Source organism: Oxyura jamaicensis, chromosome 6, assembly GCF_011077185.1.
Source record: "Oxyura jamaicensis isolate SHBP4307 breed ruddy duck chromosome 6, BPBGC_Ojam_1.0, whole genome shotgun sequence".
Classification (NCBI taxonomy): domain Eukaryota; kingdom Metazoa; phylum Chordata; class Aves; order Anseriformes; family Anatidae; genus Oxyura; species Oxyura jamaicensis.
In genome coordinates this window covers 5,027,352-5,099,440 of record NC_048898.1, presented here as the reverse complement: position 1 = coordinate 5,099,440, position 72,089 = coordinate 5,027,352, and positions in this window count along the sequence as shown.

Here is a 72,089-nt window from a genome sequence, read left to right as displayed (position 1 = left end):
TTTGCCCCCACCTTGGGCACTGAATGCAGTAACACCTTGCTGTGAAGGCCTGTGCTAATCCTGCTGTGGTTTTTCATTTTTTTTCTGACAAGTGGCCAGTTTTTGTGATGTAGCAAGCTCAAGATTAATTTCTTTACTAGCAGAGGTCCCAGTAGTCCACAGTGCTGTGCCACAGTCCCTGCAAACACAGACGCCAATGTCATATCAGAAAAAAAAATAAAAATCCTATTGTATTTCATAAGAAATTGACTTTGACTGACCTTTTGAAGAAGGTCTCATTAGTGTAATTAGGAATAGCACTCAGGCCTTCTACCATTGCTTTATGAAGGTTGCTCAGAATTTTTTTTTGTGCAGTTTAAATCTTTCTGTTTTCTCTAGTCAGAAAACTTGAGATGCAGCAAAAAGACAGAACCAATTATATATCAAGCACTTGCATAATCCTAAAACATACCTCTCAGTAAGTATATAATGACAGTGTGCACTTTTAAATCAATTCTTCCAGCAGTAACAAAGCTGGGGATTTGATAAGTCTCACAGGCCAATTTCAAGTGAGTAGAAAGAGACAATTTGTCACAGTCAAGTGATCTTAGGACCTGCTGTCTTTATTTTTTTTTTAATATGAAGTATAAAATTTTAATGCTGTAATTTTATGGAGATGTTCCTAACTCAATTCATAGGGATTTAAATACAATAAAGTAGCAGGCTGTAATCTTTTTTGTGACAAAGTTTTTGAAGTCAACCCACCTATACTGAAATAACTGCTAGTCCTCAGAACTTAGGGGAAACTGTTCAGATAAGGGCAGATTATTATTATTTATATATATACATATACACATACATATGTATATCTTTTACTTATTCCATACTTCTGAGGTCAAAATTCCTGATGCCCCCCAGGAAGATGGACTCTGGGTTGCAGCTGGTTTACTGTCCCTGAAAACACAAGAGGTCGGACTGCAAAGGGTGGTTTTATCTCATTACTGGTCCTTCTTTGCTTAATTTCCAGTCTCCCCAGCCTTGTTTGTATGCTTTGTGCAGGGGCACCAAGCATAAGTCTGAGTAAGATTTTTGACAGAATTAGTGAACGTGATTAAACTGCTCTTTATGCCTGTTCCACAATGGAAATGTTCTGCAAGTGCTAAGCCAGTATAAATAACGCTAAGTGGTACATAAATAGAAAATGCAGTTTTTTAGAGTAAATACTGTAGTATTAATTGCCTTTTATGTTTGCTCATAGAGTGAACATGAGCAAATCACATTTGAAGCAAACCTGCGCTTCGCCTCAGGTCCCTGACCCTCCCTTCCCATGGCTGTGCTGTGGGGGGCCCCTGCCCCACTCACTGCTGGCATCCTGCAGAAATCCCTTGGCTCTACAACCTCAGAAAGCTTTTGTGTTGGTCATGTATCTCTGTAGCTCTTCAGAGTGGCCCAAAAACAACTTATAGGTTGTAAAACCCAAGTGGTGATGGGTGAGAAGGTTGTGTGCAGGGAGCCCACTATGTCTGTGGCCAGTTTCATGGATAAAGGGATACAGTAAATGCATTCTCTAGAAGTGGTTTGGCCTGAGTTGGAAAACACCAAATTTCTACTCAGATGTGGTTTGTTGAAGTACTCAAACTACTACTTTGTCCTAAACTTCAATTTGTAGTAAGAAAAGTGTCTTCTCATGTTCTGTAGTTATTCAAGTCCATCTTAATTGCTGGCAACTGAGCCATGACACCCATATCTCATAATCGATTAGATTTCCGATTTCCTTTTCCAGTGTAGCTTTTCTAGTAAGCATCCTCTACAAGGACTTGGGTGATCGTCATGTGATGTAGTGCTTTATGTTTTCTGTTTCTAAGCATATATTCAAATTCATATACTTGTTGTCTTAAAAAGTGATTGCTTAATTGTAGTAGTTGGCATGGAAAACAGTACTAGGACCTACGGGTATTGCTTTGCCTGTTGCTTGTTACCACCTGATGACCTTAGCAGGAGTCTGTACAGCAGTGAACATAGGTGAGAGCTTTTTGGTTTTTATAATGGCTTAGCAGTGCCCTATAATACTGCACAATATCTTCCATCCTCTTTGAGTAAGCAAACAATAGCTGGAGTGAAGCTTCTAGAGTTAATGTGGTAGAAAAACTTAAACACTTACAGTGCAACGTGGCCAGATGTCATTTGTTTGACATACTGGTGTTGAACTGATGGCTCACTTATTACCTGCAGCTACTTGCATCTGAAGGAGAAAGGACTCCTCCTTTCTTTTCCTTAGATAATGACAGAAAAGGTGCGTCTCTGGTCAGGCTGTTAACTTTCATCAAAGAAATTAGGAGTACAGAAATCCTGCAGAAACTCATCAAGAAGAAAATAGTTGGGGGGAATTAATCTGTTACCTGACTTCAAGTTGGGTAAAACTGACAAAGGTAGTCTGCAGAGTTATTTATATTTTCATTAAGAAAACAAACAAAAACAAACAAAACAAAACAAAAAACCTCCAATCAGTAAGGCAGCACAGCAGTAATGTTGCAATGAGTAGTCTGTGTGCTATTTATGGCTCTTTTGGTTGGTAAATGATATGCCCCTTCTACTGCTTATATGTAGGCTCTGCTATTGTAATTTATGAGGAAAAGGAATTACCATGGAAATTGAAAAGGGGTAATTAGTATCAACAACTGAAAGCAATTATACTTGCAAAAGTAAGCTATTTGAAGAAGGTGTTTTTTTTTTTTTTTTTTTTTTTTTTTTTTTTTTTTTTTTCCTAAGTGATGGAATAATTTCAACCAGAAGAGGGCTACAAAACGTGGATGTCTCATGTTAGTTATCCTTTTCCCTACGTCCCAGAGCAATTGAGCCTAGCTGCAAAATTTAGATACAGACTTTTAATTCATGCCAAGCTGAGCCAGGTCTGCATCTGAAAATTAAATCACGCTTCATTTCTATGGTAAAATACCAACTAAACATGGAAAAAAAAATCATGAGTTAATCTATGGAAAACCTCTGGTTTAATTATTCTTTTCTGTTTTTTAATGTCTTTATTTTTGGAAACTTTTATTTTATTTTATTTTTACCCTTTATTGCTGTTGTTTGTTAGGTAAAGAAGTATTTCTGCTCATATACTGGACTTCTAAGGGGAAATGGGAAAATGAGTGGCAAGCAAGGAAAACAATCAAGAGCATACGTACATGAAACCTGAAACACTGAATAAAAAAGCCTGTGTAGGTGTTTTGTTTTATTTCAGGTTTGCCCTCACTTTCTGTTTGGGATTGGAAATAGGCTGAAATATAAAATAATAAAAAAAAAATAATAAAAAAATAATAAAAAAAGAAGTCTTAATGCAGCCGCACCAGGAAGTATGCAGTCTTATGCCTATATTGATGTTTTGCCCAGCAGTAGTTCCAGCGAGGGAGAATATTATGTTGATTCTTTGCCCATGTCACAACATTATTTTTACATTTTCTGTGCATTACAGAGTCCAAGTAATTTAATTTAAAATGGAGATGTAATGTTTTATTTATTTATTTTACTTTGCTTTGGGTATTATCTTTTGAAGTTTATACAACCAAGTGTAAGTGTTTTTCTTTCAGTAACTGAGGAAATGTTCCACTGAGAGGCCTTTTTGTGGAAAGCACAATTACGTGACCTATGGGCAGTCCCTCAGCATCGCTCCTGACCTCACCTTTTGTAAAACGGATAGTTGTGTCATATGATAGTCAGAGGCCATGCCATTTGTATTTTCCTTTTTATTGCTAGTGTGCTGCTTAAGTGTAGCTCATGGAGAGGTAGGTCGTGTAATTTGTCTTGGTGTATGGACGAGCAGCTTGTCAACAGATAGGTAGTGGTGGATTTGGCAGGGATTGCTTTAGTCCCTAATGCAGGTTTTCTTGGTTATGTGTATATTGAAACTCCAGTAAGTCTGTGTGGGTCCGAGCTGCCCCCAGCTCTGTCTCGGTTCTTTTTTTTTTTTTTTTTTTTTTTTTTTGTCTATCAGGTACCTGCAACTCCTTCTTCTGTGATGCTTTCCACTCAATGCCTGTATTTGAATTAATGCTGTTGTGCGTGTCTCTAATGGGAATGTGAAATAGAATTGGATGTTTGAACCCGCTCTCACTGAACACTTGCAGAGGCTCCAGTTGGTTGTGCAGCTGCGTTCTCGCAATGAAATTGAAAACATCCAAACATCCCTTTGTTGTTGGAGAACACAGTGTCAGTTTAGCATCCAGGAGCAGGGTGGGTCCCTCTGACTAGATACCACCAAACTGGGAGCTCATCCCAGGACAGAAATGAAATGGATCTGATGTTCTGTGGCTGCTCATTTGTAATCACCTTAAAGTGGTGTGCAAGTACCTTGAACTTCTTAGTTTAATACTTGGAAATACTCTGGAATAAAGGTAAGCTAACAACTCTCAAATTTTTGAAAGCTGCCTTCCAATCTTCTCTGTCACAGGTACTTTAACTTACTTGTTTTAGGATGGGAGAGTTAGGGGGTTAAAGGTGCAGGGAAATTTTCATGTAATGTTTTCTGTGATCTCTGGTGGCTTTGATCACAACCATGAGGTGACCTGGATACAACTGGCTTACCTAAATATTCTTCTTTTGGTTCTTCCTGTGCAGATGAGTAAAGGAAAATAACTAGGGCATGTCTGTCCATGGCTGAGCATCTTCATCCCTGCTCCAGCATAGCACTTAGAATGTCCCCAAATTGTTCAACACTGAAGTTAGAGGAGGCTGAATGTGATTGCAGTTCTTGTGCACAGCTGCCTGAAGTCTGGGATCATGGAGGGTGTTAAGCAAAATCTTTGCTTTAATTATTGTACAGGCAACTGTGCCCTAAGGGTGAATCATTCTTTTGAGAGGCCAGGCAATGTTTATTCTCTGATTTACTCAGGAGTTACCTCCGAGTATCCCTTTAATTTAGATCAGTGGCTTCAGAGGAGCCTTGTCATTAGATGATGCCTGGGAATGTGCTTTGCAGGCTGAAATGGGTGTTGCTACTTGGGAAAGCTGCCAGAATCTTTTAAATATTTAAAGTAGGGACAATAAGACTCATTGGAAGATCTCATGTGTTCTAAACACCATGAAATATTATGAGGTGCCAACTGAAAGAGGAGAAAGAGAGAGATTTTACCTTCAGCTGGGTTATTTGCTGAAAACATCAGGAAGTTGAAGATGAAAAGTCCCGTATGAAGAGATCACTCAGCCTAGGTAAAAGCCTGTTGCTTAGCAACTGTGTAAGGAAAATTTAACTTTCAACTACATTTTCCAGATCCCATTAGATGCAACAAATAAAATTAATTTTATCTTCAAAATGGAAAACAAAACCTTGCAGTGTAACCTCACAGTCATGTTATATATTTACACTTACGTCTAGGGAGCAAGGGGCATAGCAGAAATTAATTTATAATCTTTCTATCAACTGTTAGGGAAAATTTCAGTTCACTTTAAGTACTAGCTAAATATGTTTTCTAAGCTCACATCTTAGTGGAAAAAGAGGGCACTTACTTCTTAACTGTCGATCATAACAAAGATGATTTGAAGAGCACTCCTTTGATGGGTGCTGGACCAGATCCTTCCAGGAGATGAGGAGCCGCCTGCTGCTCTTAAAGGTTTGAGCACAAAAATAGCTTAGAGAAATATGGGTGTCTTGCGCTTGTATGATTTTGAAGTCCTCTTGTTATAGCTTTAGCAGTTCTAACTTACCTTTCAATGTCTGTAAGCTTCAAGGCCTTTGAATATGACTGTTTTGCCAGCTGGTGGAAGTCCATTGTGTGGTTCTGAAATATTAGAGATAGTTTAACTGTTGATCAACTGATGGTTTCTTTTTTCCCTTCTGAATTAATAGGTACTGTTTAGCAGGGCTGAAGATGGAACTTGCTGAAAGGGAACGCCTCAAATTTCCCTTTGCTTTACCTCCCTCTTTTTTTTTAATCTTTAAAAAAAAATTGTACTTGAACGTGTTCTCAAAGAGATGTTGCAATAAATACTCTCTGAGTCACCATTAAATGGGGTAACGGTAATGCAGATGTCCCAGTGAGGGATGTCATTCTTCTGAGCATCACTGCTGGATGAGGACTGCATTTCTACAGCTCTGTTAGTTTACATCCATGCTGGACCAACGCTGGGACATTTGGTATCTGAGTGGTACAAGAAGTGCGTTTTTTAGAGACAACTTTCCTTCTTCTGTCCAGAGATTTGTCTTCAGATCACAAACTGATGTCTTTACTGTAGATGAATTAATGCCTGAAACTGCATTTAAAAAGAAAGGTGGAGGGGAGGGACATGAGAATCTTGCTGTGGAGATGGGACTTCATCACAGAAAGCTGCTGTGAAACAAAAGATGAATTTAAACCTCACTTCACTCTAGGTGTCATTTTCAGCCATCTTTGAGCAAGACAAATGCTGCTGCATAAAAATGTGAAAACTAAGAAATAGCTCAATATTCTTAGTGTATATGCCAGTGTGAGCGTAATGCGCTCTTCTTGGAGGCTGGTCACTAGTGGCATCCCCCAGGGCTCAGTACTGGGGCCAGTTCTCTTTAATATCTTTATTGATGATCTGGACGAGGGGATCATGTGCACCCTCAGTAAGTTTGCAGGCGACACCAAGTTAGGTGTGTGTGTTGATCTGCTCGAGGGTAGGAAGGCTCTGCAGGAGGATCTGGATAGGCTGGGTTGATGGGCCGAGGCCAGCGGTATGAAGTTCAACAAGGCCAAGTGCCGGGTCCTGCACCTGGGGCACAACAACCCCAAACAGCGCTACAGGCTGGGAGATGAGGGGTGAGAAAGCTGCCTGGCAGAGAAGGACCTGGGAGTTTTGGTCAATACTTGGGTGAATATGAGCCAGCAGTGTGCTCAGGTGGCCAAGAAGGCCAGCAGCATCCTGGCTTGCATAAGAAGCAGTGTGGCCAGCAGGTCCAGGGAAGTGATTGTCCCCCTGTACTCGGCTCTGGTGAGGCCACACCTCGAGTACTGCATTCAGTTTTGGGCCCCTCGCTACAAGAAGGACATGCAGGTGCTCGAGCGAGTCCAGAGAAGGGCAACCAAGCTGGTGAAGGGTCTGGAGAACAAGTCTTAGGAGGAGCGGCTGAGGGAGCTGGGCTTGTTCAGCCTGGAGAAGAGGAGGCTCAGGGGTGACCTTATCGCATTCTACAGGTACCTGAAAGGAGGCTGTAGCGAGGTGGGGGTTGGTCTGTTCTCCCACGTGCCTGGTGACAGGACGAGGGGGAATGGGCTCAAGTTGCACCAGGGGAGGTTTAGGCTGGATATTAGGAAGAACTTTACTGAACAGGTTGTTAGTCACTGGAATGGGCTGCCCAGGGAAGTGGTGGAGTCACCATCCCTGGAGGTCTTTAAAAGATGTTCAGATGTAGAGCTTAGGGATATGGTTTAGTGGAGGACTTGTTAGCGTTAGGTCAGAGGTTGGACTTGGTGATCATGGAGGTCTCTTCCAACCTAGATGATTCTGTGATTCTGTAATTCATTACAGTATGGTGCAATTAGATGGTAGGGTTCAGTCAGCAGGCCATGCATATGAATTTAAGACAGTATTGCATTATCCCTTCAAATGAATTAAATGACAAACATCTCTCGGAAAAGTTAGTCTTAAATACCTCTGAAACAAACCTTGGGTTCTTGTTGTATGAAGTCACACTTGCAGTATATGTAGTTTTTCATCATGTTTTGCTCAGTTTCAAGAGCTGCTGGAGAACACTTAACAGCTGAGCAACAGAGATTTTTCTAGCTGGTGATATGAATGCTACATAGTCGTAAATCAGATTTTCAAAACCTACATTTATACAGTGAAGGTTGAAGTACAACCTAAAGATTTTTCCTGCACTCCTAGGACAAGTGTTTGAATGCTCTAGAAATGTCTTTTCTGTACAGGAACATAATGAAATAAGTGTTCATAAAGTATCTAAAAGATATATGAAAATGGTTAATGTTCTACTTTGAAAGTTTTTGTAGCATTGTTAAAAAGCAAAATATCATGCACTGCTCCCACAGTAATTTTTCCCAGCACAGATAGGACTTTGCTCACAGATGGTGAGAGCGAGCCTGAGATTTAGAGTTACAATTTCAATATGGAAAGTGAAAAATACAATCTGTGTGTGATGAGTGATTGCTTGAATGGGCCACTTGTATCCTACAGAAAGTGTGTTGCACAGCTGGCTTGATAATTAGGCATCTAATCTGAAGCTGGTTACAGAATTCCTATGAGGTGTCAAATCCTTCTGAAAGTTCCCGAGATCAAGATAGATGGCATCCGGAAACTAAGTATTCTGAATCCTGATGTGTTTCAGCGGTTACCACTGATTAAAAATACATATACACACACACACAAATTAAGAACTGAAAGCCAGATTGTGTCCCCAAGATCAGGTCAGTCAAACAAGGGACACAACTTTTCTACTTTTCCAGTGAGTTTCCAGTGTAGCACTTAACTCTTGGGCACATTACCACCCCTGAGCCCTGCTTGCTGCAGGGTGGAAATACTTTTATTACAGCATTTGGAAGTGGTCCTGCTGCTTCCCTTGATAGAAGCTGGTGACAAGGGCCAGAACCACACTCTTTCTCTGTTCTCTGGCTAAAGAAAGGATGAGTTGCAATTGGAACACCCCTGATGGGCTTGTTCTGTGAGTCAGAGGACTGGAGATCTGTAGAGTGAGGAGAGGGCTAGCAGGATAAAAAGGAAAAAAGGTAAGGACACCCTTAGTCCCAGAGCAGGGCTACCAGGCACGTTATCCTTGCTGGATAAGTTACTGGATAAGTAATACTTTATTAAAAAAGTGTTGGTATCAGTCTTGGATTGCTTTAATCATTGTTTTTAATTCCCTATGATTGGCTATAAAGATTTCCTTTTTCTTAGAGTACCAGAAATTCATTTATTTGTATGCTTGTTTTCTGAATTGTGCCCTTGTCATTGACACTAGATAGTTCAGTCCATTAGTTGAAAAAAACTTTGGTTATTTTTGCTGCCTTAACATCAAGACTGGCAGGTTTTGGTAATTTTATCTGGCCACTCAGTCTCTCACATTGGTGAAAGTACAACTGCTGCTCGCTTAATTCAGTGGTCAGTTACATGTTAATAAACACACGGTCATACAAGTACGTGTGCATGCATATAGTAAAAAAGAGACATTGAATGGGAACTCTCAGCTTTAAACGGTTGGTTGCAGCCTCAACTGGCAGTGCAGCTGGCATTGATGTGTGTTGAAGAGTACAGTCCGTGACACCAAGGCTGAGAAGCGTGTTCCTGTCCAATAGAAAAAACCTGCCTGCCAAGCACAATGTAAGCCCTGATGCACTGTAAGAGGCCATGTCCTAAATCCAAACTGACTTAATACATTGACACTTCTGGTTCAGTTAAGGTTAGTATATCGTGTTTCTATAGAGACAACTATTAAATCGGTCTGCTATAACTGGTCAGTCTTAATCTGGTTCAATTAACAGTTGTATCAGGGATAAATACAGTTCAGTGTGTAGAGCATAGTTTGTAAAATCAGAGGTTGTTTCAGAGCAAAAATCCATTATTATTTAACATGTACAACTGAAGAGATTTAGCATGCATTTTAATCTGTACCAGAGAGAGGCTGGTGAACTTGAGAGGTCCTTAGTGGTAACTTTGATGATTTTTTTCCTCTCAGAAGGGCTATTCCCATTCTCTTCTTCAGGAAGGTAGAGTCGCTGTGGCTGTTTGTGTCTCTCTTCCATGGTGAAGATGCTGTGGAGCTTCAACCCTTAAGCAAAATTTACAGCTCCAGCATTTCACTCTGCAGTGACTTGAATTTAATCTTAAAATTTAGCAACTCTTCAGGGAACAATTAAAATTTTCATAATACTCATTCGCTAAAACTTTTATCAACATTTGCACAGGGTACTGTTTAAGAACAGTTCCTTCAGGAAATGTTTTTAGGCTGCCTATTTTTGAAGTCATTTTCAAGTTGTGCACTTAAAGGAAATTATTTTTGTTATCGCCTAGCTGAATGCAGCAACACAAAGGAAAGCAGCTTGAATTGCTTGGACTTCGCAGCTACCTAGCCTCAGTCAGACTGCACTACCTCACTGGCTTTCTTTACGTTCTCTTTTAGATTTGTTGTTACCATTATCCCAGGCATACGCTGTCCTGGTGTGATTGGGAGTGGCTGCTGAGTCTCTCTATTGCATAATGTGATGGGGCAGCATGCTGCTCCTGATGGGATAGAGGACAGTTCCTTACCTGTATGTAAGGAATTTATCTAAGCCATATCAGAAACTCCGTGTGTATTTGATTATGTGCACAGAGAAACGTGTGTTCTCTGTGCATCTGTCCTCTGGGGTGTGAGAGACTGAGATGTCAGCGATGGGGCTGATGAACAAGAGCTCTGGGTGATGGGGTCTGCTGCTACCCGCTGCCAGCTAGGTAGTTCCTTGATGTAGTGGTTGATGATTTAGTCTTGATCAACTGCGGTTTGAGCTATTTTGTAACTATGCTCTGTCATTTTTAAGTGGATGTGTTTAATGAGGTTTAAGTGAATCTGGCTGCAGTGTGTGGTGGAAAGCCAGTACTCTTCCCCATGCTCAAAGCTAGTTGTGTACACAGGAAAGGTGCCATTTTGTTTACATGGGGTGTCTTCATAGCTATTACTTGTCTGGTTATTCACATCTCTGTGCAATCAGTATAGGAAAATAACAGGTGCTTCTCAGTGAGGGAGACCTGATGGGGTGCATCCTACAGAGACTTGGTCTTTTGAGTGTGGCGTAGTGGGAAAAATCAAGGGAGTCCAAATAATTGCCCCTTAGTAACAGCTCTGACTTTGGAACTGAGTCCTGAAAAGATCATCCCTGATTTGCAGTTTCTGCATCTTCCTCTTGTTAGCGATCAAATCAGACTATCAATATTTAGTGCTTTCAAGTTTCTACGGATAATTATGTTTTACAGCTTTTATTTATGTAAGTCTCAAGAAGAGCTTCATTGTATTTGAGTAAGTTTTTCTCTTATTTGTCTGAGACCAATCAGGAAGACAGAACTGTGCTTTCATTCTTTTCCTTCCTAATTTATCATCTCTATTTTTATCTTTTCCACCAGTTTCCATTAATTACTTTCTTGGCTATAGAGAACTGTGATGAGCTTTTAGTGAAAAATCTGAAACTGGGGACAGCATTTAATCAAAACATTTGTATATTGAACCTAATTTCCTTGATTTTACTTATTCATTTAGATGCTTAATATAGGAGTTTAAGTGATAAGCGTTAATAGTAAAAGCAAATGCTCACAGGGAGCGTTCTGCTGGGTCCCACAGTTCTTGTCTTGGGTTAATAATATTTCATTAATTTTATTTGAGATCCTATGTGACAGCATAATTATGATATAATAAGACTTAGCTAGGTGGCATAAAATTATTGCCAGTAAAGCCTCAAAGACAAGGTCACTTAGAGTACAAGTAGTCTTCAAAATGATGTTTCTAGAACCAAGTGTTCCATCCATGGGAAAAATAAAACAAGTAACATTTTAATTTTTGACACTACTTCTAGCAGCAGTAAAGCAGTTCACCAAAATCTCTCTAAAGCACTTTAAAAAGCCATTGGTGTTAATTTAGAATTCATTTTTGTTTATGCAGGGCTATGTTAAAAATCAATTTCGTGGATACAAAGCTGGGAATTAAAAAAGCAATAACAGTTCTTCAATCATCTATTGCATTTGATAGGGCAGCTTTAAATTTGCTTCCCCGAAAAACAAAGCTGAATGCTCTGATCCTTTTTATGGGATCTAGATACAGAGTTGCTTAGCACAGGTGCCTTTAGATAATAGTGTACGTTATGTAGTCTTTGCTATTTCTAGATTGTTGCCCAAAATATTTTCTTAACTAGTTTATTTCTATTTTACAAACCACTCTTAAAAGCTTGTGTGGGGCCTCCCATCAATCCCTGTGTAAAGAGAACTCCTAAAATAAAGACGAGGTTTTACTCATCCCCATTATGCAAAAAAGAAAAAGGTCCCTCTAGGGACTTCTTGACCATCAAATGCATTTGGCAAGACAGCCAGTAAAACCATTAGGATATTTGACGTGTGTTTCATTTATATTCTGGAAGGAGCAGCAAGATGGGTCCTGTGACTAAAGCAGATCTGGGAGGCAGATGTATGTAACCTTGAAGAGGTCACTTAAACACCATCCTGCCTTGTGAACACATGGGCACTGTTCCTGATGCCACTGGGCTCCACAAAGGTCCTGAGCAGTTGCTGGTGATGATGCGAGTCGCTGGAGTTAATGACATACGAAGTCATAGAATCATAGAATCATAGAATATCCTGAGTTGGAAGGGACCCTTAAGGATCATCAAGTCCAACTCTTGACACCGCACAGGTCTACCCAAAAGTTCAGACCATGTGACTAAGTCATAGAATCATAGAATATCCCGAGTTGGAAGGGACCCATAAGGATCATCAAGTCCAACTTCTGGCACTGCACAGGTCTACCCAAAAGTTTAGACCATGTGACTAAGTGCACAGTCCAATCTCTTCTTGAATTCAGACAGGCTGGGTGCAGTGACTACTTCCCTGGGGGGCCTGTTCCAGTGTGCAACCACCCTCTCGGTGAAGAACCTCCTCCTGACGTCGAGCCTAAACTTCCCCTGCCTCAGCTTAACCCTGTTCCCGCAGGTCCTATCACTGGTGTTTATGGGTGGTCACCTGCCTCTCCACTCCCCCTCGTGAGGAAATTGTAGACCGCGATGAGGTCCCCCCTCAGCCTCCTCTTCTCCAGGCAGAACAGGCCCAGTGACCTCAGGCGCTCCTCATAAGTCTTCCCCTCCAGGCCCTTCACCATCTTCGTCGCCCTCCTCTGGACACTCTCCAACAGTTTCATGTCCTTTTTATACTGTGGTGCCCAGAACTGCACACAGTACTCGAGGTGAGGCCGCACCAGCGCAGAGTAGAGTGGGACGACCACTTCCCTCAACCGACTAGCAATGCCGTGCTTGATGCATCCCAGGATACAGTTGGCACTCCTGGCTGCCAGGGCACGCTGCTGGCTCGTATTCAGCTTGCTGTCAACCACAACCCCCAGATCCCTTTCTGTGGGGCTGTTCTCCAGCGTCTCGTCGTCCAGTCTGTACATATAGCCAGGGTTACCCCATCCTGGGTGCAGGACCCGGCACTTGCTCTTGTTCAGTTTCATGTGGTTAGTGATCTCCCAGCTCTCCAACCTGTCCAGATCTCTCTGCAAGGCCTTTCCACTCTCATCTGAGTCCACAACTCCTCCAAGTTTGGTGTTGTCGGCAATTTTGCTCAAAACACCTTCTAGTCCTATGTCCAAATCATTTATAAAGACATTGAAGAGGACTGGCCCTAAAATGGAGCCTTGAGGGACCCACTGGTGACCATCTGCCAGCCAGATGTGGCCCCGTTTACCACAACTCTTTGAGCCCTGCCTGTCAGCCAATTGCTCACCGATCGGATGATGTTTTTGTTTAGTTGTATGCTGGACATTTTGTCCAGTAGGATCCTATGGGAAACTGTCAAAAGCCTTGCTGAAGTCCAAAAAGATCACTTCAGCTGGTTTCCCTTGGTCAACTAGCCGGGTGATCTTAGTATAAAAGGAAATCAAATTTGTTAGGCAGGACCTACCCTTCATGAACCCATGTTGGCTGGGACCAATGACTGCATTGTCCCCCAGGTGCGCTTCAGTAGCCTCAAGGATCATCTTCTCCATAATTTTACCAGGCACTGACGTGAGACTGACAGGCCTGTAATTGCTTGGGTCTTCTTTCTGACCCTTCTTGAAAATTGGCACAACATTTGCCAGCTTCCAGTCTACCGGGACCTCTCCAGATGCCCAAGATCGCTGAAAAATAATTGAGAGAGGTCCCGCGATGATGTCAGCCAGCTCTTTAAGCATCCTGGGATGAATCCCATCTGAACCCATGGACTTGTGGGACAGGTGTGCACACGTTTAGGGGCGGTTGGGAGTTTGTCATTCCCAACCAGTTTGTCATCATGGTCCTCCAGCTCAGGGCACCCTGGGTCCCAAAGCCCATCATCAGCGTTGAAGACAGAGGCGAAGAAGGCATTAAACGTCTCTGCTTTGCCTGCATCATCTGTGAAGAGACCTTCCCCATCAAGCAGCGGACCTATGTTTTCTTTGGTTCTCCTTTTTCTGTTCACATATCTAAAAAAAACTTTTTTATTGTCTCCCACAGACATGGCCAGCTTCAACTCTAGTTGGGCTTTGGCCACACAGATTTTCTCCCTACAAACACGAACAGCATCCCTGTATTCCTTCCTCATTGCCTGACCCTCCTTCCAGCAGCCATACACTTTCTTTTTTTGCCTAAGCTCCAGTAGAAGATCCCTGGTCAGCCATGCCAGCCTCCTGCCCAGCCTGCCTGACTTCTGATATTTTGGAATTGCCCGATCTCGTGCTTTTAGGAGGCAGTGCTTAAAGATTGACCAGCACTGATGGATGCCAATGTCTTCAAAAGCAGTTTCCCAGGGCACCTTGCTGACTAGTTCCCCTAGCCCTTTAGGTAGTCAACCGCAAGTCTGGCCTGTGCCTTTCTCCATATCAGCTTCTTCACCTATTGAAAGAAAGCCTGCTTTGCTGCCTGCATCAAGGGAGTTTAATCAACGGCTTGTTTCTGTGCAGTGCCTGGAGACCCCAGGATGTACTCTACAGCATTGCCAGAGATTTGCCCTTGATGCTTCTAGAAAATAAAATAAATTTGAAAGATTTTTTTTTTAATTGCAATTTGATTTTTGTAATGTCCTTCAAACAAAAAAGGGATATTTATGCCCATTTTCTGACACTCAGATGTGTTTCAGTAGACCTCCTGTCTTCTTGCATGACAGCACTATTGTCTTTGGTCAAGAGCAATTCTGATAAGATCTTTGTAAACTGCCTCGTATATATTTGTTTGTATATCTCTCTGTATAGATATGTTTATTTTATGGTTTATCAACTGAGCTGTCTCTGGAGCTAGGTAATAGCTAGATTTTTGTTTGTTTTGTTTCTTACTGCTTTAAAAACAATGCTAGTCATGGTTGTACAGCAGTAGTGTATTCCACTTCACTGTTTTTTGCCTATTCTTTAAAATTCTAACTGGTTTAAGTTCTATATAACTCTCTCCCCTTCTAGTTGCAATATTTTGTTTAATCTTTGCATGTGACACTTCACACATGAAACTACCTTATTAGAAATGAAAAGTAGAGAAAGGTAACTGAGGTAACTCACGTGTGACATGGCCATTCTGTTCGCTTTGTCTGATCTGTTTTGATGTGATTATGTCCGTAGCCTGGGAGAAAACCATCCAGGCCACAAGTGGAATGTGGATCTTTACTAACAAGGAGGTAATCATTTATCTTTTTGAGCTTGTTGACTTTTTAAATTATTTTTTTGTTGTTGTTCTTGAGCTTGATTGTACACTTCACCTAGAAATTTTTGAAGTATAATTGTGTGATTCATTAATATTTGATGACTTTAAAAAATATCTTTGAAAAAGAGAAGGCCTATATTCTTGTAAACAGTGAAGAATTCAAGGCAAGCAGGCAACATCTTTCCTATTCCACACCAGACAATGAATTACCCTTGTAATTTTCCTTTCCTGATCCTGAACTGACAGTAATTCTGTGCAGGGATAGAAAATGTTAAGTGGTGGGGATCATTCAGTGCAACCACAGTTATTAGTGCCCTGAAAGAGGCCAAAAGTTGCCAAAACATGAGACCTGGTTTACTTTGACTCTTACTGTGGCTTAGTTTTGATTCTTACTGTGGTTGATGTGGCCTTAATTCTTACCCTGGCGTACTGTCAGGTCTGTACAGTCATTTAAACAATTTTTAACTATTCCTGATTTCCTACTGTTGACATGCAAAAGTGAAAACACTTTATTGCAAACCCTTCCCCTCAACCCTAAGAAAGAAAAACAACCAAGCTACAAAACAGCTTTGCAGGCAGTGTAAGACCTAATCTCTTGGAAGGAAGCAGGAACCGTATTTGCCATTATCACCATAGAAAGAGCCAGCTGATTTCTTTACCTTTAGGTTTGTTTCTACCCTTTGTGGCCAAGTCCATGTTCAACTGTTATTTGCTTTAATTTTTATTAATGAGGACTTCCTAAATAACTAGAAAAAGGTGGTAATGTAGGGAATGAGCTTATTTGTGTTCATGATCTTTGCAATTTAATTGGAATTATGATAACCATCCTAACTCTAATTATGAATACTGGTTTAAGGTTCCTTTTGCTTTTACTTATTTGCATACAAATTGCATTCTAACAAGGTTTTATCACTCTGCATTTTTAAATGAAATTTTATTTTAAAAGTTTAATGCCTATGCACTTCTTTTTCAACAAGATTTCGATCAATATACTGAGGTTATAGGATCTGCTCTCTAATGGACTCCAAAATGTTTCAACGGGTCTTCTTTCAAAGGGAAAAAGCACAAAATAAACTTGGAGCTTCATTTATGTGTAAATGTCAAGGCTGTGTTATTTTATGCCTTTGCAGGCTGGACTTAGAGCAGCATTAAGGCCAGTGCTGCAGAGATGAGTAGCTGTTGTTTCAGTCCCACACTGACCGTGAGAGAGCACAGCACTGGGAGCCCAGTAGCAAGTACCACTGAAGGAAGCTCTGGATAGTCCACTGTGCTTTCTGGGTTTGACTTGTGTGTCTCACTGCCAGCTCAGCTCTTTTAATTCCAAAGGACAAGTTTGTCCCTAAAGGGGTCAAAATAAGCTCTGTTGTGCTCACTATCCCATCTGCATGCAACAGTGGCCATAAGTAGATATGCAAGAACAAGTGAAAACATGTTAAGTACATATTTCCACCCTTCAGCTTCTTGAATCTCTGGGGACGTCCTGAGCTTGATATGGTTTTGCTCTATTTACCAGCCCTCATTGGGTGCATTTTCTGTAACCTTGAACCTTTGCAAGCTTTTGGCAACTACCAATTATTTTCTTACGGAGTTCTACACCTTTTTATATTCACTGTGTGCAGTGACATTCCTTCTTGCTTGTTTTGCACCTACCATTCAGATTAATGAAGGCAGGCTATATTGAGTTGTTTGTTCACTTTTTTCACGTGCCTGTTGACCACCCAGCAGAGCTTAGTTTTATGGAGCTGAGCTTTCCATTTCAAACACCGTGGTAAAAACTTGGGTTGTGGTCGTGTTTATTTGGGTGTCCGCTAGCTATAACCTGTATCACAGTTGCTACAGTTTTCTTGGTACAGAATAGCTTTGTGATTTCTTTGATTCTAAACTGGTCTCTATTTTATATTTGTTAGAGAACTGACACCTTCTGGTATGTAGCAAGGTGATTTAAGCAAGTGGGCTACTGACTTAGCAAATCAGCTTTTGTAGGTTTGGCTTCATCTGAATACTGAGGTGAGTGAATACCTCTTAGTGCTAGTGGTTTTGTGGTTCGTTTTGTCCACTTAACTCTACATCTTATCCTGTAGTCACTTCAGTTCCAGACAGATCTCTCCAGTTCCTTCCAGGATGAACACTAATAACAAAAATATTTGGTCAGCCTTTCCTGTGGCACCCCCTGTTCCTTGAGTGCTCTTTTGTGTCCAGGTCAATTTTTAGTCTTAATATGAGACCTTGGATGCTTCTGATGGAAAAGGATTTAGTAATAGTGTTTATTTTTTGCTTAGCCACTTCGTGGAGTTTCTGTCTTACTGTGTTTTCACATTTAGTGTACCAGAGATTAGAATCCTTTGTATTTTCTTGATTTGGACAGTTTTTTTAAGCCTGTCATCTTGCTTCTAATAATCCCTTACTGTGCTGTTCAGTTACTTGGGCTTCCCTCTACCTGTTCCCAGCATCTCTCAGGCCATGGCCTGGTGACTCCAGCATGCTGCCCTTCAGCAGTCATTGCCACTCCCTCCCAGCTTTCAAATCTCTTAAATGTTGTTTCCAACGGCTTTTTAATACGTGTCTTCATTTTTGTGTAATCTGCTTTCTGGAAATTGTGCATCATTTGTGTGTGTTTGTTTGTTTTAATATGTTTATTTCATTTTCGTTACTCCTGCAGGGGACTGCCTTTAACCATGTTGTGGTCACTTCTGCAGTGATGCTTTCTATTTGTACCATTCTGATCAGCCTCGACCTACCTAGAACTGAGGAGGGACTTAGGTCTTGCACGGTTATTGGCAGCACCAAGTGTCTTCTCTGCTACCTGTCATAGTGTGATGTTGGCCTAGTTTCTGACAGTGGCTGAGCCCCCACCCCTGGCCCCTTGATAATTTGTTTCCTGCCCTTTCTGATCTCTCCTGGCATATTGCAGTTGGTGTAGCTGCCCTGTTCAGCTGAAAAGTAAAACAGATCCAATGCTGTATTGCTCTTCTTTTGGCAAGACATTCATTTTAAGGCATGGGGATTAAATGTAACTTGCTGCGATGATTAATGTGTAATTTGATTTGTCTCTGACCTCTCCTGAGCACATACTATGCCACAGGTAGCTGAGTTTGCTATCTTCTTGTTTTGTTTGTTTGTAGCACTTGAAGTTTTCAGAATATTGTATGTGATTGCAGCTGATCTTCGCAAGTTTAAAACCACGGACCAGACACAAGCCATTTCAAGCTTGGCTCTGAAATGCACAGGCATGTTGAAAATACTGGCAGTTACCAGCTCTCAGCAGTCAGTGTGCTATTTCTGGAAGGAAAGGCAAGACAAATATGAATGCAGCTGCTCTGTGTAAAGTTGCTTCCCTCTCACCCTGCCATCTTTTCCTCAAGAGGTATGTTTGTCTGTTGTCAAAAGGTGCAAGGAAGTAGATTAATGGTGGTGGTAATTTAGCAAAACCTCAAATAAACGCTTCCATATATCACATCTGCTACCCTTTAGCACTAGGATAGGATATGTATGGACCAACCCTCTTAGGCTAATCTAGTTGCAACAGTGCTTCATATCTTCATACAAATATATTTTAAATTACAAAATACAATGGTGCTTGGCATAAATGAATTTCCGAAGACTAAATATGTAGGCACCACCAGTTGTGTGCGGAAGGGTTTTTCAAGCTGATTCCTTTTAGTATTATCCGTGCTACTATTGTAATGGGTTATCTTCCAAATATATTCCCATTTTAAAGCTTAACTGTTGTCTTTCAGTTCTTTATAACTGAATGTGAAGTCATTTTGTATCAAGAGATTTAGGTTATGGGCTGTAGTAATGGAACTGTCTTTTTTTCAATTTAGCAAAATACCATTAAGAATTAATTTATGGCCAGGCTACATTACTGAATCATAGAGGTATGGAGGAATGTTACACTCTGGGTATTCTTTCCAACAAAGTTCTAAAGATAATTTTTAAAGTACAGACGCTTTCTTCCTTCATTGCGCTGTGACTCGTATATATAAATATGATTTAGGGAGCATGTTTTTACTGGAGATGCTGAGGTAGCAAAATGTACAATTACAGATAACACTCAACGATGTGAAGCTGTGTGTGTAGTGGATGCAATTTTGCATTGCATAAGCAGCAAATGGAACAAAGGGTGATTATTTTAAAATGAAATAAATAAAATCCTACCATCCTTTAGTACAAATGTCAGTTCACGGGAGGTAATTCTGCCTGACTGAAGGTAAAAGGTTTAAAAAATAAACACTGAAAGGGAGGGGATGGGGGCAAACAAGTGCATAAGGTACCTACCCTAGACTGAAATGAAAATGTTGTGTAGTAAAAAGTTTTGTTTAGTAGTAAAGGTGTGTTATGTAAGTTCCTGATGTTTTTAATAGCTTGTCAACAGATACCTTTCATTCATGGGTTTCTCACACGTTTCATACATAAAAAACCCTCTCAGCACGGAGGGAATAAAGAATACCTTAAAATCTAAGCATTGATGCAATACAGTGACCTAACTCCAGTAGCACTAAATGATAGCATGGTTGGCTGAGAATGGGGAAGACTCTGTCTCCTTCCACCATTTGGAAAAAAGGATTTCAATCAGGTTATTCATATATTAGCTGATACTATGTTGTAGATATTTTTATGTAGAACTTTAGCCAAGGGACTTGATCATGGTAAGAGAAACTAGGTTGGTATACATTAGGACCAATTGAACTCAGGTTCAGTTACACTTTCTGATTAGATAATAGTTCTTTTGTGATTTTGAAAAACATTTGAGAGATAAATACTTGCACAGAGTAGGACTTTACTTTGGAAAGGTCCCGTTCAAAACATGATAGAGAGATGCCTAAATGGAAAAGGGATAGAATAATAAAGCTACAAACATTGGAAAGGGTCTGAAAATGAAAGAATGCAAAAATAGATATTATAAATAGGGAAATGTGTGCTCTTATTACCCTTTAGTGCAAACTGACTTGTTGGAGGTAAAGAAGAAGGAAATTACTGTAGAGCTTCTGAGAGTTCAGCTCCTTCCATTTATTCATTCATGATACAAACTTGAAATGGGAACTTCTTCAAGAGTTCCAGCAGCCACCCCTGAAGCCAAGGCAGCAGTGAGGCAGAGGCAGCGCCTCCCTCCTCTGCACTGTGCTGCTGTGCTGCTTCTGCAGAGAGGAGGACTTGGAGCCCTTCTGTCTGCGTTCACTGCTATGTGCAAAACTGCCCTGCTCTTCTGCCAGGGATTAAAAATATTCCCTGGAGTGCTTTGTTCATTTTAAAAGATAAATCCATAATCTGTAAGTCTTTGTTCTTTCTTCAAATGCCCTGTGACTTTTGTAACTTCATGCATGTGAGGTACCTGTAAAATGCTGGGTAATGGAAATCCTGGTTTACCTAAACACGTAAACAGTGCTTTGGGTGCTGGGTAATGGCGTACACTATTTTCAGCTCAAGTCATTTACTAATGGCAAGGTTTCTGCCTAGCACATATTGGCTCCTGAAGCCCAAGAAACTAGGCTGATTTATGTTCAGTACCTGGCCCCTTGCTGCTGTTTCAAATCCTTTTTGCTGTGGATTGTGATCTGGATGTTAATTTATCAAACTTGGGATTTGCGGGGTCACAGTGTTACAGCCAAGCTAAAAGAGTCTCGTAAAGAAGGGTACATTCATCTTGTGGCTGCATGTAAATATTCTGAGTTGCTGTAGCTTTAGCTAAATGACTCTATTATTTCATTAATCATTTTGTGAGGATTTCTCTGCTGGTGTTGTCTCTTCTCGAGGACAGACAAACATTCACTACTTCTGTGATCAATAAACGAGTTATTGGAAAGTATAGCACTTCTAAACGAAAGTAGTAACATTTCTGTCTGCTGCTTTTCTTGGCTGCCTTCTGTGAGATAGTGTCTGCAGGTGAAAAGAAAAGGCCAGGGTAAAAGAGCTGCCCAAAATACAGACTTGTGGGATTTGAGAAATCTATTTTAAAAAATACATTGAGCTTGGGCCTAACGTCTTACAAGCTGTAAGCTGTGATTTTCTCTTGTTTCTTTAAGCTCTCAGGGTAGTGATTCTTTGCAGCATAGTTAACACAGGCTGTCCAGGGGCATCCAGCTTCTCCAGCTGCAAAGAGCTGCCCCACAGCCCTCAGGGCTGTGCAAGGACAAGGCTGTTGGTGGGGAAGGGCAAGTGCCTGGTGTGACACCTTCCTCGTGATTCTGCTGTGCTGCTCCTGCCTTCCCTTGTGTCAGAGGCTTGCCAAGAGAGCAAGTGGGCAGGGAGCAGGTACTCTGGTATTACGAGTATGGACAGAAGCCGAGCAAAACATCTCTCCACATCTGACCAGCATGTGATTCTTCTGGAGCTGGTAACTTCTGCACCCCTAAATCACAGGACAGCTGCTGCTTCTTGCCTGCCTGCAGAGAGGGTTTCCCAGGGCAGTTAAGGCTGTATGAATAACTAGCTGTGCTAGCAGTGTGTATGTGTGCATATATATATATATATATAATGTATATATATATAACTTAAATAAAGCTGGCTTAGCTCCTGGCAGCTACCGAAATGCAAACTCAACAGCTGTCCATTGTGCCTAGTTACTCATACAGCCACGACAATCCTGGTTTTGATCTGCTAACTGCATGCTGAGAACAACTGCAACTGCTTTATTCCCCAAGTACTTGGTTTCCTATTCTTTTTGTTCTTTTTTTTTTTTTTCTCCCTAGAGGAAGCCTTGTGTAGCAACTGTACTCAAGCTTTATACTTAACTAACTTGTGTGAAAGTTGCTTTCCACATTTCTCGTGTCCCCTTACAATTTCTAAAGAAAACACAAACCATCAAAATGACCTTACTGTTCTCAGAAAACACGAAGTAATTTTTTATGACAGAAATGCACAAACAAAGGAGGAAGTCATAGTTCTAAAATAAATTACCAGCCAGAAATCATTAATATCTCAAAAGCAAAAGGACATTTATTCTGACGAAGTAACAATGCTAGGATCAAGTTTGGGTAAACTGATATGTAATGAACGTAGACTAAAACCTTGGAACACTTCTGAGAAATAACTGAAAACACATAGTAGCTCCTGCTCTCTAATGCAGGTTTCAATATTTCTGACATAAATGTTTTTCTACTAAAAATTGAGCGTGAGGAGCGTGGGAGCATGATTTTTGGTAATGATGGTGGATGTCCAATATGTACTTCATTTGTTAGGTTTGTTAACCTGAAAAGGTATGCTTTATATTTGTTAAGTGTTAAGGAAAAGCTATGTCACTTTTTGAACTTAACATCTGTAAATCCGTCTATGTTCTTCATGCTAAGGGTTCTTGGTGGTTTTGTTTTTTTGATTTTTTTTTTTTGTTTTTCTTCCCTCCACAGCAGTTTATATAGGTCAGTTTAGAAGAGAGGTAATGGTGTTTGTACAGCACCCCTGTATGGCCACCAAAGCATTCCTGCCCTGCAAACAGATGACTGGGTGGTAAGCATTGTGGAGTGAAAGGAAAGTATTTCTCTCGTTGATCATTTTTGGCTACTGAGATGACTCCAGCTTGTACAGCTGCTCAGGTGCAAGTAGTGCCCTCCAGCTTTTTAACTAAACGGCTGTGATAATCAAGGCTCTTTGTCACATCCCATGTGCTGAAGGAGAGACTCAACCTTTTCTCATCTACCACACTGCTGCTGAACGATGGGAACTTTGCGTATAATCCCTAGCTGAAAGAGTGTCTGTGACATCTAAATTGTACTTGGAGAACAGCAGTAAAGGTGACCAAGGATACAGCCAGCTCTTGCATGTAGCTTTGCTATCAGGCAAGCTCTCACTTTGCCCAATTCATCAGCCAGGTGATTAATCCTAATCATCACACATATCAGAACTCAAATACCTGATTATGCATATTCAGGCTATTAATTTGAAAGAAATTATTATCAAAAGTAAAGTGCAATGTCTCTAGGCAGCCATCTGCCCTTTCCAAGTGGGACGGGCCACCCTGCCCTATGTTGGTGGCCTTCTAAACTGGGAGAGGGGTGCACACCCTGGGCCCAGCACCTCTGCCTTTTAGCTCCCACGTAGTCCAGGGAGGCAGAGGGATAAAGCTAGAGTGAAGCAGCAGCACACTGTAGCAGCTTTAGGGGCTGCAGTTCTTTTTCCTTTATTTTGGGAGTCTGTGTTGATATGTCTCTCCTGAGTTACGTTATCTTGAAAAGTGTATCTCCAGGAGGTGGGTCCTCATGGCTTCTTGCCTACAGTGGAGGGGGTAGAGTGGGCAAGTCGATCCGTCAATTCACTTTCTGCCTGGTGTTCTTGCGGACAGTGTTAAAATTTATCAAATGTGTTTTTGTTTGTTTGTTTGTTTTTTTCCCATGTGCTTGTGATTTGACAGTTAAAGGCCACATCGTGTGTATTAGGGGAATCACTGTGTGGTAGGGTAAGAAATGAGGTGAAAGAAAAATTGATAAGTAATTAGTGAAGTTAATCCACTCATGGCAGTGAGCCTAAGATTTATCCGGATCTACTGCCATTCAGCAAGTGTTCATATAAACAAAGCAATCTGGAAAAATCTCTCTGAAAGCCTAGTTACAATAACATGGGTTAAGATAATAAAAGCTTCTCAATAGGGAAGAGCTATTTAGTAGAAAAATAGTTTTATTCATTATATAAGATCCCCAATTTCCTTTATCTGGTTTTTCAACTATTGAAGATCTGCTGTTTGAGTTGTATGCACATCTTTCCAGCCATAGCCCCACGAGAAAACATTTTAAAGAACTAAAAATAGGTGAGCAGAGAATATCACAGACATCCACCTCTGCTCTGCTTTTTCAAAGAACTATTTCCATTGCAGAGAATCAGATTTCAAGCAGAAATGCAGGGTAGATTTTTTTAAAATAATTATTTTCTACAGTTTGTGGTGCTAAATATAAATGTAGAGATGCATTATCACAAGAATGCTCCTCATAAATATGTCAGGAGTGTAGGAATCTGTATTGGAAATTAGAGTTTTCTTTGGCAAACTGTGCAGACTCACAGTTGTGATAAGGAAACACATTGAAATCTTAGCTAGGTTTGCCTGTAGTAATGTCAGTTGTACAAGGAAACTACTGTCCAGGCGTAGTTGTGGTATTTTCTCATTCTCTTTGTTTTAGCTTTACAATAAATGACCAAAAAAAATGAAAACTTTAATTTGAACATAAAAAACTGGATGAGAAAGCCACCATGCATAGCTGATTTTAGCGCACAAGGCGATGCTGTCATTAGCTGGATATGTAAGCCACAAAACCGAGCCACAGGAGTTGCCTCTTGCCATTCCCCTGGTCACCACCATCCCTGCTGTCTTCCTGGGACTTGCTCCTTGGTGTTGATGGTGTGTGGGGCACCTGGTGGGCTTGGGGCTGCTTCTGTACATGGTTAGCAATTGACAGTCTGCAAAGTAAGCTGTGAGACCGATGCTTTCCCTTGTTCTCTGCCAGCCTCTTCATAGCTGACTGGGAAGTAGGTTTCTTTAGGTGCTCTGTTTATTCTCAGTCCAGAAATAGTTTCTGTATTTAGGGCTAGCAACTATTAGGAATTTGTCTCATTTTTTTCCTTTTTGTTCCACAATTCATCTCCAGCTAAAGTTGAGCAAACTTCGGGTTCAGTTGGTAACTGATTAGTAGATATAAGCTGGAAGATGCTTGTAAATATAACTAGTTATTTCAGCAAAACAGTTATCCTAGCATTGCCGCAACTCACAAACAGAGAGAAGAAGAAAAGAGTTGTGAGGGAGAAGGAGACATAGCAAAAAATAAGGGTCTTGGGCTGCGACAGAAGTCCTTGGCATGAAAATGTATAAACGCAGGTTCTGCTGCCTCATATATGCTTTACTGGGTAAGTGTAATTACTCTTTTCAGGCATTCTCAACATATTTTTGTTTCTCCTTTCTGTAATCGTAGAACCATAGAATATCCAAGTTTGAAGGGACCCACAAGGATCATTGAGTCCAACTCCAGGGTCTCCAAAGGACCACCTCAAAAAACAAAAAAACAGTTTTAAATGATCTTGTCATGTTTGTTTCTTTGGACAGGTAGTTATTAGCCATGATTTGATACATATTTTGCAATAATGAGCCCTTTACAACTCCTGTCGGACATAATAGAATGAAATATCCTGATACTGTCTTTGGAGGCAAGCGTAACACATGTCCATAACAATCTCATTTCAATTGTATAGAAGCAAAACTGTAACGCAGTCAGCACTGGCATAGCACAGTGCTTCATATAGTCTGGGTTCCATGGAAAAGTAATAAAAAAATGAGGCTGTGCTCTAAGTGCTTAATGGCAGAGGTGCAGCCTTGGCAGAGGACAGGCAGGCCAACAGGGGAAGCCCTGCAGCCTCATTGGTGCTGCATTGTACTTCAAGCTGGGTGCCTTTGCAGAGCTCAGGGGGATGAGATTTTTTGCAGACCCAGAGGAAAGTGAAGATGCCTGGGATGGCTGCCTACTTACCATACCCTCGTGACACAGTTTGTTTCTAGAGAAGGAGGTCCAAAAGTCTTTGATCTTAGGGATCTGCAGGAGTACTACTGGGGGTGGGATGTGCTTGAATGTGTCTGTGTGCATATGTATATAATGATTCTTCTGTAATGATACAGACAGGGAAGAAAATCTGTATGGAAACAACGACTGACAGAGCAGCAAGTGGGGAAGAAAAGGTGCTAGAAGAAGATTTGTCTGTACTTGAGGAAAAAACAAAGAAACCAAAAAGCAAACCACAGAAACAGCAGGTATACTTAAAAGTGGCAGATCAGCATCTTTAGAGAAGAGGATGTTTGCCAAATAATACTAAGGGATGGAGGACTCTGCAGGGACCAGCTTGATAAAGTGGCAGCATTACCTGGCAGTCACATCTGTAGCTGATGCCAGGGATGTGATCAGTTGTGATGCCAGTACTGTGAAGGGGACTCTCCAATACAAAATCTCTCCACTACAGGCTGAATTACTCCTCTCAGCCACATCTCAGTCCTCTGGAACTGGCTGAGGTCTAAAGGAAAAGAATGCCTTGCAGAAGGATGCACAAATTTTGCATGGAGGCGAAGCAAAGGACAGATCCACAGCTGAAGCATACTGCCTGGAAAACATACGGAGCATCAAAGGGGAGGCTGTGCCATAGCTCCCCAGGCTTCAGTGAGCAGAAGACGTGCTGAAAAGGGACAGTGCTGGCAAAGCATCATGATAGGCGTACAAGCCCTTTGAACAGAAGTGTAAGAGAAAAACAAGAAAATAATCCTCAGTGGTGTCATTTTAGCAACTGTACTGGCTTAAGGTAAGCCCAGAATGCCTTCTCTTGTCTTTGTCAGAAGCCCTTAAACCTGAATGGGATGGCATAGTTGTTCTCAATTAATTTGTTATTTATGCTCTGCACAACTTGCAAGTGATGTCACCTTGATAAAGGAAACAGACTAAAACTAGTATGAGAAGGGACAAGCCTGCAATTTTCTATCACTTAGGAATCCCCACAGGAGGAGGAGAGAAAACTACAGTAGCAATAAGCAATCTTCATACATGAAGTTTACACCAAAGAGAAGAAATCTGAATGAATGATTCAATTAACTTACTTCACAGATATCAAAACAAGACAGAAAACACTAGATAAAGAATTGCCTTAACAACAAAATTGACCATGTGTGAAAACTTTAGATCTTGGGGTGGTGGTGTCATCAACAGCTCCTCTTAGGCATGAAACCTGCAGTATAAGTCATGAAGAGCTCAAGCCCATAAAATATCTTCCAGAGAATTTGCAGAAGCTCTTCTAACAGCTGAAACCTAGCAGTTGCATTAGAAAGAAATCGAGTAATTTGTCCTGGTCTAGACCTCTGCTCGCATCAGTGAAAAGGTGGAAACTGAACCATTTTGGCCATGTGACCAGAGCAACAGACCAGGCAGACACTCAACAGCAGGGATCAGTCAAAGGGGAAAAGGTTTCCCAGGGTAATTAATAAAATAAAATAGAGAGTATAAAGGGAAATTGTCAGCTAAATAACACAGAGTACTTGTAAGTTACAATCAACACTTCTAAATAACACCTTAAGATTAAGTCAAGAGCAGGAAGATGAAGAAAGGTAGGTCTCTCCTTAAATAAGTCAAAAGGTTTTTGTTTACAGGGTTGTGCATTAATCTTCCACAATAGATAAGCCGATGTGATTTGACCTAATATTTGGTGTAAATACAGCATAAGGCAAATCAGAATTTAAAATGAAGTAAAGAAATGGGAGAGAAGCTGAGTGTACTCAAATGGCAGAAGAATGTTACACGAGCGATTTTCTTTTGGTAAAGTCTAAGGAGAAGGAAAGCTTGGATTGGTTTTGACTCTGTTTTCCCTTTGCCCTTGCTCACTGCTGGTGTTTGCAGTATAGGAATTGATTCAGCTCAGGTGAGTCCTTTGCAAGCATGCAGGAATATTGCGGCTTTCACCTCTGGCTGTAATCTAGGAGTAGGGAGTGAGTGCATATGGGTAACGCCAGCAGCCTCTCCAAACTCTGTGCCTAGGGTAAAGTGACATTGTGCTTAATTTCCTCCAACTAGTAGGTGGCAGTGGATAAAGGCTGCAGAAATTAAATGCTTAGGAAACAAACATCATATGTAAACTGTTGAAACTCCGTGTGTGTGTGAAGTGAGGGGGAACTGGAAGAGGAGCAGAGAAAAAGTATCTAAGAAACAATGAAACCCAGTGTTTTTGTGTACAATATTTCTCCAGAACCTGCTACTCCTTGGTAAAATTGGTACTGTCTGTATTTTGGGAACACAGCTTTGTGGAAAACAGCAAGTTTCAAAAGAATTCACTCACCTTGGAAAAAGGGCATTTTGGACCACTTTGGCTTTGGGCATCTTGCCCCAAGCTCCGCATGAGACTTGCAGGTGCTGGGCTGGCTGCATCCTCTGGGAGGTACTGAGTCACCCCTTGGCTTTGGTTTCCCTTGCTTCCAGCTGGACTTCATTCTGCAAAGATAATTGTGGGCAATTTGTGATGATTCTGCATAGGTGAATGGCAATGAACCTGGTTGCTGCATCAAAATGACAGTAAGGGGCATTTATTATTGCAGTAAATAGTGGAAAACGATGGGAAAAGGTGGAAATAAAGCTGTCATTGTGACAATTGGCTTATGACAGTAGCTGGGTACAGCTGAAAGCTGGATTTTTCTTTAACCACTCCCTTTCAAAGAAGGTTGTAATTTTTTGGTGAGAAATATGGTAGCAAAAGTTAAAGGCAAAAATGACTGGAACAGGTACAACTATGGTTTACCTGATAGTAACCCAAACGATTAAGAGCCACAAAGGGCATCATTCGCTTAGAAAATTGTCATTAGGATATAGGTAATCTTTCACCTGCAGGTGGTACAACCTAACCGAAAATTCACTTGAGCAACCCGACCTTCTCTTTTGGTTCTACCAATAGATAGATAGATAGACTGTCTATCGTCTCTGTCTCATTTCTTCCTGCTTTAGTCAAACAATTTATGTTTGCATTGAAATACACAGAATTAAGCTGCTATGTCTTTGACGAGGTATCACACAATATAGCTGTTATCAGAGAATGTTTATTTTAATCAGACTCTGCTGCAAGAATGTTTAGCTCAGCTGAAATGATCCTCTGGTCTCAGCCCGCTCTCAAGTGGTTGGATGCTTATATCACAAAGAGTTTTGGAACGCTGTTTGTGGTTGTGTGGGCTCCTCTTCCTGGGGTGGGGAAGCAGGAAGTTTTGTGATGGAGAAGGAACAGCCCTTCTCTCACATTTCTCTCACACTTGAGCAGGGTAGCAGTGCACCCAAGTGCATGTTGCAGACGTGGCTCTGACCTGGCCACTAGCCATAGTAGTAGTAGCAGCACGTTTCCTTAGCATTACTGCCTTGTTCTGGATCTGGGTTGCATCTTCCAAAGGTGGCAGCATATCACATGCCATGATCTATGTGGATTATAACTGCATCAGTTTAAAAACTTTTGATAAAGAAATCAGCATTTTCAGGTATGTTTCAGCCAACTTTGGAGTGCTGCAATTCAGATCAGGTCAGATTTGAGAAGTTGATTTCTCACACCTCTGTGCTCGGACATGACATCATGTCTCAACCTCGTTCTAGTGCAGCCGATCCAAAGCAGCACCTTGCAGACACTCACGGGAGGTGGTTGGTGATCAGCAGCCTGATGGGCAGCTCTTCCTGCAGCCCGTGTCTGCCCACGCATGGCCGGCTGGAGCTTGCCTCAGCCACAAATGAGCCTTTGATGTGGGTGCCATAGCAGCTCTGGTAATCTCTGGGGGAAAGAGCAGTGATACTGGGCAACTTCCACAGCCCTTCAGGAGTGGCTGTTAGACCTTTCCTTAACAGATTTAGAAACATGGCCGATGTCCTCCTGTGAACATGCTGTTTCTGTTGTATATGTTTTAAAGAAGTATTTTTATGCTGTTCAGAGTTTGTGCAAAAGAGAAATTCCGGAAATTATTTTTGTTCATTAGTTTCAAGTTAGAAGATCATCCATGTATAACTGAGCCAGAATCCCCTGCATCTTTTCTCATTTGAGATTTCTTTCTAGTTCTAATAAATTCATTTTTTAATTTAATCTTAGCATGTGTGCAAGGCTGTCCCTGGAATAACTGTTATCCAAGGATTTTAGCTTCTGCATTAGCTGACCGTAGAATACTCAGTGTTTTGTCATCTGCTGCTACTAGCGCACCTTCAGCAAAGAGGCATTTCGTAGGCCTAACAAAACTAGGTAAGTGACACAAAATCTCTCAGAAGTCTAAGAAAAATTTGCCTCAAAAAGGTGAATGAAAATAAATAAATTTCTTGGTGCAACCTTTAACCACGGATAACCACTGATATTGATAGGATTGCATCAGAAAATACAGCAGTGCTGTTCTTCCCTCCATTACATTTATGTTTGTGTCAGCATTTCTGCAATAAACCCATATTTTCTGGGCTTTAACAACCTGCTATAAAAAAATCACAATGAGCTGGAACTTGTTGCACACATACTATATTTCAGCATTCTAGGAGTTTTATTAAATCTGAAAAAAAATCTATGAAGCTCTTTTAAAGTTATTATAGAATAAAGAATGAAGATTTTATGGTTTGGGTTGCATGTTGTCATACTTAGTGTCAGTCAAAATCAGCTGAGTTATCCATTGTATACTGATGTCGTTCCCTAGCTCAAAACCACTCCTTATTCATCTGCATGGGTGCTGTGAGCTACGCATCGGAGCATGTAGGTAGTAGCCTTCTTTACTGCTGTCTCTGTGAAACCAAATGATTAAAAGCACAATATATTTTGGGGGAAAAAAAATGATCCCCACCTCCCCCAGTGGAATATATTTTTGTTTTGTTTTGTAGTGTCTATTTTTACTTTGTATAGTAAGAATCTCTTTTTTTGCCTATGCATAGGCACACAGGCACTAAAAGCCTGATGTGTTGCTGGTGAGAGGGGCTTCATTAGTTGTCGTGAGCTCTGTGCTGAGCCCAGTAAAGGGTCACTTACTGGAGGTGTAAGGCATTTCGAGGAGGGGGCTAAAGAATTGCAGGTATTTCTTGTCATCTTGGCTCCCAAGTAAGATTCCTGCAAAGCTGAACAACAAAAAGTACGGCAAACTACAGCTCTTAAGAAAGATTTTTTATTTTTGATTTTTTTTAAAAAAACTGCTTTAATGACAATAGATGAAAGGATCTGCCTCTCTCCCAAAAGGCATGGAAAAACAAAGGAAATTTTATATAAATTCTTAACCATTCAGTATAAACTTACAGATAAGTACTTTGGAAGATGCTGGATTGCAACAAGTAAGACTAACAAGATTTCAAGTAGCAGACTAATATATTGGATCGAGTATGTACTGATTACTTTGGCTGGCGTTGATAACTCGTGGTTGAGTTGATAGTCGTGTTTTGTAATCCACACCATTGTTAGTAAAGTCTGCAACTGAACAAAAGAAAAAAATTTCTAGTCTGTGGAAAACTTGGATATTACAGCCTTTCTTCTTCTCCCCAAATCTTATCAAATAGTTAAAACAAAAAGCTTGATTTTGGAAAAGTTCAAGTATTGACTTAATTGGCTTTGCTTACAGCTGAATTACAGCTCCTTCAACCCATTGACCGCCTCAGCAATATGGGTGAGCTTGATTGCTGCTTTCCAGCAGATCCCATCTCCTGTGATACAGGCTGCTGTCTCAGCAAGAGGGGGAATAAAAAAAACGGTGTAAACTTTTTGTTCAAATTTGGGAACATGTTGGCCATGAGAAAACTTACTGTGAGGGCTAGAAAGGAGAGAAAAAAACATGCTGAATTTTGCTCAGGATGTCATCTTATAGGAGTGAGATAGGAGAATGTGGCAGCTCATGAGAAATGGCAGTTCACTGTTGAACTGACTCAAAGCAAAATTTCTTCCTGTCGTCCAAACAAATAGGAAAAATTAGACTTTATTCACAGTACCCGAAACATCTTATTTTGGTCTTGGTTTCCCAATGTACATTAGCAAAACTAGTATTTTCCTGAAAATGAATTTTTCACCTAGCAATCAATTCTGTATTTGTAACAAAATGAAAAAACACCGTCTTGGTACAGGTTGGCTTTTCTGCTGCCTTTTCCTCCAACCCACCCCAGTTGTGTGTTAGTTTTCCACATGTTTTAGTCTTATCTCCAAAGCTGAAAATCTCAATTACCAGCAGTGGTTTCTCCTGTATGGGAAAATCCCATGCAATTTTATTAAGGGGAAAGGGATAAAGATCAGGACCATCATTTTTAATTCAGTAGCAGTCTCTCCAGTGTCTCATTATCCTCCTTGTAAATGATTCATGGCCAATAATTGTCTGTGAGGAACAAATGACTCCCCTGTTCCCAAGTTGCCCACACTTATCCTTGAGCTACCTGTATTTTGGATTAAGACCTTCCCCTAAAAAGTCTGCACAAATGTCTCTTTCCCTGTGGCTGTTACCAGATGGGAAAGGAAGGTTGGCTTGGAAATGGTCGGCATTATTCAGGTTGACCTTCAGAGCGCTTATTTACAGACCTGCGCAAATTTGAGGTTGCAGTTGAAGAGCAGGGTAGGAAAAGTGATAAATATATTCTCAAGGGCAGGAAAGATCTAAGATGTCCATAAAGAGCTTTAAGAACTCCTGCAGGCCTCCTGGAATAGGCAGGCAAATTACTGCCTCAGACAAATGTCTAGGCTGCTAGATAACTCTTCGCTGAGCCGGCAAGTCTAAATGGACTGATACTGTCTTGCAAGTATGGAGGCTTGCTTCTCCTCATAAAACATTGCCTTATATTGAACTGTTGAGACTCCTTCCTCCTTTTCCTCAGGCCATGTGGTATTCTTTCTTTAATGGAAGTTGAAATGAAGTTAAGTATGTTTCATTACAGCTAGCAAAAAATCATCTCTGTTCTTTGGGTACCCACTTGTCGTTTCTCTCAGATTTACTTGTGGCATGTTACGATGCCATCTTCCTTAGCCTGCTTTTCCAGCCCTGGCAGCAGGCTCTGTGTGCTGTTCTTGAATGCTGCCTTGTCCCACAGCAAGGTGGGATGTAGAGAGCGGCTTGTAAGGCCTTCTGCCAGCTCTTCATTAGAGCCACGCTGTGCCCATCGGGCTGTGCTGTGACCCAGCCTCATAGAGGTCTGCAGCTGGGCACGAAGGTTGGCAGCTGTTGCATCCTGCCCTCTAAACGGGTGCTGAAGCCAATAGCTTTCATTTTGTGATGGATGTGGTACAGACATCACCTCCTTTTTTCCTTTTTGAGTGGAAAAGAAGGGTGAGTATAAAGGCTCTGGCTGTTTCGCAGGTTTGGGTCTGACTTGATCTCTGTAGTAACTTGCAAATTGATGCTATGGAATTGATAACAGTCTCCAAAATGATGCTTACGATAAAGTCCCCGCATATTGTTTCTCAGGAAAGCTGTGTGTGAATCAATCAAATCCCCGCTGAAAGTTTTAGTCTGCAGTAATAGTCATTCACATTTATGTTTCCAAATAGAAGTGCGATTGTCACAGTGTGTAGGCTCGAGTGTTTTGTGTTTAATATAATCCGGTTACCCATACAGAGTTAACTCACTGTTTCAGGACAGTGGGTTGATCTAAACTTTGATGAATGAAGAAATCTGTTCTATTACAACTCCGTTTCTTTCCAGTAGGAACCACAACTGTGTTTTAAGTTGATCTGTGATATTCATGCCTAACTCACTGAACTGCTCATCAGTGACTTAGTTTCACTTCAAGAATGATTTCAGTGGCTTTCTGGAAATATGTTGCAGTAGAAGGGTTCACCTGGAAGCTCTTAGAGACAGAATAAGGTCGCAGCGGAGAAATCCACGTACTTGTGTGTCTCTGCCAATAATTGAGTGTCACCGCACAGCTGATTTTGTGGAACCAGGAAACTGCTGTGATTGGGAAGCTGTTTTTGTGCATTGACAGCCTGAAAGACACCAAAACTGTGAAATGGTCTTAAAAGCAAAAAAATTCATTGTGTAATTTACTGATCCAAAACCAAATTCCATAGCTGATGCGGCTTTCTCTTCTAGATGGTTTCTGCCCCCTACCTCTCTCAGCCCTCATCCGTGTCACCTCCTCTACCAGCTTTGGTATGCTAGGAGTTCCTGCAGTGTCTCACTGCAGCTGCAGGACTCTCTTTTCAAAATCAGTTCAGAATATGTGATGTGGCAGTAGCCTTGGGCTTTGCACTCACCTTTTGATTCTGCTGTTCAGCCAGTGTGTGGTTTCTAATTTCAAATGTATTGGATGAATTGCCAAAATAAACTGGAATGCTAATTTTTCTAGACAACAGTGAAAAGCTATTGCAAACTGAATGTTTAAAATACTGGATTTCATACATCATATGTCAATAATATTTCTGTATTTTTTGTAACCACATCATCATTACAGAGCTGTGGAATGTGTTGAGCTTTAATTGTGCCTCACAAAATACTACATTGTTTTATCATAAGAGTTAAACTGAAAACACAAATGATAATCTGTAGAAGTTTGGAGTTGAATTTTCTGTTAATAGCAACATCCTAACAGTGAATATTTTATGTGTATCACTGTAAGTGGACACAATCCAAAAACGTGTACATTAGAAGATTCATCTTTGATGTTGTAAAGTCAAGAATATAAAAATCTGAATAATGTTGCATCTAAAACTATTTGTATGAATTACATTTTCCATTTTATAGTCAGATTTAGGAGGAAGCAGTTAAATAGGAGGAAACTACCCTGAGATGGTGTTTAAGGCTGTAGCAGTTTCCACAATGGCCACAGATTTCTAAGTGTATAACATATTAACAAGTTAACGCAGGAAAAAGAAAGTGTGTTAAATAAAGCAGTCACTTAGTTTTGAAATAAAGTATTTTTCTTGTTAATTACAGAGTGGGAAAGGTTGAATATGTGGAGTGAGGAAGGTCAAGAAGAGATATGTGTGAGCTCTGAGCCAGCTGGATGCTGCACAATGAAATCATCTCCTTGCCTGGCATTTGCCACTTTGTTTCTCCAAAATGGTGAGTTCAATCATTTAACCCAAACTTCTAACAAGCCTTTTACTAAACCAGTCTCACCTTCTGTACGCTTGCAGCTGTGGCATAAATCAGGGCCATGTTTGTTTTTAAAATAAAAAGGTTTTAATGATAGGAACTCTTGGGAAAGTAGGAGGAGTGATTCTTGGTGTCCCAGGTTATCCCCATTCTTGAGATGGCTGCTGTGAAGGTAGAATAAAGTTTGAGGAGCAATTTGAGGAGAAAGCTTGAGTACAGTTTGGGAACTGTTGCACTGCTTAAGGTACTGCTTTCCTTTCCCTCATTTCCTCATCAGCTTCTTATTTTCCATATGCTGAAAGCTGTCTTCTCATCATAGCAGGACGGACTGTGCAGTGCTCTTTTCTGCTTCAGTGCAAAGCCAGATAGGTCAAATTAAACACCTTCAGGTTAAACAGCTAAAAATAAGGCCAGATGACTTTATATTGAAGCTAGTGAACAGTACTGGCATTAAAGTGTACTTTCTGTAAATTCATGTTGGATAGTTGTCTTAAATAGTACTGTGAAAAGCACCCAGAAGCTAAGATTTCTACTTCTAGAGCAGAATTTAAATTATATAGAATTATTAAACAAAATTAAACCAAAAAAAAAAAACCTGACTTAGTGCTCATTAGTTCAACCTATGTAAAGAGTGAAGTGGGGTTTCTTGAAAACAAGCGTTGCAAAATTGTGTCTGTAAGACTGTGTTATAAATCACCTGTGTTAGAGGATCAACCCAGCGTTCTCTGTGTAAGCTTGATCCTGGTCTTACTTGAACCTTTAGGTTCTTTTAAAACAGTGGATAACCTGCATCAAAAAGTAAGCAGTTTTTATGAAAGGAGCAGTAACATTTCAGGCTTCTTCAGTCTTAAACAAATCTCATCTATAACCACTGTATAGGGTAAGTCTTCCCTTATCCCTGTACTACTACAGTCTCTGAAAGCATCTGGTATTGAGTACTGCCAGGGAGGTAATTTTAGGCTTGGGTCTGGCCAAAACTGGAAAATTGTTAACCCCATATTTCTTGTGGGGCTCTTAATGTAAAAGCATAATTCTTTTCCGGTGGTGCCTTGGCCTCTGCCAGCCAGTATTTGGAAAACTGTCTTGATTGCACTGGACAAACCACTGGAGTTTACAAATATCTGTAAAAGCAGTCGGGCAGTAGTCAGCTCTTGTTAGGAAATTCAGCAGGAGGATCAAAGTTTGAAGCAGTGTAGGCATCCCCTGCTTCTTCAGAGAAATGGTGTCTAGCCTGGGTTTGAACTGCGCTGAAAGCTTGCAAAGCTGCTGGAAACCCTGCAGATAAAGGGAGTTTTTAATCTCTGCTATTCTGTATTTCAAACTGCTGTTTCTTATGTTGCACCACAGGAACAAGACCTCTGTGCAACACAGTCATTTGAATGTGTTGGAAAACAGATCAAAGCACATTCCCGTTGCGATAAAAAATCAAAATGCACCTTTTTATAAGCACTTCCTGTTGGACAGTGCTGTCCAAGCTGCCCCAGTACAGTGTTAGAGGGATAGATCTGTGTATGGCTCCTAACTTGAGTTTTGGCAGGGGAGTCATGGCTATTGCAAACAGTGGTTCTTCAATAGCAAGTTTTTCATCATGCTCTGGAGCATGAAGCTCATTTCTTTTCTTTGTCCTATTTCTTCCCTTTCTCCCCCTTGCCTTCTTCCCCCCACCCCTTTGTTGTTATTTTTAAACTAAAATCTTAGCTCTCTTGTGGGTCTTAATAAGGTTCAAACAAACTCTGCTCATGTTTTTAGCAAGAACAAATTCCTCAAGCCAAGCTAAATTCAAGCCAAGCATAAGTACAAACAGGTATAATGCACACATTTCAGTCATTGTACAGGGTGCAGACAGGCATGGCACAAACGTTGGTGATTTACAGGGAGCATTCAAAAACTCTCTTGGAGCATGGCAGGCCTAGCACGTCTCCTGGGGGCTGCCAGCCTCGTTCATTTTTACTTGTGGTCACACAGGGAATTAGATACTCACTCAGTGAAGTGCATTTGTTCCCTTGGTAAATAGTAGTAATGTACTTGAGTATGAAAATCACTTTTAAGCCAGTAACAAGAAAACCCTTTTAGTCTTTCAAATGCTTTTACATTTGACAAATAGTTGTTCAGGTAAAGTAATGTGAAACTGTGTTTTGGAGGGTTTTTTATAACCTTTTCAAATGAGTATGCAGTGAATATATAAAAATAAAAAGAGGATGTGCTATTTTTTGTCTGTTAACAATTTGTATTAATTTCTCTCTTTCTCTCATGCATTTTGTGTGTCAATTTTGTGGGGATTTTTTTTTTTTTTTTTTTTTTTTGAGTTTGGAAGGTTTTATTGTGGAGACGAGGTTCCTGCTGTGGCTACAGCTCTGTGCACAAAGACACAGGAATTTATAGTTGCCTCCATTCCTGTAGCTACAATAAATTAAAATGGGAGGGAGAGCTCTCACTGTGCCACTCAAGCGTTCGAAAGATGTGAGGGGGGAAATGATGTTTAAGCAAGGTAGAGAGCCCAAGGCCAAGGAACTTCCCTCTGCTTTTTGCAGAGAAGAAGCTCTCCTTGGATCTCTGCTTAAGTGCAGCGTTCTTGTGCAGTAGTGCTGTGCTCACCTGAATCAAATGGCATTCACACACACCCCCCCTCTGCCACTGTGCATTTTACAGACTGTCTAATCAAAGTAACTCTTGTGAGTAAGTTACATTTTTTTAGAAATTTATTTACATTTGCTCGGTTCAGTTGAGTTCAGTGTGCTGGAAAAAACAACCTGCTCTGTTTTTTTTCAGACATCATTTTTTAATGTATTTTTTCCACTTCAGTTGTAAATGGTGTTTAGCTTATCTTAAGGACTGTGAGAGCTGACAGGGTTTGTGCTGAAATAAACCTACTGAAATCAAAGCTCCTTGCAGTCAGCTAGAGGTCCTTTATGGGCAACGCTGGGAGAATCTGACTCCTTGGGTTGTGGGTGTCCTGGTGTGGGGTTGTGCATGGTGTTCAGACAGCTACAGCTGGAACTGAAGTGTAACAGCCCAGGAGGCCGCGGTTCAACTGGTTGTAACAGCCCCCAGGAGAGATGCAGTGTATGCTCCCTCCCTCCCTTGTGATGTTCTGCTTTAGCGTCACAACAGGTAAGCTAACCAACATCAAAGACTCTTTCCAATTAAGCTCTGATGTGCATTTCTCATTAACCACCTCCTCAGAATATTACACCTGCTACAAAGGCTTCTTTTATGTATGAAATAACTGGGTCAGGGTTTTTTAATGGTACTTTTTCATTCAAGATAAGTGAAATGAAAGCTAGTTAATTGAACTTGAAAGTTCTTATAGCTTTTCTGCTCAAAGAGAGTGACCCTACATGACACCGGAACAGCCGGCAGCCCAGTGCACAGGGTGACCTGTGGGGAGTTAAGACACCAGTGGGTCAAAATCTCAGAGTGGAGACTTGAACCTGCTTGCTTCTGTTTCAGGAAACAGACCCAGTCTCCAGGCTACTTTTCTCTTGCTCTGCAGATAAAGGAGGTATGAACAAATATGAGGGTGTTTAAACATAATGGAACAGTTCCAGCAGGAAGGATGGATGAATGTGGGAAAGATGGATGAATCAGAACGTGGACATTTTTGCTAATAAAGGTCCTGACAGTGCTTTGTTAGTGGCAATCAATCTGCCTGTGGAAAACAGCGCCTGTTATGCAGTGCATCCTCCTCCTGAGCAAGAGGGTGCTGTCCTTCCCCTGCCCACTCTGGCTTGGGCTTGGAAAGACAAGCCCTCACGCTTCATGGCTTCTATAGCCAGGCAAAGGGCAGTTTGCTTGTTTGTGGCTGGAAGAGGGTATTGTCAAAATTCTGCAAAATTTTTGAAATACCAAAAAAAAAAAATCCAAAAGGCTGGAAAATTTTGTTGTGCCAAGTGCTGCTAGGAAGCACAGTGCATGTGAGGTGCTAAATATACCTAGGAAGATTTCCAGGCCATCTAGGTAGTCAAGACTGGTAAAATATTCAGAAGTACCTATGCTGAGATGGTGGGGAGTGTTTGATTTTTTTCAGTTGCCTGTTTGTTTTCTGTGTGGATCTGAAGAATCCAAGGCAAATGTTTGTGCTGACCCCAAAGACTGGTGTGTGAAGGGATGGTGGTGACAGGCCTGAGTATATAGGGTTGGGGGGTTACAGGTATTTGGTTGTAAGGACTGTGACAGCAGATGCCCAGAGAGGAAGGCTTTGTGTATGGTGCTCAGCAGGGACCTCAGCAAGCAACAGTGTCTGGGTTGGAAGGCTTAATTCAGCCTGGGTTCAGCTCCCTTGCTCTTCCCCCCTATCTTAAGCCAGCTGCAGATGAGGGACTTCTACCTCCATGTTGGCATCCCCTTTTCTCTTGGCTTGTTGCAAAGAAAAGCTCCTCAAGCACTCCATCTTGGCTTCTCCCCCTAAGCCACCGTTAGGCAGCATATTTTCTACCTTTGCTAGTCTAATTTGTAACTTTATCAGTCTCCTAATAAAAAAAAAAGGTTACTCATGGCAGTGAGCACAGTTTACAGTAAACAGCTTTTGCTTAAATGCTTTGTTGAACAAGAATTGGCTTAATTATATGCTTAAAGAGAAACATACGCATATGTGCTCTATTGAATTGCTCCTTGTGCTGATGATGGGTACAGATCCAAGCCCTTGGTTGGTTTTCAAAATACTGATAGAATAGGGAAGCATGTACCAGAAACAAAATTCCTACATGGTTTTGGGAAACTTTGTTGTATAAAGGAATGACTGGGAAGAAAAAAAAAAAAAAAAGGCAAAAGGCATTATAACATTACTGCTTTATCCTTTTCATGAAAGGATAGATTAAAGTGTGTGTGAATTAAAAATCATTAAAGATTAATAAAGAAGAGAGGCAACAGGAATCATTTTAATTTCCTTCCTTACCATATAAAATGATAGCCTTAGGGTAGAATGAGAAAAATGTAGAACATATGAACAGCAATGTATCCATCAGGGCTATCGTATTTTTGCCTCCCTTGACACGAATATGTAGCTAACAAAAATACTGTTAAAGTACAAGTGCTCACCCTGTAAATAATTTACCCATTAGCTATCATAACCTACAAATGACAAAGCAATGGTGGGGTGGGTTGTCTTTACTCAACATGCCAGAAGAGTTCTAGCTTAGCTACCTGAACATTTTATTTATTGCAATCTTAAATGCTTGCATCATATTAATACCTGTAATGGCATCAGGAACAGATTTGGCTCGCTGTCCTGACACCAATATAGCACAATATGCGCCTAAAAAAAAGTGGAACTGGCTGGAGCTTGGTGTAACATCGTTTGGGGAGCAAGAGGCAGCAGAGAGCTCCTGTTGAAGATGGGGTAAGAGCATGTTTTGCTGTGCCTTTGAATTGCCATGTTCTGCTGCACAGAGAAAAGGACAGTTAAGACTTGGTGGAGGAAGGAGAAGCAGAGCCAACTGACTGGTCTTCAGTGAAATCCACCCGGCAAGTGGAAAGTAAATGGGGTGGTGGTGGTGACGGTCGCTGTGCTGAGCACTCTTTTCAGTGGCAGCCCTCTCTGTTGTGGTAGGTTGAAGTCACATTGTTTTTGTGCATACCACAATGAAAAACATCTTTCTTGATGTAGGCCTTATAATCCATTTGCTGTGTAAGTGCTTACTTCTAGTAGGCTAATTGTATGATTCGGAGTCATTAGCGTTTATGTCGCTGTGTTGCTGTAATGCTCTCAGGCCTGTGCTCTGACAGTTTGTACATGTATTTCCTAGCCCGTCGTGATATAGCCGGGTTTATGATTGCTGATGAACACAGAAGGCCAATTTGCAAAGCAGAGCAGATGGACACCTAATCAGTCTAATGACTTAATGTCACAAATGTGATGACCTTGCAGTTACCTATTATTCATTCCTGCCAGGACTGTTTCTGAAGTGAAGCCTGCTTCTTAATCCAGACTTTTGAAGCTGCTGCTTGTCTACATGCAGCAAATGCTCCAGCATTACCAGGCTGGTCACACCGGTGCTTGCTCAAGTCCCGAGCTGTTACAAGATGATGATAGGTTTTGCCTAAGAAAGTGCCTACTCTTGCACTGTACCAGTCTTCTGTTTTTTATTATTACTGTGCCACACAGAAATCCACTTACTGTCTTGAAATTTTAAAATCTTCCTTGAACACCTTGCCACCATGTCGGCTCTTTGACAGGTGCCATGTGTTCTTGTAGTTGCTTTTAGATTTAGTACCTGTACTCTTTCTAAAACACAGGAAGTCCCAGCAAGTGCCTGTCATATTCACAGAAATCATCCTTTGCTTCTCCCGTCTCCTTAATACAGAAAACCATTTAGATCTGTGCCTGAGCCCTCATTAAGTTGGCAGGACTTGTAGAGAAGTTTAATTTTTATGTTCTGCTGAGTAACTGGGAAAGTCAGGGGCCCAGAAACAACTATGACCTTGCCTGTTCCTTTGGATCTACCCAGTGTTTGGAGTTTTTATTCCCCAAATAGCTCATTATTAAAAAAGGGGGGTGGGGGAGGCTACATGGCTTATTACGTACAGCTTTTCAAAAAAGAAACATACCCAAATTTGCCTGTTGGTCTCTGGGGAGAAGACAGGTCTCTGTTCCTATCGTGCTTTCTAGCGGGCTTGTAAGAATGCTCTTGAAGTTCCTCTTCATTCAGGCCTCTGCAGTGTCTGTTGTTGCATATGGGAACAAATGGGTTTTCCAGTTGATTGTCTTAGATCTATGAGGTCCTGCCGTTTCTCTACTGCAAAAACTTGACTATTTTCCCTGTTGAAAAGAGTCAGTCATCAGAAGAAGTAATTGCTCATTAGTGCAGATGGGAGGGGGGCAGTAATGTGGCATCAATTATTTAATGTGCTGCTGATCTATTAATGTTGCCCTTAGTGGGTGCATTACTGAAAGAAAAGACGAGGCACTTAAATTCCATTCTAGGTCTCTATTTTGTATTTGCTGGTTTTCACAAAGTTATAAATTAGGTTGTTAACTAACTGATTTATGGGATATGCTTATTGTGCCAGTAATTTTCTGCATCAGTTGTAAATTACCTTCTTTTATTTTGCCATCTGCATAATTATATTTTACCCTTTTGCCTGTGTGTGTAATTTGTTACCCTGACAACCTTTATCATTCTAAAATTTTTTTGTGGGTTTTGTCAATTTTTCTCATGTGAATATGATACTGAAAAAATAGCTATCTACCCAAGTGATAGGAAATTGTAAGTGACAGCACCGTCTAAGGCTAAAATTAATTAACATGCCTGAACAAAATAAATGAAAAAATTGTTTTGTTACTGCACAAAACTATATGTAAAGTAGCCTTTTTACAAAGTAGAGTTAATAGGAAAAATCAGCACTTATGTTTTAATAGATTTACCCATGACAATGACTTATGGAAATGTGGGCAACTGTAGTTATTGTTGCATTAGCTGGTTGAGTAGTAGCACTCCCACAGATCATCTCTTGAATGCAGAAATATCCCTGAGAATTTCTGTGGTGGTACACAACAGTTTTTCAGGGGTTTGCTGTAATTCAAACATGGTAAAGGACATTTATTCTCATTTACATTAAGAAGCTTTTTTTTTTCTCTGCAACTATTAGACAGTCCACTGTAAGGATGGAAGGATAGATATTTGTCACTGTAGATCTCTCTCTCCATTTAGCAATGTCTATACATAGTTAGAATTAGTTAGGAATAGTTAATGAACTGATCTGAAAACACCTTTGTTGTGTCTGTCTTCCAGTACCATTGTATATGATGTAACTTTACTAATATTAGCCTTAAATTACATATAAAGGTGTTTATTTATACTTTTGAACTTAAAATTAGTGCTCTGTCAGGCTTTGACATGTAGAAGCTCCATGGATATGACCTAAAGAAATGGGCAATGATAGATGCAAGAGAGAAGGTGACAATGCAATACAGTATCCTAGGACAAAAATAAAAAGAAGCTGTTTAAAACCCGATGTACTTCATAGATTTTTTTTTTCTTGGCACCAAGTTACAACACCTGACACAGAGAAAGATAGTATGTATAAGATATCTTAAATACTGCTTATGTTTTTTATTTCTTGATTATGCTACATCAAGAGGAATTTTAAAAAAACTTATTCTTGAAAATTTCATCTTGCTGGATTGAACTATATAATTAATGGTTCTGTTTCTAAATATAAATATTGTTTGTCTTTTAGTAGAGATTGTCCTGGTATGCATTCATAAGGTGATAGATTCAGTGTGTTTTTCTTCATTTCTTCTGATGGATGGATACTTGGGGGCTGGCTATTGCTAGTTCTTTTCCAGTTAGTTATTTTAATAGGATTTGGCTCAAACCTTCCATAAACTGGAGACATAATGTCATTTCATGATATTTCAGTGAGACAAAGTTATGCCAGCAACTTCAGAAGCAATCACAAGATTTCTGCTTTCAGATGTTCTGAAATGGCAGCAAGTATGTAGCCTCTAGGCTTTACAAAATGCTCAGCATCTGTTAGTTTCTTAATTTTAAAGCTCAGGAACCATTTTCCAAGCTGACACTTGCAAAGGATGACCTCATTTATTCACTCTGGTTCAAGTCAAAAAGTCCCTGTCAGTGGGCTTCACCATGCCAAGGTGGTCACGGCACCAAGGAACTACGGCACCATCTTTTCTGTACTTTCCCCCAACTCCTGGTGGGTCTGCTGAGCCTGGAGTGGTGCCCACAACCTGGTTGACAGACCTGGCTCTTGGAGCACCGGGAATCACTAACCTTTGCCTGCCCCATCCTGTGATTTGTGCCACTGCTTGCTGCGGAAAAGCCAAGTCCTTCTTGGTCTGTCCTAGCAGGTAGAGATATGTATTCATAGCCTTGTATATTCATGGCACCTGAGACAGCTGCCAGGCACAAAGTGCCTGAACAAGTTTAGAAAGCCTTAAATACGGTCTAGTAAAAGAGAAGTAATAACATGTATTTTGAAGTGCAATGCGGGCCTGTTTGTATACATAACAGACATACATCAAATGCTTCTGCTACTAAGGGTGGATTTACTGCCCGCTATGGTTACCTGAGCTCAGAAAGAAACCAGGGAATAAAGAATTCTGTGATAAGAATGTGTAAGCCATATTTGACTTCAAAATCATGATTTATTCATTAGGTAGTAACTCATTTTCCAGATATTTAGTTGATATCATGTTCAACATTAAATCTGGTGATTTTTTAAAAATCAAGATTCATAATTCTGACAGCAAGTAGTCCTTTATTCCTAAACCTTCCTTGGTCTTGGGCAATTTATCACTTTAAAATACTACAATTTGTTATTTCACTCTCTCCTTTCTTCTTTATGTGTCTCATTTAAAGTTTTTAAGTATAACAGATTTACAGCTGAACATATTTTTTAGCAAACGCCAACAATGCATTTTGGAATCAACACAGTGCATTAGCAATTTGAGAAATTGGCAAAGTACTGGGCTGGGAGCAACACAGGTTGAGGGTATTCACTTAGCTGGAAGAAAGAGCAGGATGCATTTTAGCAGTATTCCATAAACTGTAGAAGGCCAATCTATTTTCTCCTTTCAGACCCTCTATGAGCCCTGAGTTTATGATCTATTAATTAGGAGTGAGAGAAAGAAAAAATGCTGAGCCTCTTTGTTTTAATCTTCTTGAGTGCTCTGAAATACAGACCTATTCTTTAAAGAGACCACGCAGTACTAGTCTTGCAGATCTCGTTTAATAAAGCTGAAGAGACTGAATGAAGCAAACGAGGAAACAAGATTCACCTTCCTCTGCTGGTCAGTGGGCAGGTGGTTGCAGCAACATTCCCAGGAGGTCAGAATTCACTTGCCAGAGCTGATATTGAAACAATTATGAAGTTATCAAGAAAAAAAAAATACAGCAGGCACAATTAGCATGGAATATCCTCATGCATTTCCTTCACCTCTTGAAAAATCTCTGTAAGTTGTCTTGTCTTGGATGAATTTTAGCTGGTTGTTTTTTATTATAATTTCACTGATTTTTGAGCTGACTCATAAAATAGGGCTACATGTGGGTAAAATGAAGAGCAAACAGTAAGGTATGAAAGCCATTTAGTTCTATTTGTGTGCTCAAGAAGAAGAAAACTCCTTCAGTTGATAAAGTGTTTGAATTCGTTAAGTTTACAGTTAGGGGTAAATATGATAGATTTTTGTAACATTGAGATCTAAACAAGATCTTTATAGAAAGAAAATTCATTTCTGAGGAGCAGCTTGGTGTTCTTATACAAGGACTGAGTCCAGAGAAGGGTAACCAAGCTGGTGAGGGGTCTGGAGAACAAGTCTTAGGAGGAGCAGCTGAGGAAGCTGGGATTGTTCAGCCTGGAGAAGAGGAGGCTCAGGGGCGACCTTATTGTGCTCTACAGGTACCTGAAGGAGACTGTAGCGAGGTGGGGGTTGGTCTATTCTCCCACGTGCCTGGTGACAGGACGAGGGAGAATGGGCTCAAGTTGCACCAGGGGAGGTTTAGGTTGGATATTAGGAAGAACTTCTTTACTGAACGGGTTGTTAGTCACTGGAATGGGCTGCCCAGAGAAGTGGTTGAGTCACCATCCCTGGAGGTCTTGAAAAGATGTTCAGATGTAGAGCTTAGGGATATGGTTTAGTGGAGGACTTGTTAGTGCTAGGTCAGAGGTTGGACTAGGTGATCATGGAGGTCTCTTCCAACCCAGATGATTCTGTGATTCTGTGACCATGCTCTGATGGTTTCAGCTTCAGTTTCCTTGTTCTGTAAGAGACTGTGGAGTATTTCCCGTCTGGATTTTAGTTATGCCATTGAATGTTCTTTCTAAAGGACATACACTGTATACATGAAGTAGTCCAGCTCTCCCCCAAAATAGGCAGGGACTTCTGTGTTACTGATGTATGTGCAGTTTAAAAAAAAAAAAAAAAAAAAGTGGAATTTGGGTGACTCTAAAAGCTTAGTGTTGTACAGCAGCTGCTGTACAAAATAATTTTATCACACAGCTATGGAAATGTCTTTTGCTGAATGGAACTGGTTGAACTTTTGCTGAATGGTACTGGGTTTTCTAAGTAACCATTAAAGCGGTGGATGTTAGCAGCAACTATAGTATTAAAAGATTTAGATGAACCTTGAGTTTAAACATTTTGATAATTATTACTGATATGAATAAAAGTGAAATGAGTATGTGTAGTTTGAGGAGCACTGGCATTTGCAAGATCTGAAACTAGGTAGAACTGCCTGAGTTCGCAATTGCATTTTAGGTAGAACACTTAAATAGATAATAAAGTAAATAATTCCTCCGAGAGCTGTTTATCAAATCATCAGTGTTTTTTCATTGTGCTGATTTCATGAGCTTCCATTGGTCTGTGCTGTTTAAACACAATCCTGATGCAGGTGTAAAGGTCCTCTTTGAATGAAGGCTTCTTACTCGTCAGAGAATTTTTGACAATTCACCTTCACATTTCCTTTTAATGCCGTGGCGTGTAGATTTCAACATCAGCAAATTATTGTTGACTTCACAAGCAAAATAATCACTAATGAGGATAGATAATAGATTGAAGAACCAGAACTTCATTTAAAAAAAAAGAAAAAAAAAGTAATTTCAGAAGCTGGTAAAGTACTGACACAAACTTGCACCTCTTGGATAAATGTGCTTGTTTGCTTTTAGCTAACCTGGAAAGGACTCCTGCATCATACTCTTCTCCAATGTTAGAGTAAAACCTTTCTTTAAATGTTTACCATTTGGATGTAGACAAATGAATTTGTGGGTTTGTGCAAGTAAGGGGCATATTGGTTTAGTTGTATGCTGTAGCACAGGACAAAGAAGTAGCAGCTAGAAGAGATTGGGCATTTGGATACGCAAGGTCAGTGGGCAGCTGGCAAGGCTCAGTCCCTAAAAAGAAGCATTCCTCCTCTTCCTGAATGGATCTATCAACTTGCACATAGCACATGCAGTTTGATGACTACAGCATAACACTTCTTGCTTATGTTTGCAAATTCTTTATTTGCATAGGTGTTCAGTATACAATAAATTATTTTAAAGCAGCTCAATTACAGTGCCCCCACGCAGAGCATCAGAATGCCTTATGGGCACTTGGACCAGGGAGCAGCACCTACAATGCATCCTCTGTGACATTAAGCAAGTGTTGGCGTCTTGGTAGCACCATGCAGTTGGAAGTGTCACATGCTTTGTGCCACTGCGTTGTGGGCATGTTTGCTTGCCTGCATGTTAGCAGCTGCTGAGAAGTTACTCACCTAGAAAGTGCTGACAGCGTGGTCATCCCTGCTGCCAATTTTAGGGTTGGCCAGAGGGAACTTGGTGAATGTGTTTACATGAACTTCTCAAGATCTCTCTGATTAGAGCTAAAATTGCCTCCTGATTTATTGGAGCTGATGGCCCTTAAGCAAAGACCATTAGTTTGCAGAAAGACTCCCATTTGACGTAAGTGGGCTCCAGATCAGGCTTCATATCATTAAACAGCTATATTTCCTGATTCTTGGAGATGAATGTACTGGATTCTTGAAATGATACTTGAATTAAGCATTATGAGCCTGATGTAGGAAGTAATGGGTGATATTCTGTAATGTAAGTTATAAGGGAAATTGGAATAGAAAATGATAATGGTTCCAGAGGGCCTCAGTGGTTATTAATCTTGTCATCCCTCTTCCCTCTGTCACCTCCCTGGATCAGAAACTAGTGTTGAGGCAGAGACCACAATACTGGGACCAGTACCAATAACTTTGTAACCGGCTTGGTGAATTCATGTCTGCTGTGATTTTTTTTGAAAGGTAGTTAGCTGAATGGTCCCTGTCAGCAGTGTGCAGCTAAAATCCTATTTATGCAGAAAAAAAAAAAATAACCAGACATAAAAAAAAAAAACAGTATCAATAGCAACAGCAATAACAAAAAACACTTTAAAAGTCTTAAAGCCTGATGTAAAATAATTTGAAAAATGCTTAGATAAAAAAGTATATATAATATACAAAATGATTATAAGTGCTTGCTGTAGCAATGGGAATATAAGAGTTTTGTCATAAAGTAGAGTTTATAGTGAAGAAGTCTTTGGATATAAAAAATTCTTTTTCCCTCCAGAGGTTGAGGTAGATCGTGCTTTCTCATGGACTTCATAGTTTGAGATATTAAATTTGAAGAAAAAATAAAAATTCAGATGACACCTGAACTGCATAGAGCTACTTGGAAGGATGCCAGATTTTGCTTGTCTCATTTTGCAGGAAATGAAAAGAGAAGAAAAATTGGGATGGCTCGAGTGACTGAAGCCTGGAGTTGTGCTAAGTGATGCTGAACTGGGTTATCCCTGCCTGTCTTCTGCTCTCCTGAAGGCTGCACCTGCTCTAATCAATTGTCTTATTTGTGTGTGGTGGAAAAGTGGATGTGCAGGAGATCCCTACTGTCCACAATTACGGATGGGAGCACTATATAAATTCTCCTTAGCATTTATAAAATGCTTAGCATATATAAAATATACTTAGCATTCTTCTCAGCTTTCCCACTGTCTTCTTATGTTAGTACTTTCATGCCGTGCCTGTCTCATCCGTGATGTTGCTGCAAGTCTTGTAGATGGCCTTCCCTGAGCAGCAAAGAGGTCTGGGTGTTGCTTGTCTCTTGGACAGAGAAGGAAGAGAAGAGAGGATAGAGTGTAATAAATCCTAGTAGCTTTCTTTTCCCTTCCACGAGTGTCTCCCCATTTTTCCCTCTGCAGATTTATCATGTGCACTCTGTTCAGTATCAGAGAACGGGCAGAAGCCAGAAAGGAATCTTGACTGATTTGCAAAATGAGAGTGAAGGCAATATTTTTTTCATGTACAAGTTAGTTTTTATGTACTTCCTCCTTTTTTCAGTCTTAGCCTTAAAACAAGGACATCTCTAAAAAGGTTAATCTTGTCAGTTAACTTGATGGTAGAGAGTCTTTCCCGAGTAGAAATTCTAATCTTGCATTCTGCGCATGAATAACAAAGGCTGTAGTACAGAGAAAATTAGAGGTGAACTCGTTTTCCTTTATTCTTGATTATAGAGTTCAGTGCTTGCACTGCTCCCTTTGCTGAAAGAACCCTGTAATCACCCTCTGAACTTCCTTTTTATGCTCACCCACTACTCAATTAAGAATTCATTAGACTGCACACCTGCAGTGCCTTTACCCTGAACCGTAGTTTTTAACCCCCTATGTCTACATAATTATAATACAGCCTGTGGATTGCTTGACTTCAGCCAAGTAAAAATCACGGTAAAATTTATGAAGAAAAAACTTCTGTGTTATTTCAAGCCGGTTCATAAACAAGAAACAATAGTTTTCTTGGTGAGCGCTGAGGACTAGAAGTGAGATTTACTTTGACTTTCTGAGTATGTAGGACAGGTGAGGACACTGATGACTAGTGAATAACCAGTGATGCTGCCATTAGAGTGGGGAAGATGGAGTGGAGGCTTGGGGAGCTGCTCTGCTATTTATGTTGGATGTAATTTGCAAGGTGATGTTGTTCCTGCCTTTTTCTTGAGCTTTGCTTCTCAGCTTCTGAGCTCACTTGGTGAGCCTTGGTGGAAATGTGTTGATTCTGGAACTTTTTGAATCATCTGTTGCAAGTAGCAAGAGTTTAGGTCTTTTTCATGGTGTTTTGGCATTTTGTCATGGTGTTTTGGTGTTTTGTCTCTTTGTTCCCTAAAGAGAGCATGGCCTATATGCTGTTAGTTCTCAGCTGTGTTCAAGGAGTCCTGTAGATATACAGGATTCACTGGGAAAACAGCTGTACTTCCCATCTCTGTGTTTTTTCCAACCATAAGGTTCCATAATTTGCTAACAATTACTTAGGATTTGCTAGGGCAGCAAAGAGGTGACAAGAACAGCAAACCTACAGATTTGAACAGTACAACTGTCTGTACTGAATGATGCTTGCATATGAACTCTAGGACTTGAGATTTCATTTCTTACATACTTCTTAAATGCATGTCATTCTGAGTCTAGCATTAATGCAGGCAGAGCAAGGCTTTACAATGGCTTGTTTTCAAAGCTCTTTGCTTCTTGCTGCTGTAAGATCCTAATGGTAAAGGAGCTGCATGAAATACCTGCTTTGCTTTAATAATGGTTTAGCATCTTAAGAATGATTTTTACAGCGTACTTTATGCACTTTCTTTTTCTGCCTACACTGAATATATTTTATGTGGCACTGCCAGAGACTCATTGAGTGTCTCCTCCTCTAGAGTTGTAAATGACAGCAAAAGATGAGGGGTAGCAGGAGGACAGGAATGAAGAGAAGGTTATTGCAGGTTCTTAGTATTTAGTAAGAGACAACAGAGACAGCCCTGAAGCAATGGAAAGACAAGGAGTCCCAGGAGGGAAGGTGTAGGTGTTACAGAAACATGGGGAAAATGAAGGAGAAAGGATGAGGTGGTAGCAGCAGCTCAGGAGAGTAAGCGGGGGAGTTCGGTTCCGTGTGACACAGAATATTGCCATTCTTTTCCTGGGAGATTTAGCTACAAACAGGCTGACAACCCCACAGCAAATGTGGTGTGGAAACTCCTGAGGCCTGCCGAATGCTCAGCAAACTTCCCAATAATGCTCTTTCTAGTTATAGCACATATATTCAGAAAAAGCAGAGGGACAACATCTCGTTGCCTGCTACTGGGTGAACGTCCCCTGCTGTTGGAGGGCAGGCGTGCCTCATTCTGTGGCTTAAGATTGCTGCTGTAGGTGCTTCCAGTGCGTTCCCTTACAGAAGATACCTATACTGCAGATATATGTGGCGTAGAATAATAATCACCTCTCCCACTACAAACCCCATGTGGACTCTAACCATCACTGAGTGTACCAGATAATGAGAAGATCCCCTTTGAGTACTGATGGTACGACAAATGGTACCAGGAGCTCTGAAACCTGGTTATTTCACATTTTGTTTGGGAGAAAAAATGACTTTATGTTCAACTTAAAGCTATGTGAAAGAAGACAGCAGGAAAAAAAATCAGCCTAATGTTCTGGGCTAAATGAGCTTTTATCAAGGACATGAGCAAATGCATAATTGTCATTTTGATTGCAGTTCACAGTCAGAAAAAAATTGTGTGCTTGTTGGGTTCGATCATGAACACCTGTTAGCAGGAGGGATTCCTGTCTGCTGAAGCTGAAAACTCCTTCCCAAAAGGGAGATCCTTTCAGATGTAGTAAGTGCTTCCCCAGGCTATTGCTGGAGCTTGCAAACTCCAAAGTATCAAAGGGAATCCTAACAAATTGGAGCAAATTTGTGAAGTGTGGCACTAATGTGCAGCACTGAGCAGCAAGGGAATCCATCCAGCGAGCAGGAGTCCATCCAGAGCTGTACAAGATGGGATTAAGGAGACTGTACTAAACCAAGGCCAGAATAGAAATCTTATTTTTTTGCATTTTGTACCCTAGATCGTGATTTGGGGACATGATCAAAGAGTACGGAAGTAGGTGAAGCTGACTTATTTTCTATACGTTTATATTATATTTAAACATAGATGATGATATTACACACATTGCAGGGTAGGCATGGCTAGTGGCATGGATTTGGGAAGAGTCACAGGGCTTTGGACCATAAATGAGTTATGTACGTTCTCCTAAATGAAGGGCTGTAAAGCTAGTTGCATTTTCCAGCAATGTAAAATTTGCCAACATTTGGTAGAACTACCTGAGGATTACTATTCAGTATTTAACAATGTATTTGCAATTGTTCTCTCTTTTCCCTTAGGCTATTCGTTACCTCTGACTCAGTCAAGTATTTGTTGAAATAAAGCTCTCCTGAGGTGGCATAGCTGCCTTGTAGTGTGGACAGCATGGAGCAGAATGTATGCAACTTACAGAAATAATAACTACAAAATAACCAATGACTTCAAAAGATAAGTGACTTGAGCAGAAACTTGAAAGCACTCTAAAAGTAGCCTAAGCCAATTTTCTCTGCCTACTCAAAATGCCAAAGCTTTTAAGTATGTTATCTTTGGATCCTCCTAATGCTAAATATATATTCCCTGTTTCTTTGACTTTGTAGGGAAATTAATAATGTTAGTTTGGGCTCTGGGATAGAGATTAAGAGGGAGAAGGAAGACGGATAATTTCAGGAGGCATGACTAAACCATATGGTAGGACATCAGGTTAGCAGAGAAGTTTACGGAGACTTGCTCTGTTTTGTAATGCTTTTTCTTTGCAAATCTGTGACACTAAGGGATTGCACAAGCTCGTGGAAGATGTTACTGAAAGTGTCCTACTTTTTTTTTCTTTTACAATCAGTAGTAAAAAAAGTATTTTCTCCAGGACACCTAAGAGTTACTGAGCAGGGGTTTTATACCAATATTTGAGATGTTTTTATTTGTAAGCACATTTGTGATACTGTTAACCCAGGTTCACTTGGAACATTCAGAGTCGCGTTAGAAGCTAAGCTAACTAAGATACTGGCATCCAGGAAGGATTTTTATTGTGCAGTAGAAACAAAACCAAACAAAAATAAATTGAAATACGTCTTCTTAATGTTGTCTGAGTTATGATTATCAGATCTACATCTTTACACAAGTATTTTGGTCACATTGGGCAATATTTATGTCATGGTACAACAGCTGAGTTCATTGGCATGCTCTGACTGTAGTCTTTGGTGATTGTGATTCTTGTTTGCTCAGCTTTCTCCTTAGTGGATGATGCTATTTATCCTCATACTAAAAATTCAAGTTGGCTTTGTATCACTCAGTGTGACGTTTTGATATTTTCTCCTGAGATGTAACTAACAACAAGATAATTCAGGAAAAGCAAATTGTAGGATGTTGCTTGGTAAACAGAATGTGCTTGGAAATGCCAAGTGATTTCTTTGTTGTGCCTCTCTGTATGACAGAGTCCTGCATTTTGTTCCTGTACAGCTGCTGCCCTGTTCACCTCTCACACCAAGCAGCAGTCACAGTAACTCCTGGCTATTTTGATTTAGTTGGAAAGGAGTTCTTGTTCTATTCACATTATACCTCTGCTCAGATGTGGAGCAGGTATTGTCCTCCCTAAATTATTGCCTACCTTAATTGTCTGTCTACTTGATGACAGCCAAATTCAACAGGCACAGATGTTTACACTAGTTTCAGTTGCACCTCTTCAAAATTGGTTCATAGAACAAATCTGTAATCAATGCAAAAAAGGAGAAACTATTTTATGAAAACTGACTGTGTGTTGAATTTATGCATAGTACACAGTTAGAACACATAACTCTTAAAACATTAAAGAGAAATATCAATGTTAGTGTTCTGAATTTTGTGGTGGAATTACTTTGTCCTTAAAAAGCTTGGCAAGGGCTGCCTCCCACAGAGACTGAGTAATAGCTAGCTTAAAAAAAGGATTAGCATATGTGGTATTTCATGGAGTGGGGCCTACTCCTGGCTGTGACTTTCAGGTTCTACCAAAGTGCAAATGCTAAAGAAGATGGGAAGTGAATCATAAATCTCCTGAGGTAACATCAAAATTGTTGTAGTTACAGGAATGTTTTGAAAAGGACAAATAAGGCTGGCTAATGCACTTTACTCTGTAAGTTGACATAACTTGTTAATTGTGCTCATAAAAGGTGCAGCATAACAAATGAGTTATCAAGGTCCCAGAAGCAGCTGTTGTCTGAGAACAATCAGGATCTAACTGCTAGTTATGATGGTGTTTTCAGGACTAACCGGAGGCTTTTACAGCTCCAGGCAATGTGAAACTTTCTGAGCCTATGCTGAAGCTGTGTGCTCCTGTGCTTTGTTTAGTCCTAAGAGTCCTTGTGGTGCGTGAGATGTCTCTCTGCTACCTCCTCAGAAAGGTCAACACAATTTGCAAGGGCAGCGTGGCTGCTGCTGGGTAAAGCCTTCTTGCTGCTCTTGCCTGGGACATATCCCTGGAGGGAATGGGACAAACAGCAGCCAACTAAAGGATTCAACTTCTTCAGGAGCAACAGTTCACATTCTTGCCAAATTCTGAAAAATAATGGACCAAAAACCAAATTGACCGCTGGTATAAAGAGGTGCAGCCACAGCACCATGACTACAGGCTTGTGGGGAATTTAATTCTGTTTATTTGTGCACAGACAGCATACGCTCCAACAGGACACAGGTGCATAATAGAGCAGGATTTATGGTTATAGTTTCACAGGCAAAAGTTACAGAATTGGTGTGTACAGTCTTTGGTCATCTAAATTGCTGATTTTGTTTCTCACTTTTAAGTGTGTTTTGGTTGAATGCAGAGTAAGTCACATGAATCCCATCATTACTTTTCGTATTTCAGAATATGGCAGAAATCTTATCTGAATGTAGAGATTAAAGATTCAATTCAGCTGATTTGCATCTGTGCAGTCTTCAGAAAGACTCTAGTCAAGAGCCAAACTTATCACCATATTTTTACAATTTAATCTTATATCTATTTTTCTGTAGTGAGAGATTATTATTGCATTTCACCCCAAAAGTTATCATAATACTGCAAAAATGATTGACGGTTTTGAGTATCAGCCCGTGCTTATGAAAACCTTTTGCAGCTTATTTAAGTCAAAGCGCATATGCTACTTTGATCCGATTGCCTCTTTCTGGATTTGTATAAACACATGCAAATAGAGGACCTTTTTCCTTCATTCAAAATGGGATTTTTCTATTTTTCATGAAAGGTCTTGTTTTGATTGTAGGTAAAAACTTAATCTGAAACTATTGCAGCAAAAACAAAAGAAGTTAAATACAGTGTCTGGTGTCTAGTTTTTTTTTATATATATATATATACTTGCTAAGTGTTTAGGAAACTACATCCATATGCTTCACATTCCCTGAGGAACTTACCCTGCCTCAGTCTGGAAGGGACAGCTGAGCAGAAATGGTTGTGCATAGCCAACATCCCATTCTTAACCTCACAGCAGAAATCTGTCCCTGGAAGGAGAGCATATCTCATTTCTTCCCCCAAACTGGAAATTCTTCTTTCGCCTTAGGTTTCCCAACACTCACTATTCTAAATACTAACTGCTCTGCTGTAATCCATCACTGTGGAGAAGTGTGAGGCTATGCCAGACTCTTCAATAGCTTACGTTTTGCTGTGACACAATTGTCCCCTTTTTTAGTGCAGATTAATGACCAATGTATCTTCTGCTTCCTTGTAGGTACGTCACCAGGTTATAAAATCAGCACCTGTCGAAGGCCAGCCACTAAACAAGAGCCCCAGTAATGATTAGTCAGAATGCAGCTTGTCCACGTTGCATCTTTTACTTAGTCTCTAAGCCTTGTGTCAGTCACAGATGCTTGGGTAGTAACCCTGAACTGCAAGCTGAAGTGTTTTCTTTCAGCAAGGTGAGTGGCAAACCCTGAAAAGAAGTCTTGGCGGAAGTCTAAGATGCCAACTGTTCGGTTTCATATGAACCAAAATTACCAGTCTTAAAATATGCATGTAGGAATTTGTGTTCCCTCCATGTGCTGTAATAACTAGGTAGGATGGTGAGCAAATTTGAGGCATTGTAGGGCAGAAGAGCAACACTGCAGGAACTGAAGATGCTGTTAAACTGCTATCCAGCAGCCTCTTGAATGAGGATCAGTCCAGCAGTCAAGGGCTGTTTGGGGTTGTTAGTCATGGATCTCCAGCCCCGTTTGTCTCCTCAAGTCCTGAGCAGCATACAGATGCCTCTGGTATGGCGTGTATGTGCCTAGCAAGAAATCAGTCTGTCTGCTGTGTCCAAGCTGATACAGGGCACAGAAGAAAGCTGACAGCTGGATGGGAGGGCTGTGTCTCTCCTTTTGGGTGGAAGGGAGCAGCTCCTTTGTGCATGAGCTTGTGTGCTCCAGCAGGGTGTGTGGGGCCAGGGTGGGCTATTTAATAAATAAATAACTTATAATTTGATCAACTCCCATGTATGTCCCTTACTTTACACTGAAAATTACAAGGGCAACTAATACATACATGCAAAAATCCATTTAAATGCTGTAATCACAGGTATACTTTATGGTGTGCTTCCGCATGTGTGCGCTACCTGACTATGACCTAAATTTACTTTTCCACCTTGCACATAATTAATGAAATGACTAAGTACAAAGTCAAGTCATATTACTGAACGGCATGTGTTGTTATTAACATGTTATCCCATTTGCATAATGAAATTAGATGGCTTTAGAATATTTAAGCTTTTTTATTTTAGATGTCATTGTGTCTTTAATTATTAACCAAAAAAAAGTTACAAGAATAATGTGTATGAACTTTTGGAATGATTGATTTATATTAAAAAGCCAGAGCAAATTAAGTACCTTGTACTGATGTGATCTGGTGCCAGTGAAGGACAATAATGGTTTTAAGGGTCATTTTTTCAGCCTTAAGCTTATTTCTAGGTCTGATGTGAAAGTAAGAACTAAAAGCTTAAGGTGTGGGATACACATGCCTTGTATCAGACTCACAGAAGTTCCTGCATGCAGATGATTGAGACAAGGTGAAGAATGCCTGCAGGCATCCTGAGAGCTTTGTGGAGTTGAGCTCGTCTCTGAGATCCAGCATCTGAAGGGAGACTAGCAGAGTCCAAAGCCTCTCTGGTCGCTCATTCTTACCTGAAGGCTGAACAAAGATATGATAAGTATGTATTAATGAGCACCACTTGATTATTTTTCCCAGAATAAGTAGAATGTTTGAAAGGAAATTGCTGTGTTTCATTTCAACATCTGGTTTGCATTTAACAGCCTCCTTTATCTGCTCTCCTCTCCTGGTGTAAATTACATTTTATTTTATTTTTTTTTTACTAAGTTTGCAAGTTGCAGTTGAGAAAAATCACTTCCATGTCTCTAATATAGCCTAAGGGATGAAGAAAGCAGCAATGCAAATTATACAAAGAGAATTCTTTAAAATTAGCTTATAGTGAAAAAGGTAAGTTACCACTAAGTCAACCTAAAAAGTCAAAGTACACCTGCTTTTTGATGGATGTGGCTTTAGCTTTCATAAGAATTATTCAGAGCTCAGATGATGTGTTGTAATTTCATTTTCAAGAGCAAATAGGTTTTAAAGTTAGAATGAAAGGTGTTTAAACAGTTACTACTACTATAAAGATTGGGAAAATATCTACAATATCAGAGAGAAGTAACTTTTCTTCCACCCATAATTTCTGTTGAACTTTGAGGAGTTGTATTTGTATTTTGAATAGTGGATCGTTCTAAGTAAAGCTGCCAGCTCCACAAACTCCTCATGACTTAAAAGATCAAATAGTGAACCAAAAAATGGATAATGGCACAAAAAAGGGATATTGGCACAGAGGAAAGCTTAAGATCTTGGACAACTCCTGAGCTGTCTGAGATGCTGAATCTTACCAAATAGCAATGAATTTACCGAATATTTTTTAATTCAGGAATTTACTGAATGTTTTTTACTTCAGGATAGTTTTATCAAGGTGTAGTCTAAATCTGCTGAGGTACAGCTGATTTAACATATCAGTATTTTCATCTGTTGTGTCCTGTCTGAGTGCGCCTGCAGTAGGTGTGATGCATAGGACATAGGACGCTGCCAGATGCTATTTGCTGTGCTTGGTGTCACACACATACTACTTAGGTGCTCCAGGGCTGAAAATCCCACAGAATCGTGTGTGTCTCTTTTCCACAGAGCAAGTATTGTGCTGCCCTTGGAGAAGTTTCAGGATGAAGCCCCTGCTAAGGGAGAGGGAAGCTTTTAATGTGTTTTGAGCAGTAGGCAGAAGAGGTTTGGGATGGAAAAGGCTTGTAGGAACCTTCTGAGAATCTGCAGCTCCTGCAGGGAAACTGAGAAGCTGCTGAGGCAAGGAGGGAACAGACCTAGCCAAACCTTAGAGGTGCTGAGGAAGAAAGCTTCCTAAGCACCACAGAAAAAATAAAATCCCACAGTTTGCTGCAAGCCATAAGACCAGAGCTGTTAAAACTATGAAGCAAGAACCCACCGTGTTAAAGTCAGTTCCAAAGCTCTGTTCAGTCAGGGCCCCATCACACCAGGGGTGCAGCTCGCACTTCTCTGTGCCCCTTACACACTAGAGAGCCAGCCTGTGCTCTGAATGGATGCACACTACTTTTGTATCCGTTTGGGACTGAAAACTCAATTTTGGAGCTGAGAAATCTCTGTCAGTGATAGTGATAGTTTTTTTAAATTATTATTATTGTTAAAGTCAGTAACTTTCCTTAAAGGTCACATCTCAGTAGAAAAATGCTTAGATAAATTGGTGCATTTGCAAGAAAAATCTTTCAGAAGTTCTCATTCAGCTTTACTTCTGTTCCATACAGTGTAGGAGGGTGTACTTTTTTTTTTTTTTTTTTTTTTTTTCTTAAGACAGCATTTTTATATTCCAGGCTGGTGAAATGAATAGTCCTTCAACTGTTGTACTGTAAGATTTGTTCTGTTTTTTACAGGTAGCTATTTTAAAAGCTTGAAATCCATTAAATATGGAAGGAACAGCTGCTGTAGTGAATGTAACCCTTGATGCAAGCAGCATAAAACCCGAGGAGGTCTGGAAACTGAAAAGTTACCTTACTTTGAGGTGTCGCAGACCCAGTAGGAGAACCCCAAGCAGATGCCATTAACAACCTGCTCAGAAAAAAAGAGGCCATAAAAGGCGTCTTTATGAAAAGGTTCAGGCATATGTTTTCAGAAGCAAAAATTGGAAAGTGAGATTGAGAATTGCACTTGCTTATGGTGGAGGAGAGAAAGAAAAACTATTATTAGCAATGGTCTGGGCTGGAACTGGAGCCCTCTCAAATAAGGTTCCCTACTCAGGTGAGCTTCAGAAGCCCGTAGTCGCAATGTGTGACATGCACAGCGCTCAGGATGCTCCTTTTCTCCACTCAAAATCAATTACTGGAGTCAAAGACAATTAAATGTAAGCAAAATGCAGAAACAACAGAATTGCAAACTGCCTGTTTTTTATTATTCATTTATTTGAACTGGAACATTACTCTGCTTGTAAGGCTAATGTCTTTGCAGTGAAGTCTAACTAGTGTTCTGCTCGTTACCTGTTGGCCTCCGAAAATATTGCACATCTGAACTTTGCTTGTATTTTGCTTGAAGAATAAACATAAAAGCTTACCCCTCTGCATTAGCTTGTAAACAACAGCTCCTAAACAAACAGCTCCTTTGACAGCCATGGGAATCTCAGATGGGGGAAAGGGCTACTTACATGTCTTCTAGAGGCAGTTGTACAGCATCAGATACATCTTTTCTGTTCTGGTTTGACTGAGACATTCCATTATTCTGATGTATTTCTGATGCTTATAGTGCTGGGACATCTAAACGTATCGGGCAGCCTGATGTAGTGGGAGGTGTCCCTGCCCATGGTGGAGGCTTGGAACTAGATGGGCTTTAAGGTCCCTTCCAACCCAAACACTCTGGGATTCTATGATAGATGCCTTTACATATATAATGTCAGTTCTAGTGCATTTTATAAAATACACTGGAAGCAACAATGAGGAAGAAACGAGTGGTGATAACAGCCCAAAGGGACATGAATAATTGCTTTACTCTCTTTTTTTTTCCTTCAAAATGGCATCTCATTCAACCTGGATATGGGGGAGTGGGCTTCATATCAATCACCATAAATTGAACTACGATGCCTCAGTGTTTCTCCCTAGGTACAGACCAGCTTGTATTAATCACTGGACACTGACATATTAACTCTATTTAGCATTTTCCAAAATTTTAAATGGAAAGGATGCCTCGCATCCTTTACTTACGCTCCTGTAAGAACTATTTAAAAACAGGTCCAGAGAGGTTGCCTTCCCCACCCTAGGCTGCAAGAAGCTTGTGTGGTATTGTGAAACCTGTCAAGTGATAGACTAACAACAGTTCTGTGATTGAAATGAGATTTTGTGAAATCATCTAATTACTGCAAGAGAAGTGGAAATAATCATTTTCTCAGAATCATTGTTTTGTTTTAAAAGACATGTATATAAACATTTCTGCATTTGTTTAAAGAAAAAAAACAAACAACAAAATCACTGTTAACCGATCATTGTCTCCTCTTAAAAGAAAAGAGGAAAAAAATAATGACATTGTGGAAAGGTTGCTGTGGAAACAAGAAAGGGAACAGTGAAAAACAACTTTGAGGTAATAGGTCAGGAAATGTAGACTGAAAATCTGATATGTTAATTATAACCAAATAAATTTAGGGGCATTTTTTTATTTTTATTTATTTATTTATTTTCTTCTGTGGAAAAGTTCAAAATGAAATGAAGTGTCTGCTGTGTTAAATGCATACACTTTCTATAAATCTGTAGATGGTTTTATGCCAAGGAAGGAAAATTGGTGGACGGAATAATTCCGTAATTGGGAAGAAGTACAGAAATGACATTGTGGTTGCAAGGATGTACTGGAGTGAAGGAAACAGTTTGTTTTCTTACTGCTCACAGCATGTGCTCTGCAAAGAGGTATTGATTTGCGTGGTCAAGTACACCAGCAAATGTGTAAGGATTGCCGCATGGAAAAAATGCTTTCTGTGCTGGTGTATCTGCTGTCTGCAGGTTATTGAATGGGATGTCTAGTAGCAGAAAATGTCACTGTGGCTCCCAAAGATGAGATGGTGTACAGCGATGATACGTGTGGCAAAGCTGAAATCTGTATCAGGTTTTTCATCAGGATATATCATGTGCTCATTTTTTTATATCTCAGTTGATGTGCCATAGTGAGACTACCAATAGGAATGGTAGAAGAAAAATCTCAGGCTATTCATAATGCCTCTGCTCCAGGGGTACCACCTGAGAACTGCAAGCATGAGTGCTCATGTGCCAGGATTTATGACCTGCTGCACACTCTGTTATTGTTTTGTGCCTTTTTTTGAAGAGCAGAGTGGCCATAAAGTGGCTCAAAGCATCCAAAGGATATTGCTGAACCTGCTGTCAAGTTTTAATTTTGGATCTTGGTCATATTGTATTTTGCAGCATTTTCAAAGTCTTGTTGGAGGTTCTGGGGATGTAACAGAACTGTCCTGTGGGAAGACTCGTCCCAGGGAAGTGCAGTAAGGTGGCACAAAGGAAGGAGACCACTTTTTTCCCCACTGAACATCTGAACATCTTCAATTACCAGTTGCATTGTTACCGTGTCTGTAGACCGAGAAACCTAACAGTTAATTAACATGTTATTATGTGCCCTAGATTGAGAAAAAAAAAACAAAAAACAACAACACCAAAAACCAACCCAAAGGCGCAGGCGGAGGTTCCATATTACTCTGATTACTGCTCCCAGGAGCCATGATCCTTACAGGCTGAGACTCAAGGATGGCTCCAGGCAGTCAGGTGGCAGAACACAAGTGAAACTGGGAAGAATTTCACTTTATACAATTAGGAAGAATTACGTTCAGAGAGGAGATGCAGTAATGAAATTTGAAGTTCTGAGGCGGACTTTTTCTAGGCAGTTGTTAAATGTCTGCACGCAAAATCCTCTACCAGCAGCCCTGTGCACAAGGCTCTGTTGCAGCACAGACGCCGTTTTGGTAATGAGATGAGTCTTATTACGAGACTGAAATTAATTTCTCTTTGTTAAATTTATCTGTGTAGAGCAGTTATAAAACTGCTTACAGCAATCAAGATCCTGGTAGCTTGCCAGCTTTTTAACAGATAAGCAGTTTTGAAATAATTATTTTCCAATAGTGTCATTGAAGTTGAGAACATTTTTGTTCTTCCTACTCTTTCAGCTTTCTTTTTAATTAAATACGGGGGGGATGTGTTTCTAGAAATGTGTAATGAACAGGCTGTGAATACCAAGTGTGAATATTGTACTTCTTTCTCCTTTCAAATGCTCCCATGAGACATTGCAACACTTAGTACAACTTCTGTACTGTTCTGTTTTATAAAATGTATTTTTACTGGTGTTTAAGGTATGCTGTAACACATATCGATAGTGCTATTAAGTAAATTTCTCCGTGCATGATGTAAAAACTTACAGGTGTCTTTGTATTTAGCTGGAAAAGAACATCTGTGCTGAAAAGTTGTGCAAAAGTTGAAGTTACGGAAAAATAATTAATGGACATGTTAAAATGCCTTTCACACCTCTAATCGAGATGGTTTTACCTAAATGCAAAGTTACTTTGGAAAGAAAAGGGAATGGAAAGGAGTACAGTTGTCTCACCGTGGGGTTATTCTCAGGTTTTTAACCCAATATCCCAACTCAGTTGCTGTGTGGGGCTTGAAAGGCTCTTTGAGACTGGAAGGGCTGCTGGCCTGCCTCTGGCAGAGGTGGTGCGTCTGCGAGGGAGGAGACGAGGGGCGTCTTTCCCCTTGGCAGACCTTACAAGGTCCGAAAAGGGTCGCACACTGCCTCCCTGCAGGAGAAGGAGGGACAGAAGGGATTCTTTCAAAGGCAAGGGAGTAAGTGTTTCTCTGGTGGAGAAAGCTGTTCCCCGAGCACAGGCAGAGCAGGGCTACGTGCGTGGCAGCTCGCTGCTGCCGTTGGTTAGGCAGAGAGTACTTGTTGCTCTGGAGGCAAAGGAGGAGGAAAAAAGAGTGATTAAGATATTTCAGATATTGTATGCCAGAAGGTCTGTGGTACGTGTTCTGCAGACCAGCAGGAGGTGTGATCGGACTGCAGATCGGTTGTTTATAATTATGAGAGTGCAGTCACTCACTGCAAATTAAAACCTCGCTCAAATCTACAGGCTGTTATGTCTTGAGCTGGGTACACACCTACTGTATTCTTTGCTTTTTTTTCCCTCTGTGTGAACAAAAGAGAATTATTGATAAGTTAGAGAAATGACATGGGCAGACTGTCAGTTTCTAAACTTACTAGCTACCTAAAATATATCCCCAAAGTCATGACTGGAAGGGTTTTATGAGAGCAATAGAATTGCAGGAAATGTATAATACTGATCAATGAAACTGTGCTGGAAACAAAGCAAATCAAATGAATTTACTATCTTCTCTTTCACCTTTTCTTTAGTTAAGAATGGTTTTGGAATACTGGCAGTGCAGTAGCTTTCAGAAGCGATGACATGGTAGTGAGCTAAATATGAATAGAAACAAAAATGATTTAGATATTTTATTGCTGATGCAAATATAGGGAAACAGCTTTTCATTGTCTTTTCCATTTCATTGACACAGACAGCAAGGACAGGCTTCTTCAACTAGTGGCCCTAGAACTGTTTTGGGCTTGATTTAGAATAAGTTCTTCACAAGAAAAATGTCTTTGTGATCTTTGACCATATTATCAAAAATTAACGTTATTTTTCAAATAAGAAGTCTGCGAAGACAGATGGGGCAATAATATGAAATGGACCAGAGAAGTCAGAGCAAGCACCAGCCAACCTGCAGTGTTTTTTGACCACCTCTAAATAGGTTTGTAAATTTCTTGATGTTTTTTCCATTGTTTGGTTAAAACCAGGCACACCCAGGGGTCCCTGACTGTGTGTGCGCGTGTGCTTCTTCTGCCTTGGTGCTCCCCAAGCTAAGGAATCAGATCTCTATGTCCTTTAAATCAATCTCTATGTCCTTTAAAAAACCACCCTTAACCTGAAATACAAATTTCAGAGCACCAGATTAGAAACTTTAAAGCCATCCCTGTTTTTTTCCCATGTTCAGGTCTGCCGTTGGGATTTAGTTGTCATTTCCCCCTTGTGGAGCAGCCATTCTAAAACTGGCACATCTCCCCTTTTTCAAGGGGAACTGACCTGTATTGAGTTGATCCTGAATGGCTTTGTGGCCAGATGACAACACATCTTTCCTGCTGACACTCTTCAGTCCCTCTATTGCTAGTCTTAGAAGATACACTTTTTAGTGAAACAGCTGTAAAAATAAACTGTATGCTGGCTCTTAATGCATTTCATTTATAGACATGCCTTTTTGTGTGTGTCTGTGATTACGGGCCTTGTCATTTTACAGCAGACATGAAATTACAATCTCCATTCTGTGGCAAAGGATAAGAAAGAGGAGGGAGGAGGTGCAGGAAGGCAATGAGAAGAGAAACGTTCAAAGAACAGTCACTGGCTTTGCCTTCTGTGCAGCTTCTCAGATGTTGAGAGGGTTTTCTCAGTGACAGCAAGGGGGTGGTGCTGGCAACCACAGGATGCCTTTCCCCTGAAGGGGCTGGACGAGGAAGAGCGGCCCTGGGAAGATGCGGGCAGTGTAGGAGGTGGTCTGCGTGCATCTGGGAAATGTCAGGGGCATTTGTGAGAGGTGGGTGCTGGTGGGCGGTCTGCTGAGCACTTAGGGCTTGGGGCTCAAGAAAAGTGGCACAAAAAAGGGCAGCACAGAAAGCAGAGCAGGCCTTGGTAGATGTGAGCAGATAACCGCAGTGATGACAGCACATTATCCGAATAAATTAGGCTTCAGAAATTGGCTGTTGAAAAACAAATTTCCAGGCATGTGAGAGCAGTTTTAAGATAGGAGACAGTAGTGTAGGGCTGCATCTAAAAAAACCCCTGGCTCCAGCAGTGTATGTGAACTGGCAAAGTGCAGTATGAGAGAAATTGCATGGGGGTCACCTTGGGGGCTTGCAAGAGCCCCCAGTCCTGGTGCGTTCTCCTAGTTGCCTTGGCTTGAGAAGTCAGCAAGAGTGCTATGGCTACAAGATACCCAGTTTCTGGCAGGCTGCATCTCTTTGTTGATCACTTCATTAGGCAGAGCAGTAAAAACAAGGAGGAGCGCAGACGTAAGCAGTAGGGCTTTGGCCTGACCGTAAGACTTTCTCAGCTGTAAGAATAATTGCAGAAGAGCAGACTAAGGGAAATATTTTTGCTTAATAAGTTACAGCAACTCATCAGTCACATATCATACAACACATAATTTTATAAACTGTTGCACTTTGAGTGGATATAAATGGATTGTAACTGATAAGCCATAAAAAATTAATAGTTACTTTCAGATTTTTAATGGAATAAAAAACACTGCAGTAATGAAAAAGTTGACATTTTAAAGATTGATAAAGCAACAGAATCATCAGAAAAATGTATTAGCAGAACAGCTACAGATGTACTCTCGCAGTATAACAGACATATCATCAGAAGACAGCAAATATAACAGGATGAAGGTAACCTAAAATCCTGGAAATTGAAATCAGGAGCAAGTGAATATATAAGAGATTGAAGGAAGAAAGTATTATCTGAAAATGCTTGGAAGCTAGTGCTTTGGCAGATTTGCATTTCTCAGTGCTGTTGATCTGGTCTTTACCTTGTGTGAGAGTACTCAAAATCTTCTCACCGTGGGCTTGCATGGTGAGAGTAAAGATCTGAACCTGTGCTGTTTTATTGGGATTGCTATTTAGCGTATTTAATTGGCCATTTTCCATTCAAGTTAAATGGGAGTTTTATAAACCTCAAAGTCATTCCATTTTCATGAATTCCATCTTCCTCTGCCCTACAGGAAGTGTGTAACCATTTGCTCATGACAGAAGGAATCAAAGGAGAAGTCAGATAATGTATGGCCTAATCAATATCGGTAAGTGAGTGGCACTGATTAATTGATTTATGTCCTCCAAGGAGTTTTTCATTGCAGCCTGTTACCATAATGAGTGGTCAGCAGAGCAGAACTGATCTAGACAGAAGATAAAGGCTTTTGGTAAGAATGAGCCCTTTTCAAATGTAAATGAAGAAAATACTGGAACAAACGGCTATTTTAGTCTTTCAGTAGATGAAACTTCCGTTCTAAATCAGCACTGGTATTTCCTTAAATTAAGAAATGCAGTAAACACTGGAATTATTGATGACATTATATAACTGTACCATGGCTAGTTAACTTTATACCCCTCTAATTTTTAAGGACTTGTTTACTGAAGTCAACAGTAAAATCCTATTAATAATTAAATACTTAATTTTCTTTAAAGAGAAAAAATAAGATAAACACTCTGTTTTCTTAGGTAATTCATGGTTATGAATTGAACGGCTCTGTTTAAAATCAATGTTAATAAATAATGCATAGCATTCTTTTTCAGCCACCCTATAAATATAAAGCTGATTGAAGAAAACAGAAAACATACTAAAGGAAATATATCTTCAGGCAGTGGTAAGATTTCTGTTGGTATGTTCCAATTTATATGAAATTGATTTCACACTTGCACTGGTGAAAGCAGCTTTGTATCAATCCAACGAACAAACACATGAGCAGGTGAGCACTTAAATAGAACTTTTCTCTTGCTCAGTTGCTGCTGAAGGCCCCTGTTGTAAGGGCCTGTCTGACACTCCTTTGCCATGCATACAGTCCTTAACAACTTTGCAGAATAGGGCCCCCATGTTGCAGCTTTTATTCTGGGCAGCTCTTTCTGCATTACGTGTATCCCACAAAATCACAGAATCACAAAATAGTCTAGGTTGGAAGAGACCTCCAAGATCACCAAGTCCAACCTCTGACCTAACGCTAACAAGTCCTCCCCTAAACCATATCCCTAAGCTCTACATCTGAACATCTTTTAAAGACCTCCAGGGATGGTGACTCAACCACTTCTCTGGTCAGCCCATTCCAGTGACTAACAACCCGTTCAGTAAAGAAGTTCTTCCTAATATCCAACCTAAACCTCCCCTGGTGCAACTTGAGCCCATTCCCCCTCGTCCTGTCACCAGGCATGTGGGAGAACAGACCAACCCCCACCTCGCTACAGCCTCCTTTCAGGTACCTGTGGAGTGTGATAAGGTCGCCCCTGAGCCTCCTCTTCTCCAGGCTAAACAGTCCCAGCTCCCTCAGCCGCTCCTCCTAAGCCTTGTTCTCCAGACCCTTCGCCAGCTTGGTTGCCCTTCTCTGGACTCGCTCAAGCACCTCCACGTCCTTCTTGTAGCGAGGGGCCCAAAACTGAACACAGTACTCGAGGTGCGGCCTCACCAGAGCCGAGTACAGGGGGACAATCACTTCCCTGGACCTGCTGGCCACACTGTTTCTAATGCAAGCCAGGATGCTGCTGGTCTTCTTGGCCGCCTGAGCACACTGCTGGCTCATATTCAGCTGACTGTCAACCACTACTCCCAGGTCCTTCTCTGCCAGGCAGCTTTCTAACCACACATCTCCCAGCAATGGAGTGCTCGCTTCCTGTTCAGAAGCTGCCTGCCTAGGTAAGGATGGCACTTCACAGAACGGAGGCAGGAAAGGTGTTACGAAGTTACTGCTGGTGAACGCCGGCTGAATGGGAAGCACCACGGGGCAGGAGGAAGGAGGAAATTATAAAGCTATTTTGGGCATGTAGGTAAGTGAAGTTCTGCAGGGGTACTGGCTGGCAAGCTTCAGAGTCCCTGAAGTTTGTATCACCAAGGTTGTTAGGGTTAAAAGTCTCAGCTGATGAAAATCAGGACAGATCCGGTTCAAAATCAGGTTCAGAATTTTGCCCTCAGGTGACCCAAGTAACTTTTGGTTATTACACTAGGCATAAAAGATGGTGTGAATCTGGTCAGAAGGTTCTTCTGTCTTGTTCCCATCCTGTCCCATCCCCGTCCAATCCCTCCTTCCCCCAAAATAAAAAAATCAAGCTCTAAGAAATGAACTGAACAGAAAATTGAGTAGTTTTTGGTCAGCCATATATGCACAGTTGCTGTTAACATGCCTGATTCTGTGTCAATGTAAACTTAAATGCAAGAAAAACTATTTCTGATTGGCACTGATGAGCAGCGAGTCTAATCTGTGAAACAGTCTGTGCAGCTGAAGACATGGGAGAGACACAAGTGACAGGCTTTGAAGCGAAGTACAGCTCATCTCCTGGAACATGTGGCAACTCTTCTCAGAGAAAATAAAACAAATAGTCTAGTTTTGTAGGTAATTTATGTTTCCAATTGAAGGTATGTGATGTTGGTCATAAGGTGAATGGTGTTTTTCTTTTTTTCTTTTACGAAAGAATTAAAAGCTAGGGCAAAAAATGCGAATCCCTTGAGAGTGACATTGATGTGCGCAGCACTTGAGGGGTGTGTTCCGCTGCAGAAGTAGGTGGTTGGTTAGATGGTAAGAGAGAGTATTATCTCTGAACCAGTGAAGGTGACTGACGTGTGGTGTGGGGTGGTGCCTGATGGATGGAGTTCTGTGCTTTGGTTACAGTGATACAGAAGACTTGATAAGGAGGTGTTAAAATGAGGTTTGAAACCTGCAATGAATATTGAGAGCTGCTAAACAGTGCAGTATTCAGGGAAGGTGTCCTGATTCAGGTTGGGTAGAGTTAATTTTCCTCCTAGTAGCTGGTGTGGTGCTGTGTTTTGGATTTAGGACAGAAAAATGCTGACAACACCCCAATGCTTTCACTGCTGCAGAGCAGTGCTCTCACCAAGTTAAGGACCTTACAGCTCCTCCCGCTGCCCCGCCAGGAGGAGGCCAGAGGTGCACCCGGGAGGGGTGCTGGGAGGGGACAGAGCCAGGACCGGTGACCCCAAGGGATGTCCTGTGCCACAGGGGTCATGCTGAACAATGAACTGGGGGAGTTGGCTGGGGGCTGCTGCTGCTGCTTAGGGACAGGCTGGGCATTGGCCAGTGGGTGCTGTGCAATTGCATTGTGCATCACTTGCTTTGGGTATTCTTCTATCATAATTATCATCATCATTATTATTATTAACCTTCCTTTTCTGTCCTATTAAGCTGTCTTAATCTCAACCCACAAGTGTTACCTTTTTTCCAATTCTCTCCACCATCCCACTGCTGGGGCAGTGAGCAAACGGCTGTCTGGTGCTTAGACGCCTGCTGGGTTAAACCACAACAGACGGCAATAAATTGTGTAACGTAACGACCAGATTTACACACGAGGAAAATGGTGAAGAAGAAAAACGCATTTAGGTTAAAAGCAAGCAGTGAGTTTCTGGACAGGTATGAACATAGATCCTGAACAAGGGAGAATGAGGTTGGGAACACTGTGTGAGAGCCTGCTATAAAACTGATCTCTCTGCCTTGGAAACCATCTAGAAGTGACATCAGGCTTAATTATGTGAGTACCCCAAGCTGCTTTATGAAGAAGTTCCAGCACAATATGTGAAATACTCCAGAAATCACTTCAGACATGAAGTGTCCCAAACTCTCAGCCTGTGAATTTTGAACGTGCCAGGCAGTGCTGAGTGTGTCACTTGGGTGAGCACATGGGGCTTGGCCTGCAGAGTACATTAACTAAAAAAAGAGGACTCTGCAGGCAAATATGCGTGTAGAGAAGTCACAGTGAAAAACAGTAGGCTTGGTGGTCTGTGCCTTCACAATATGCTTGGAAAATGAAATAGGGTGGATTTACACCCCAGCAGTGCTAATGATGAATTCTTCTCGCAGTCTGCTCTAATTTTTGCCTTCCAGTTTTATGTTGGACAGCATCTTGAGAAAGTGAACATATGAAGATCAACAGCCTTATGCCTTTACTAGTTGCTCAGAAGATATTCGCAGTCTTCTCAAGAGCAACAGCATATGGTATAAAAGAGCAATTCCAGAATGGCTCGGGAGTCACTGAAACCAAGCAAGGTGAGCAGAGGCACAGAGAAATCGCATGTAGCAGGTGGTGAGTAACTCAAGCTGTAAGAAGTCAGTATGGTGACCAGAGGAAAGAGATTTGAGTTACAAGGGACAGGCAGAGATCTCTGCTGGACATCGGGTTTAGTGAGCGTTCATTTTGGAGAGCCAGAGAATAGTAGTGTCTGCTAGTGTGCAGCTAAGAGTCAAGCAAACACATGAAGCTTTTGGATGTGAAGATTCAGAGGTGGGAAACAGATTGTCAGGAGATAGTATAATAAGAGTATGATACTATTGCATTGGAATAACCTTACAATGGTAAATCGGTTTTGTTGAAGATAGCAATATATTATATCTTGTTTCCAACTGCTTTACAGATACTTTCTTCTCAAAAAGCTGCTTATCAGTTTATACTTGTTCATTTATTTATTGGCTTAAAATATTCTCCAGAGTTTTTCCTCCTTTTGGCTCTCATCATTTTAGACAGTGGATTTATGATTAGGACCTAAGCCATGCCTGACTCCTTCCCTATACAAAAGCAGATCCAGTTTCTGTCTGAAGGTATTGAATTACTGATGTGGATAATTTTTACTCTATCTTCTTCTGATCTTTTAACTGAAAGCTCTCAACAAGTATTTTTTTTTTCTTCTTTGTTTTTTTTCGGAAGTACTAGTTACTGTATGATTCTTAATCATTATTACTAATTACACTGCATTCAAGCACAGAATTTCTCAGCATCTCCATGCAGAGGTCAGTGGGAGGGTTACAGCATGAATACTGTCTACAGTGGAGTGCTTTTGTGGTTTCCATTTTCAAAGCATAAATTGAAGCTAAAGCAAAACTCATGTCTTTATTTTCTGGCAGTACAGTTCTTTCACTGCCATTTTGCATGTGACAGCGGTGGCCTCAAACCCTGAGGAATGTGAGCACACATCATGTCTTAGTGAGTCATCTTTTTATTCTATTTGTTTGCCTCTCTTACATTGTTTTGATGACCTGCATTTCTTTCAAGGGAAAAAAATAAAAAACAAAACAGATGCTGTTGCTGAACACAGCAGAGGCAGAAAATCACTGAGTAATGCCAAGGGAAATTTTCAAAGCAGAGGGCAGGCATTCTTTGCATCTCTGAAAGATCAACTCTGTTACTTCTAAAGGGTTCTATCACCAGCTGCCTGCTGATAACGAGGTTATTCCAATGAGATAATGTTACGCTGTGAGTCACCTGCTCCCAAGAGGAGAGGGAGAGGAAGGGCAGTCACACCAGCTCTCCTGTAGGCAAGCCAGAAAACAAGAAGTCATGAAATTTGTCTTTCAGAGAAGCAGGAGGCAGTATACATGCATATGTGTTGACTTCCTGCAGAACAGTATTTCTGTCTGTGGAAGATGGCGCATCCGGGGGACTTCTGGTGTCCGGTCAACACCTCACTGAGGGTATCGTTTTCTCTCTCCTTTAAGGAGGCTGTAGAAGACAGCCATTTTTCCAGGGAAGATAAGGCTTTTCTTTATGCCCTTGTGTATGCTTTTTTGCTGTCGTGGTCTTTGTTTCCCTCTGGTCTCAGACAAACCATGTGCCCTTTATGTGCCCATGTAAGGGGACTACCAGTTGACTCACCAATCTCTCCCTAACCACCTGCTGTGCTGTACTTTCAAAATGTTCCGCTGCTCTACTTGCAGCATCCTAGCAAGCTAACAGAGGGAGAAGATGAATAAGATTAATGTCACCCCTGGTAGAATCTCCCATTTCCTTAATTAGTACAAACATCAGGAGAACCAGCAGCAATTCCAGTTCTCTCAGATTCTGACGTTATGCGTACCAAAGGTGTCATCATGATTTCAGTGGCCTTGGGAGTCTGCTCCCCCCAGCAGCTCCTTGCTTTGTTCCTGCTCACAGTTGGCTCTGCAGCATCTGCTCTTAGGGGACAGGTTGTAGGGCCGAACAAAAAGGCATGATCTCCCCTCTCCCCCAGACAGACTTTGGTAGAAATTAGTTGAAACTGAAGAATTCCACGTGGATTGCCTCAAATTTATTTCCTGTTCAGTTGTTCCAATTTCAGTTTCTTTTCACTGACAGTGTCAGAATCACTGTCAGTTCCCATCCCGCCAGCAAAACAGTCTAAATGAAAATTTAAATATGGAGACACTTTGCTGCAGTACAGCTCAGCAGAATGGACTTTGGAGCCTAATCTCTTCATGGAAAAAACCACAGGTGTTGTGGTCTTAGTGCCAGAGTGAGCTGCCTGAAGTGAGATACCTGGCTATCTGTATAGTCCTATTACTCTTCTTAGATAAGAGTAAGTCATTCTATTTTTGATGGAGGACTGAATTTTTGAGAATGACGAGTTTTGAAAAAATATTAGTCTGTATAGATTATTGTGAAGAAAAAAATGTTTTATGTCATCTAATGTTTCATCATTTACAGGATTTTCATTTTGAACTTCAAGCTAAGCTTTTCATCCTTCTCTTTTTATTTTTATATGATGTAAGTTACCATCCCTCGTTCCAAGTGAGACTGAATTTCAGGTGAACTGCCCTCCTTCTCTGCAGCTTTACTGCCATTTTTTAATGTGAAACCTTGACAAATTCCAAAATCTACGATTTTTCTTAAGCAACTAAGAAACTGTTTAGCTTTAACTGAATTTTGGTGGTGTTTCAGAATAAGTCTTGTGTGTTTTCCTTTATAGGCATAACTCACAGGGATGTAACAATCAGCTTGTGAAGAAGTATGGATAGATTAAATGGTTTCACGTAGCTAAGAAGCTGGCAAGAAGACCTTTGGGTGGCTGTATTACATTCCTTACACGCTGAGTTCCGTTTTGGATCAGTAGTTAAGGGGTGACATCACTCCTACACGCAAAACCAGACCATTACTTTGTAAGCACTGGGGACTATCACACAAGTTCTGGAAATCCTACAAAACTAGAATAACTGACTAGTGCATCTCTAGGAGACTTAGCAAAGAACAAATGTTCAAAGCAAGCTGTCACTCGGTCTGTGTTCCTGTGAAGTACTCACACAACATTAGA